At 61.5% G+C, this 57561-nt stretch overlaps 5 protein-coding genes and 1 long non-coding RNA gene across 41 annotated transcripts; 4 read left to right on the top strand and 2 right to left on the bottom strand.

Annotated features, from left to right (window-relative positions):
- Window positions 1-2660: 2660 nt before the first annotated feature.
- Window positions 2661-17943, top strand: ZBTB7B (zinc finger and BTB domain containing 7B). 4 transcript variants are annotated; one of them, XM_025431026.3, is made up of 4 exons: window positions 2661-2743; window positions 2900-2999; window positions 14209-15377; window positions 15784-17943. In XM_025431026.3, the coding sequence occupies exons 1-4, from the start codon at window positions 2700-2702 to the stop codon at window positions 16247-16249; spliced, it is 1779 nt and encodes a 592-aa protein (XP_025286811.1). In that variant the 5' UTR covers window positions 2661-2699; the 3' UTR covers window positions 16250-17943. The 4 variants fall into 4 exon arrangements, with proteins under 4 accessions (XP_025286811.1, XP_025286813.1, XP_048968550.1 ...); XM_025431028.3 differs by having other exon boundaries at window positions 2674-2726; XM_049112593.1 differs by lacking the exons at window positions 2661-2743; window positions 2900-2999 and adding an exon at window positions 3883-4009.
- Window positions 17944-17954: 11 nt separating this feature from the next.
- On the bottom strand, window positions 17955-27052 carry DCST2 (DC-STAMP domain containing 2). Of its 8 annotated transcripts, XM_025431019.3 has the most exons (17): window positions 26842-27051; window positions 26712-26754; window positions 26187-26357; window positions 25800-25901; window positions 25394-25591; window positions 25113-25178; window positions 24522-24735; window positions 24209-24366; window positions 23853-24041; window positions 23581-23745; window positions 22637-22804; window positions 22441-22541; window positions 21635-21765; window positions 21270-21397; window positions 20875-20968; window positions 20634-20774; window positions 17955-18155 (listed from the first exon to the last, which is right to left on the bottom strand). In XM_025431019.3, the coding sequence occupies exons 1-17, from the start codon at window positions 26977-26979 to the stop codon at window positions 17966-17968; spliced, it is 2397 nt and encodes a 798-aa protein (XP_025286804.1). In that variant the 5' UTR covers window positions 26980-27051; the 3' UTR covers window positions 17955-17965. The 8 variants fall into 8 exon arrangements, 7 of the variants coding, with proteins under 7 accessions (XP_025286804.1, XP_025286802.1, XP_025286803.1 ...); XM_025431017.3 differs by having other exon boundaries at window positions 26712-27051; XM_025431023.3 differs by having other exon boundaries at window positions 17973-18155; window positions 20639-20774; window positions 26712-27050.
- Window positions 27053-27075: 23 nt separating this feature from the next.
- On the top strand, window positions 27076-40535 carry DCST1 (DC-STAMP domain containing 1). Of its 3 annotated transcripts, XM_049112592.1 has the most exons (16): window positions 27078-27343; window positions 27694-27819; window positions 27891-27965; window positions 31404-31532; window positions 31864-32003; window positions 32646-32862; window positions 32946-33089; window positions 33614-33735; window positions 34107-34264; window positions 36041-36140; window positions 36267-36362; window positions 36496-36622; window positions 36925-37041; window positions 37470-37612; window positions 37691-37804; window positions 40150-40531. In XM_049112592.1, the coding sequence occupies exons 1-16, from the start codon at window positions 27283-27285 to the stop codon at window positions 40399-40401; spliced, it is 2121 nt and encodes a 706-aa protein (XP_048968549.1). In that variant the 5' UTR covers window positions 27078-27282; the 3' UTR covers window positions 40402-40531. The 3 variants fall into 3 exon arrangements, with proteins under 3 accessions (XP_035575009.1, XP_025286810.1, XP_048968549.1); XM_035719116.2 differs by having other exon boundaries at window positions 27076-27343; window positions 36041-36362; window positions 40150-40535; XM_025431025.3 differs by lacking the exon at window positions 36267-36362 and having other exon boundaries at window positions 27077-27343; window positions 40150-40533.
- Window positions 35455-40394, bottom strand: LOC112648952 (uncharacterized). The gene is made up of 2 exons (XR_003129401.3): window positions 40255-40394; window positions 35455-38612 (listed from the first exon to the last, which is right to left on the bottom strand). It is a non-coding gene; the product is annotated as an uncharacterized LOC112648952 (long non-coding RNA).
- A 237-nt stretch (window positions 40536-40772) lies between the features above and the next one.
- Window positions 40773-51366, top strand: ADAM15 (ADAM metallopeptidase domain 15). 23 transcript variants are annotated; one of them, XM_025431004.3, is made up of 23 exons: window positions 40773-40930; window positions 42014-42120; window positions 42757-42833; window positions 43258-43336; window positions 43507-43583; window positions 43678-43873; window positions 45098-45163; window positions 45246-45314; window positions 45395-45564; window positions 45655-45739; window positions 46135-46283; window positions 46367-46541; window positions 47032-47124; window positions 47253-47557; window positions 47634-47835; window positions 48093-48170; window positions 48608-48680; window positions 48864-49002; window positions 49330-49399; window positions 50037-50108; window positions 50522-50593; window positions 50734-50975; window positions 51061-51366. In XM_025431004.3, the coding sequence occupies exons 1-23, from the start codon at window positions 40852-40854 to the stop codon at window positions 51104-51106; spliced, it is 2721 nt and encodes a 906-aa protein (XP_025286789.1). In that variant the 5' UTR covers window positions 40773-40851; the 3' UTR covers window positions 51107-51366. The 23 variants fall into 23 exon arrangements, 18 of the variants coding, with proteins under 18 accessions (XP_025286789.1, XP_025286788.1, XP_025286794.1 ...); XM_025431003.3 differs by having other exon boundaries at window positions 50034-50108; XR_004817351.2 differs by having other exon boundaries at window positions 40775-40930; window positions 41888-42120; window positions 50059-50108; window positions 50857-50975; window positions 51061-51081.
- Window positions 51367-52415: 1049 nt separating this feature from the next.
- On the top strand, window positions 52416-56681 carry EFNA4 (ephrin A4). 2 transcript variants are annotated; one of them, XM_025431029.3, is made up of 4 exons: window positions 52416-52627; window positions 54704-54999; window positions 55565-55633; window positions 55973-56681. In XM_025431029.3, the coding sequence occupies exons 1-4, from the start codon at window positions 52515-52517 to the stop codon at window positions 56107-56109; spliced, it is 615 nt and encodes a 204-aa protein (XP_025286814.1). In that variant the 5' UTR covers window positions 52416-52514; the 3' UTR covers window positions 56110-56681. The 2 variants fall into 2 exon arrangements, with proteins under 2 accessions (XP_025286814.1, XP_025286815.1); XM_025431030.3 differs by lacking the exon at window positions 52416-52627 and adding an exon at window positions 52783-54421.
- The last annotated feature ends 880 nt before the right edge of the window (window positions 56682-57561 follow it).

Below are 57561 nucleotides of genomic sequence, written 5' to 3'. Positions count from 1 at the left end.
GGCCCCCAGGTACACAGCCCTCGCGAGGAGGGATGAACTCCCAGCCCGGGCTGGCATCCTTCGCACCGTCAAGCACGTCTCACTTTCCGGGATTTACCCATCTCCTGTGACGTTCCCCTCAAAATTAAGGGCTGGCTGGTCGCCTGAGATTTAGGTCTGCATGTGCGAATCTGGGATGCCCGCCCCCTCCCCGGGAGGCCCCTGTAGGCCCCACACCTGCCCTGCAGACCTCGGTGCCAGTCCCGGCCTGGTGGCAGGGCGGGCGTGGCAACAGGCCCCCTGGGGCCCCGCTGGGGGCGGGGTGAGGGGGTGGGGAGTGCTCCTGGAAGGGGGCGCAGCCCCCAGTCGGGCTTTCTGGGCTGCTGCAGTCTCAGTGGCTCTAACCAGGAGCCAGGAGCTAGAGGGAAGGCGGGAATTTCGAGTCGGGGATCCCCCCTCCGACTTCTGCGCCTGCAAGGAAGCTGTATGGACGAGAAGAGAAACGTGGGTGCTGGCGGGAGCGGGGGCAGGCTGTCGCGGAGGAACAGACAGGAGGTTCTAGGTCCCACCGCTGGCAGGTCCAGCCCGGGTCCAGCAAGACTCCGGAGACGACCCTAGGCGAGGGTGGACGGGGCGGCCAGAGGCCCGGGGCGCCCCTCGTTTCTCCGTACCTAGGGTCTGGTGCCAAGGCGTCCGCCCTTGGGCTGCCTCTGGACACCCAGGCTCTGCCCTGCCAGAGCCACCTTCCCGCCCTCCTTTGCCTGGGCCTTGCCCCCTTCTCCGAGCAGCAGCCCCCTCTCCGTGGCACTGCCGTCTATCCCCCAGCACGACTCTTCCCTAGGCCAGCGCGATCCCGACGGCAGGAGAGGGAGGGAGAAACCCTGGCCTGGACCCCGCCGCTCCCGGCGCTCAGCGACTAGACAGTCCGGCGGGGCCGAGAAGAAAACCCGGAGCAGTGACCGGCCGCAGGGCCCAAGGGGAGCAGGGACGATAGAAAAACCTGGAGCGGACTTTGCGAGCGGGAGCGCCCCAGGCCTGCTGCTACCCCCTCCTTCCTACAGCCCCCCTAATTCTCCAGTGAGATAATGTCTGAGGTGGGGGGCTGTTTGGCTTGGCCCGGGCCCTCAGGAGCGCCTCACACTTTCCGCCCCTGGCTGGGGCGCAGGGTAGCGGCCCCGAGGCTGAGTCACGGCGGGAGAGGGAGGGAGGACCCGGGACTCCGCCCCTCCCCCTGCGCGGGGATCCCGGGTCAGCCCGGGTGAGGGCCAGGGCCCCCTGGCGCCGCCCATTGTGGTCCAACAGGTTGAGCTGGTGTCGCGCGGAGCCACCTGCTGGAAAGGGAGGGAGGCCCCCCGCGGAGGGGGCTGGGGAAGCGGGAGCCAGTCGGCCCCGGTTCGGCCCCGGTTCGGCCCGGCCGGCTGCGGGGAACGGAACCTGGCTCGCGGTAGCAGGATTTGACTCCGTTTTACACCAGTGGGAGGGGCCGTCCGGGTACAGAGCGCGGCGGGCGCCGCTGGACGAGTCCACTGCTGGACGCGTTCCCCCAGGCTGCCTTCTTCACCGGCGGGGGCGTCGAGGACGTACCCCGCCCCCCACACACATCTGGAAACGCCCAGGCTCCCCTGGCCACCGGGGTCTCCGAATGAATCCCGGTCCAGAGGTCCCTTCTTCGCGGAGACTCAGTTTCTCCACTTAGGGAGCAGGCGGAATGGAGGCGGGGAGCAACCGCGCGAGCGCGCCTCCCCCTCCCCCTTTGCGGGCCCAGCCCCTCCCCTCCGACAATGCCAAGGCCGCAGCGGGCACCGGCTGGGGCGCAGAGGCTGCTGGCCCAGGGCGCCACTCCCTCCCCGCGGGGCGCCGTCACGCGTGGGGAGGGATGCACAGTGCCCGCAGCCCCCACTCCCCCGCGCCCTCGGAGTCGGGGAGGGGCGTAGGAGCCGGAGCCAAGGCCTGGCGGCTCCCCTCCCCCTACCTCCCGGGGCACTGACCTGATTATAGCCCCTCCCGGGACCCCCCCTTCCTCAATCCCTTAAGTCCCGCCTCACCCCCACCCGGCCTATCTTTAACCTCTCAGACCCTTCCCTCCCGACTGGGTGACTGCACAAAAGCCCCTCGTGGAGACCGAGAGCCCACGATGGGGGCGCTGGGTTCCCGGGCCACTGCGGACACTGCCCCTCCCCCTTTCCCTCCTCCAGGTTTCAGGCCAGCCCCTCGGCTCCGCCCCCTCCCTGGCGGAACGCAGGGCGGGACCCACTTGAGACGGGCGGGTGCGCAGCCCAATGGGCGGGCAGGGCGGCGGAGCGCAGGGGGCGGGGCGGGGCCGCCGCGGAGGGCTGGATGGGGGTCGGGGGTGGAGCCCGAGTTAAGGTGGACTGCTAGAGATAGGGGCTAGAGGAGAAAGAGGGAGAGGGAGGGGGAGAGGGACCGCGGCAGGTGGAGGGAGAAAGAGAGCGCAGGAGAGAAGGAGGGAAAACGAGGAGGGTGGCCAAGGCTGGGAGAGCAGAGTAGAAGCTCAGTGGAAGGGAGCGCCAGGGGAGGGAGGGACCCATCTGCGCCCCGCAGGGACTGGCTGGACCGAGGGGTTGAAGTTTATATCCTTATTGGGCGGAGGGAGGGGGACCTGGGGGGCGGGTGAAAAACCAGGAAGTGACAGAGGGTGTTGCTAAGGGTTGGGGGGGGAGTTTGGGGGGTGGCAGGGGGCGGGGGGAGGGAGGGGAGGGATGGGGGGAAAGCCAGCGGGAGGACAGGTGAGACAGCAGGACAGGTGAGGCGGGCCCTAAGGGGGGGGCGGTGGGAGCCAGGTGAATGTACGGCTCTCGGCGGCCGAGGGGGGGGCGGGCGGCAGGAGGAGGCCGAGGGCTGCGGAGGAGGAGCCCCCCAGCAGAGAGCGGCGAGCGACTGACCGCGGCCTTCTGACTAGGACCGGAGCAGGGCCCCAAGCCCCCGGGCCGGCGGGGGACGCGCTTCTCTCCACACCCCGTGCTTCAGCGGCTCCGGCCAGCGGACCCGAAGGCGGAGAGGTGAGTGGACCCTACTTTTGTCCCCGGCTCGGGGTCCCCCGGACGCGAGACTACTGCAGTGTCCTTCGTCTGTCCTGTGAGTGGGACCCCCCCACGCGCGCACACACGCATGCAGACCCGACTCCCACCCCTCCTCTTCCCGGCGCCTTCCCCGCACCCCGCGTCTTTGGAGTCGATTTTAAGTGCGAGGAAAGGTGGGCGGAGGGGCCCCCAGAAACTTTCTCTGCACTTTTGGGACCAGACCGACCGGCGGCTCCGGGATGGAGAGAGGGTGAGGCGGCGCCGAGCGCTCCCCCGTCTCCTTTAGGACTTGCGGGGAGACCCCCGATCCGCCCGGGCTGAGGGAATGGAAACGCTGACGGACTCTAACTGGGACAAGGCGCCCTCCCCCGCGCCCCCTGGCGCGGTGGGCTGGACCTGGGCCAGGGGCGCGGGGGGCGGGGGGAGCGCAGGAGGCGCCGCGGCCCGGGGTGGGGGGGGAAGTTACCGGCTGGACTATTCGGTTTCCTGCGCCTCCGGAGCCGCGCTCCGTGTCCAGTAGTGGGGCTCGCCCTCGGTCCCGGTCCCTTCTCGCGGGCGCGGGTTCCGCCGCCACCCTCCCGGGGCCGGAGCAAGGGCGAGGGGCCGGGAGGACCTCTACACCACCACCCCCGCCCCCCCGCCGGCGCCCGCGCACCTGCCCCTCCAGAGTAGGGGTCGCTACTGTTTAGTCGTGGAAGCTACTGGGAGCGCCGCTGGCACAGGGCTGCCATTCAAAGGGGTGGGGGGGCTGCTTTCCATTCCCAGCCTTCGCTCTCTCCTCCCACCCCACCCCAAGTAAGAGAGCGACGTGTCCCGGCCAGAGCGGGGCGGGGGGGGGGGGCAGGAGTGGGGGGGCGGCGTGGGCAGCGGGTTGTGCCCGGACACGTGCCTGCCCAGGCGCCCCGGCCCTGCTGCTGTTTGGAGAGAGGGCGGGTCCCCTGCCCCCCGCCCCGCACAACCCCCACGTATCAAAGGGCGGCTGAGACGTGGTGAGACCTCGGGGCGCCCTGGGGGGGGCGGGGAGCCTGGGTCCGGAGCAGGGGAGGGGCAGAGGCGCGGGTGCTAGCTGACCCACAGGAAACGAGCGCTGCTGACCTAGTTTGGGACACCGGAAGTGGGTGCCGAGGAGAGGGGGAGACCAGCAGGCTGTCCTGGCTTCCGGGCCAGGTGGAGGGCGTTCTTGAACTGACCCCCGCCCCAACGCCTTGCAGACCCCTAGTTGCAGCTGAGAATGGGAGTGAGTCAGCGTAGCGACTCCCCCTTCCCCCAACTTATCCCTGGAGGAGGGAGGTAGCTCCTGGGTGGGGGGGGGGGGAGCCAGACCCAGCAGTGAGGGGTTAAACCAGGATGGGGACTCACTGTTCCCTGAGGGTGTCTGTGCTGTGGAGGGTGAGGCCTGGAGGATTATGGGGTTGCCTCCTGCTCCCCCGCCACACACCAACTGGTTTGGTCACCCCTGTACCTGCCTGGCACTGCTAGCAGAGCTGGCATGGGGTGGCCATTGGGTTGTGGGGGAGAGTGGGCGCCTGGAGGGCCATGCAAGGCCCAGGAGGGCCAAATTTGTGACTGCGCCTGGGCAGCACTCATTGCGCCTTGCCTGTGGTGACTGGGGAGAAGGGCAGGGGGCTCCCCCCGGAGTAGCTGATGAAACAAGAAGAAATCTCTGTCACTGCGTCCTGGCCCCGGCCCCCGGGACCCCAGCTCCCCCAGCGTGCTTCTGTTTAATGGTTGCTGCAGGCACGATGCAGCCTGCTGGCACCCCCAGGCACTATCCCCTCCCTTGGGTACCACACCCCCTAGCCTTAGCACAGGGGTCAGAAAGGGGTCACTGTCCTCCAGAGGGGCTCTGGGGAGGGAGGAAGGCAGTGCCCACCAGGCTCAGGTGTCAGGCCAGAGGTCTGCTCTCCCAGGGCACTCTCATCACCACACAGCTCTGGCTGATATGGACCCTAGTGCTGGGAGACAGGTGTTGACCTCTTCCCCCTTCCCCGTGGTGCCCCCTGGCACCCAGGGCCCCCAGCTCCTCCTTGGCCTCATGCCCGACCCCGGGAGGGCGCGGCGGGCAGCGGGGGCTGGGCTAACAATGCACCATCGGGCCCTTTGTGTGCTTGCACTTGGCACCCTGGGGGAGGGTGGGGGAGGGGGCCAGCGGGCATGGGGGGTGGAGCGCCTCTGGGGTGGGGACAGTGAAGGCTGGCTGGGGGAGAGCAGCAGAGAATGAAAGCAGGTGGGGAGGAAAGGGAAGTAGGTCAGATAGGGTGCTGGCCCCCCATTCCCAGCCAAGGCTGAGAGAACGAGCCCCTGATCCTATGGCCTCCCAGATGGCACTGTGCTGCCTGGGGCACTGCCTATGACTGGTCATCTGGGGTCAGAAGTCACTGCCCAGGGGACCACTCAAATGCAGTAAGTCTGGCTTGGTACTGCCCCCTTCTTGGTGGCCGAGAGACCCAGTTCTAGTCCAAGGCCAAGGCCCTAAGATGGGCAGTCAATGGGCTCCGGACAGAGCACTGCCCTCTGACAGGAGCCTCTGATTCTGCTTCGGGGCTTCCTGCCTCTGGCCTACTTGGTTCCGTGACCTTCTGAGAGTTGAGACTCTCCTGCCACCAAGCCTTGGGGCCTATGGCTGTTTTGGCCCAGGGCTGAAGAGGAGAATGGGGGTAGGAAGGTGGGGACAGGAGACGGATAGGACCCTGGCATGGGGTGTGCCCTCTCGAGCCTCTTCCCCCCTCCTTCTGCTGAGTAAACTCGTGAGTAAACTTGACGTTTTGCCCGGACAGTTTGAAGTTGCCTTGCTGCCCCCCCACCCCCAGTCCTGCCAACGCACAGGCGGCCAAGCGCCAAGGCGGGCCTGGGGGGCTGGGGGGAAGGGGTTAGAGCGACTGTCGTCCACTATCAAGGGCTTTGGAGGGGCGAGGAAGACCCCCACCCCCTCCAAGCACACCCAGTCATACTCAGGTCTTGGCAGGAGTCTCAGTTGGGGCCTGTAAGCATCTGTCTCAGAGCCTTGGGAAGCCTAGGGAAAGTTGCCTCAAAACACAGCCTCTGCCCACTTCTGACCTCCACACACCCCACCCCACCCCCCTCCAAGGAAAGGCACTCAGTGCTGTCTGGGCTGCCGAGTTGCCGCCTCTAATGTTCACAGGCTGCCTGGCCAAGGGAGAGCTACCTTTAACACATTCCACAAGGAGACCAAAGAGGGCTGCCCTCTTCACTGCACCCCTGCCCCTCTGTAGGGCTGGGCGGGAGGCTGGTGGCTGTGGCAATGTCACCCTGTCTTCGCTGAGGCCTCCAGATGCCATGGCCTTGGCCCTGAAGGTAGCACCCTCCTCTGTGGGCATAATTCCTTGACCTCACACCTGGGCCTAACCCCTGCCTACCTCCCTCCAGCACGTGGCCCACTAGGCCTGGCCTGACCTCTCCCTACCACCTCTTCCTCTGCCTGCTAGCGTCCCAGAACCAAGCCAGCAAGTACCTGTGCCAGATCCAGGGGCCGAAGGGGCCCCGGGACCCCAACAAACGCACTGATCTGCCACCAGTTGGCATCCCTAATTCCTCTTATGCCTTCCCAGTCCCTGCCAGGCTTCAGAGTACGGCTCTACCAGGCCTTTGCTTTCGACCTCATGTCTCTGGCTTCAGTTTCCTTCCTGTTTCCACCCCCCTACACCCCTCCCCACCCATATGCCCCTTTCAACAGACATCCTCTCCTCCTTCCTTCCTCCTTTCCTCCCCTTTGCCTGGGAGAAGGGGTCCTCTCCCCTTCCACCGCGGACCTCTTAGCTTTTTACCTCTTCTAAACGCAGTCGCCTTGGAGATTTCTGAACAAACTACTGCTCTGCCCTCCCCACCCCATCAGCAGGGCTCTAGGGAGAACACAGGACTTCTCTTGGGAACTACAACTCCCAGGGTACATGCAGAACAATTGTGGTGCATACTGGGAGTTGTAGTCCTCCTTGCTCTCTCAATAGGGTTAAGTCTGGAAACATTGCTGGATGGGATTGGATGAATTGGGACATGGGTACCTTCTGCATCTCACCCCAGCCCCCACCTTGTTCTCACCATCCTATGTCCACACGACACCAGGTACTCATGCCCACCCGCCTCCTTCTCCTCTGCTAGGACATGCTACCATTCTTACCTTAGAGCCCCACCCAAGAGATGCCCCCACCCTACCCTGCTGCCCCTGGCAGGAGTAAAATGGAGGGGCCCCATGAACCCCTTCCCTGCCCTCTAGGCTGGTTCCCTGCCTTTATGGCGATCAAAGGGCAGAGAGCAGCCCCACCCCAGGCCCTCACAGGCTGCAGGCACCAGGGCTTTCAGGAATCATGGGGACTTTGGTGCCCAAGCAAATGCTGAGGCAGAGGGAATGCTAGGAGGCTGGCACCCACCTTGGGGAATGGAGCTTTCAGTAAGTGATTGCTGGGCTGGCCATCGTCTTCTGGGCTCTCTGTATAGGCCCTGACTTGTGTGCAGCCTCCTGAGGAGATGGCTCAGAACAGTGTCTTGGGCCTTCTCTGTAGGACCTGGGGGACTGGACCCGCCTGACTGGCACCATGACACAGGGGTAACCCTCCCCCACCCCAGGCCGACAGTTGGCATGGGGCGCTGGGAGCAGGAGGGTAGGAGGGAGAGGAGGGCAGGACTGCCAGCATCCTGGTGGGTAGGTGCCAACCGGGCCGGGAGCTGGTGAGGGGCAGCAGGCCAGCGGCGTAGAGCCAGCAGCTGTTGGGGGGAAAGGGGAGGAGATGTTTTAGGGGGCATTTCAGTGGTCCTCCTCAACCCAGGAGGACTTGGACTGGCCTCGTGTCTAGGGCACATTGGGCACCTCTCATTCCAGGAATAAGAGACCCTAGGAGGTGTTTCAGTGGAACTTCATGGCCCACCCATCTCTGGGCTCAGAGCCCTCCTGAGTTGCCCCTCAGGCCCAGGCGGGTCCCACCCAACCGGCCAGGGTGGCAGCAGCTTGCGCAAGGGGTGGGGCCAGGCTTCCCAGCAAATGCCCCCTCCTGGCTCCTTCCTCTTTCCGTGCCCACAGCTCCCCCCCATCTGTCCACCCCCCTCGGGCCAGCTCCATCCCCTTGATCCCCCTGGCCATTGGGGGCTGGCACAAGGGCTGCCCCCTGGCCTGGTTGGCAGGGGCTGGCGCCCGGGCAAGGAACTGTGGTATGTGAGTGGGTTTGGGGTGAGGCATGGGGAGGGCGGGGTGCTGCCTTGCCCAGCCCCTGAGGGCCCCAGCCCAGTACAGGGTGGGGAGGATTTGGTCAGCTCCCAGGGGTCTCGGGGGCCCACAGGAGCCTGAAGGGCCTCCCTGTGGCCCCCTGTAGTGCCGTGTGCTCCTGGGGGCCGGGGCCTGGGCACCTGTCACCCCTGGCACTGACTGTCCAAGGGCTCCCCTCCTCCCTCTTCTGGCCATGGCCACCTCCTGTCCCCTCCCCTCCCTTCTTCCTTCTCCTGGTCCCACCTCCAGCAGCCTCTCCCGTAGCTCCTCCTCACCTCTGTCCTCCTGGACTGTCCCAGCTCCTACCTTGCCTACGCTCACCTTTTTCCCCTTTCAGGACTGAGTGAGGACGAGCGGGGGTGGGTACAGCTAGGGCTTCGGGCACCACAGGCAAAACTTTAGGCCTTCTCCCACGCTGCCAGCCCTCTGGTAACCCCTCCCTCCCAGCTTGGGGGAGGGGGACAGCACCCAGAGGGTTAAGGCTGAAGGGGGGAGGGGCTGGGCCAGGTCGTGGGCGGCCCCTTTGAAGGAGGGAGCTGGAGCGGGGAACAGCCACCCCACCTCCCCCCCCCCAGCCCGCCCTCCCCCACCCTCCCAACCTGCTCCCCCCAGGGGCCAAGAGGAGTTGCCGGCAAGGCCCCTCCGCGTTCAGGTGAGTAGGCCCTGCTCTGCCTTGGGAGAACAGGCCTCAGGGGAGGCTTGGAGGCCTAGCATTGGCCAAGGGTCAGAGAGGGACTGCAAAACAAGCCGGGAAGAGGGTGTCCAAGCTTCCCCCCGGGGAAGGTTTAGGGAGCTGAGGGTCCGGAGAGCTGGAGTGTGTGGAAGCTTCAGGACTCAGGGGACCCAGAGGGCAGGGGAGCAGAAGGAGCTGACAGGAGCTGAGGGATTGCTGGGCCAGGACAGGAGGCTGGACAGGCTGGCAGGGAGCCGGGCTCTGGGGATCGGGCTGGGGTGTCCTCTGGGGCTGGGGGGCTCAGGTTTCTGTCCGCGGCTTGGCGGGTGTGGGGTTACCAGCCAGCTCGGTTACCCAGCCTGAGACGCTAGGCTGGGGGGAGGGGGTGGGCACCGGGCAGACCCTGGCACCTTGTGCCGGCTCTTCTGGCCTACGGGAAGCCGGCACTGCCCAGGCAGATCCCGCTGGGAGCCCTAATGTCCAGGGTCTGTCCAGGTGCGTTGTCGCCTGGCCCAGGGTGGGTGCCCTCTGGGGAAAGCCCAGCAGCTCCAGGGCTGGAAATTCTGACAGGCAGAGAGGCCTGGGTTGTCCCCCCACCCCACCCCACATCCGCTCTCTCCGCACTGCCCCCACCCCCGCCACCCATCCTCCCCAGCTGGCCCCCAAATTTTGATCCTGTGCTTCTTCCAGAAGGGTGGCCTGGGTGTGCTGAATGTGGCCATCCCATGGCAAGACCAGGGCTTGAAAGGCAGGCCTGGCTCCTTGATCTGATTCCTTGGGCCTCTCTGCCTGCCTGCCTGCCCACCCGCCTGGGGAGAAGGGAAGGGATGCTCGGAGCAGGGTGGAATGGAGAAAGCGGGAGAGGCTGGAGTCTAGACCTGAAGAAAAAGAAAGGAGAGGGCGAGGTGGCTCCTGGGGGCCATGAGCCACAGACTCCTAGAGCGGAGGCCAGAGGCTGGAGGCTGGCCGAGGCTGAAGGAAGGGAAGCATATGATGTCTGGCGGAGAGGGGACAGGGATAGGAGGTCAAGGAATGGGGGGACTGTGGGCAAGAGTCCCCAAGGGGTAAGGCTGGGGAAGGAAAGTGGCCCATGCCCTCCTCTACTACCTCCCCCCACCCCAGTGTGGCCCACTGGCCACTTGAGGGCGGGTGTCAGGGAGAGGAAACATGCAGGGGCACTGAGATCTCCTTCATCTTGGGGAGCACTGGAGAGCACTGAGGAGCACCAGGAATTGGGGATTTTCAGGGAGGAGAGGCTTAACCCCCACAGCACCGGGAAGCAGCCAACTCCCCTGGCCTCCTTCCCCCTTCGTGGCTTGCGGTCTCCCTTCCCCGCCTGGCCCCCAGGAAGTGTGAGTGCTGGGGGTGGTGAGGTTAGGAGGGGGAAGCGGTGTGTGGGGGATGGGTAGGCCACGCACTGGCCCAGAGGGGCTGGGGTGCCGGGAGGGGCTGGGGTGCAGATAGAGGGTGTGTCCAGGCCCTACATCTTTGGCCAGGGGGCTTCGCCTTCCATGCCCGCCTTCCATGCCCACCCATGTAGTCCTCCAGGGGACTCCGTCAGCCCCTCGTCCGGCCTTCCCAACTGGGTAGTCCAGATGGCCCCAGCCCCTGGGCTCCAGGGGCCCTGGGAAGGGTAGGAGAAGCTGAGGAGCTAGGATTCCTGGGTCCCTGAGGACTTTGGACCGGCTGCCCTACTTCCCCACCCCCTGGTCCAGCCACAGGCCAAAACCCTGGCTGCGTGCAAACTTAGCTCCAAAAAAACAGGAAGAGAACCTGAGGCTGGAGTTGGGGTGGGGGTGGGGGGCAGAAAGGAGAAAGAAGTAAGAGGGAGGGGTAGCTAGCCAAGGTGGGGGGTGGGCACCAGGCCATGCCCCGGGCCTCCATCACCCTGGAGGAGGATGTCACAGCCAGACCTCACCCTCCCTCCAGAGAGCTGCTGCACCTGGAGAAGGAGAAGCCCTTGGTGGATTGGGGGGGGGTCTGTGTGCCTGCATCTCAGCCCCATATCTATTTTCTCTGCCGCTAATCCTGGTTCCGCCCGCTGCCCCCCACACTAAGCCTCACTCCCCTAATCCCCAGGGTGTGGGGAAGGGGGGCCAGCCTCACTCATCTGCCCCTTGGGGGCTGTGTCCCTGCTCTCCAGCTGCTTGAAGCCTCTGCACCTGGGGTGCTGGTGCCCCCAGCCCTCACTGGACACTGCCTGAGGTCAGCCCCTGGAAAGAGCTCCAGACCCTTCCTTTCCAAGTCAGGCCCAGTGCGCTTCACAGTGCTGGACACACCCTGGCAGGTGCCCTAGGGCACTGAGGTACACCATAGGAGTTCCCACCTTGGCCCCCCTCCTACCTTTCTCACCCCTAAGTCTTCCCCCCACCAAAGATGGGGCAGGCTTGACTCAGGGCCCAGTTTCAAGAGAGCTGCCCACCTGCTTGGCCGGTCTAGCAGGCCTGACAGTGAGGGGAGCCTGGGGGGGTGGCAGGAAAGGGGGAGCGATGGGGCGGGGCCCCCAGTTCTTCCCCCTACCAGGCAAACAGACCAAACAGACCTTGCCTGGTTCCCTGGCACAAGCTGCCCCCCCAACCACCACACACACCCATGCCCACAAGGCCTTAGCAAGAGGGGGCATGCCAGGCTGGGTGGGGATGGGCCGCCCTCATGGGGCGTCAGGGAGCTGGGCACTCTGGGATGCAGATGTGGGAAGGGTGCCCAAAGTGGGGTGGGCATCCTGGCACTGGTGCCCCACCCCACCCCCAGATGATGGGACCAGGAGGAGTGCCCCCTTGGCCTGGTTGGCACCAGCATCATTTCCAGACAGCACCTAAGTTGGCATGGGCGCCGGAGCCCTGGGTAAGAGTTGGGGGAGTTTCCCAGAAGCTAGAGAACCTCACAAACACCTCTCCTTCCTACGTGTGTCCTGTGCTTCTCCCCTCCTTCCTTGCTACCTCGTGGCCATGGGCACTGGAGTTGGGCCTAAGGGGTTAAACACCCACCCTTGCCCAAGCCCTGTGTGAGTTGCGTGGTGAACCAGCCTGAGCCTGTGACCTGACAGCCAGGTCAGCCAATCAGCACCCTGCCACACCAAGTTGCCGCGGAGACCAGCCCTGGGGTGGGAGAAAGGAGGCGGGCTTAGCAGCAGGAATGGGTGGGGAGGGAAGGAGGGAGAGGGATGGGGCAAGCCACGTGCCTGTGGGTGCCCAGCTCCAGGCCAATGGACAGTGAGGACGGCCCCACCCATCCCCTTAGGGAGGGCCAGGACCTGCCTTGGCCCAGGAGGGTGCCCACTGCTGCTGCCCACCCGGTTTTTGTTTGCTCCCAAGACCTGGGCCTTTGGCCACTTGTTCTGTTTGTAAAGTGCGGGCAGGAGAGCCAAAGGGAACTGGGATCATTCCTGGGAGAGAAGCGATATGGGGACTGCAGGTGGGAGCAAGCGGTGGTGCTGGGAGCACCTGGGGGCACCTGTCAGGAAAAGGGAGACATGTGGGTGCTGCTCCCTAGTCCCCTCCCCCCACACACCCAGCAGGAGCCCCCATGTCCCACTGAAGGTGACTGGCTTGGAGGCAGGCAGAGACAATGCCATTCTTGTACTTCAAAGACGAAAGCTGTGGCCCTTGACTCCTCCAGCTCCCTGAAAAAAACCTTTTCCCCTCAGGGCTGAGCAGTTTTGGGGAGTGTCAAAGACACTGACCAGGGTCAGTGGGACTCTCCCTAAGGACCCATGTAGATCAGCCTTTAATATTACAGAGGAGGAAGGTGGCCTCCTGGGGTAAGGAAGTGACTTATCCAAGGTCGCTTAGCCAGTAGTAAGCTGACTCTGGGGTGATTTGAGGGAGGGAGACCCAGCTGTCCCAAAGCAGGTTCCCAGTAGAGGCCATCTGCGCTGCTGTGGAATCTGCCCCTGGGCGAGGCCTTGTCTCTCCCTCCCAAGGCCAGAATGTTTATTGGGCCCCTACTGCATGTCAGCCCTTGTGCCCCACATGCTCTCATTCACCGTCACCACAGCCGTGGGATTATCCCGTGCTGTAGACCAGGTGCTGTAGACCGGGAACGAGGCTCAGAGATGAGATGGTATGTTTGAAGTCACAGGGAGTGCGGGCTCAAAGTTGAGCCTGGCTGGCTCCAGAGCCCAGCTCTTGCCCACCCTGCTCTGTCTCCACTGGCTCCAGACCCACCCACACAATGTTAGGGCTGAGGGGCTAAGCTCTTGGGACTTCCACTTCCATCCAACGCCTTGTACAGCTGAGGAGACCCTTGCACAGACAGAAGGGACTGGCTCAAGGTCATTCAGCAAGATAGCAGCAGACCTGGGACTCAAGCAGACCTCCTCACTCTACCAGCCTAGGGGGTGCTGTTTGGAGGGGCCAGTGAGTGCAAGGGGGGGTGCTCTCCCCACTAGCCAAGAATGGGGAGGGAGAGCTGGTGGTGGTAACTGTAGTGGGGAGGGCTGGAACTGGAGCTGGGCCTATTGGCAGTGGGGGATGGGGCGGGGATGATGCTTATCTGTGCGGGGCAGGAAGCACCCGAGCCAGCCAGCGACACCCCAGCAAAGGGTGGCTGCTCCTTGGCCCCCTGGGGGAGGGGAGGATGTGGGGGGGAGAGATGCTGGGAGCTGTGTTTCCCTTTTGGCCTGGGGGGGGGGTGGAATCTAAAAGGGGAGATGAACTTTTAGTAGGTGGGGGAGGGGAGAAGGAGGAGGGTGAAGGTGAAGCGCTGGGAAGCTGCCTGGTGAGTCTGCATAGCCTCTTACAGAGCACCAGACCCTACAGTGAAAGTACCTGGCCCATGCCTGGAGCAGACCTAGGTCCAGTGTGAATCCCAGCTCGTCCTTGGCCTCTCTGGCTGTGGGGAGGCTCCAGCATGGACTGTCACCCTACTCACAGACAATTGAGCCCCGAGGCCTTCAGCCACCTCAGGAAGCCTGGGTCAGGACCCTGGTACCCACCTCCCTGCCCAATGCTCCCTCCAAAGGCATGGGGAGTGGGTCTCTAGCAAAGGCTCAGCTCCCTGGGGGCCTTCCCAGCGCAGAGGCAGGCAGGACCACAGTGGGAAACAGCCTCTGGGCCCGGGACCCAGAGACCAGGGTCTGGGGTCTAGGTTTGAGCACTGTTCAGCACTTAACTTTCCTCTGTCTGCACCTCTGTCTGTGGAATGGATGTTAACCAGTCTCTCGGAGGGTTGTGGAAGGTAACCTGGCTGCAAAGCACGTAGAAGACTGTCAGTAAGCGTAGAAGACTGTCAGTAAGCGTTGGCCAACACCAGGGCTCCTTCCTGGGAGCTCTTAATCTCTTCCCCCCTCCACCCTGCAGGAAAAGATGGGGAGCCCCGAGGACGACCTAATCGGGATCCCGTTCCCAGACCACAGCAGTGAGCTCCTGAGCTGCCTCAATGAACAGCGCCAGCTGGGCCACCTCTGCGACCTCACCATCCGGACGCAGGGCCTTGAATACCGCACCCACCGTGCTGTGCTGGCCGCCTGCAGCCACTACTTCAAGAAGCTCTTCACTGAGGGCGGTGGCGGAGCCCTCATGGGGGCTGGGGGCGGCGGTACAGCCGCTGGGGGAGCAGGCACTGGCGTGTGCGAGCTGGACTTTGTGGGGCCGGAGGCGCTGGGTGCCCTGCTCGAGTTTGCCTACACGGCCACGCTGACCACCAGCAGCGCCAACATGCCCGCGGTGCTGCAGGCCGCACGGCTGCTGGAGATCCCGTGTGTGATCGCAGCCTGCATGGAGATCCTGCAGGGCAGTGGGCTAGAAGCTCCCAGCCCTGATGAGGACGACTGCGAGCGAGCCCGCCAGTACCTGGAGGCCTTCGCCACGGCCACAGCCTCAGCCTCTGGGGTGCCCAACGGTGAAGACAGCCCACCGCAGGTCCCCCTCCCGCCCCCGCCCCCGCCCCTGCCCCGGCCAGTGGCCCGCCGCAGCCGCAAGCCCCGGAAAGCTTTCCTGCAGACCAAGGGGGCCCGGGCAAACCACTTAGTGCCCGAAGCCCCCACCGTGCCCGCCCCCCACCCCCTGACCTACGAGGAGGACGAGGTGGCCGGCAGAGTGGGCAGCAACACGGGCAGCGGGCTGGGGGAGAGCTACAGCCCCCCAGCAGGGACTGCTTCCCCCCCGGAGGGGCCCCTGACTTACGAGGCCTATGAGGGTGAGGAAGAAGAAGAGGAGCTGGTGTACCCTTCTGCCTATGGGATGGCACAGGGAGGTGGGCCCCCGCTGTCCCCCGAGGAGCTGGGCTCAGATGAGGATGCCATCGATCCTGACCTAATGGCCTACCTAAGCTCACTGCACCAGGACGCCCTGGCACCGGGCCTAGACGGCCAGGACAAGCTGGTGCGCAAACGCCGCTCCCAGATGCCCCAGGAGTGTCCAGTCTGCCACAAGATCATCCATGGGGCAGGGAAGCTGCCACGCCACATGAGGACCCACACGGGGGAGAAGCCCTTCGCCTGTGAAGTGTGCGGTGTCCGCTTCACCCGGTGAGCACCAGGGGAGAAGGGGCCAAGAGGGGACCAGGTTGGTCGGGAGGGAGAGAGGACTTATGAGACCCGAGCTGGGGAAGCAGGTGGTCTTGGAAGGCCTGGGGTGCCCAGGGGTCACCAGAGTGACCAGAGACACCAAAATTGGGAGTCTGGGAGAAAGAGGCAAGGGAGGTGGGTTTGGCGCACGAAAACTTCAGTATTGGAGGCAGAGGAGAGGGTGGCCCTGCCAACGGAGGCTGGGGAAGTCAACCAGGGCATCCTGCAGTAAGAGGTGAACAAATGGGCAGGGGTGGGGGAGCAGCAGGAGTGGGACAAGACCTGGGAACCTGGCCAGTAAAGTGAGTGGGGTGGTCCCATCCTGACTTGCTCCCTTGCCCTTCCCCCTACCCCGGCCACCGGCCAGGAATGACAAGCTGAAGATCCACATGCGGAAGCACACGGGAGAGCGCCCCTACTCGTGCCCGCACTGCCCAGCCCGCTTCCTGCACAGCTATGACCTCAAGAACCACATGCACCTGCACACGGGGGACCGGCCCTATGAGTGCCACCTGTGCCACAAGGCTTTCGCCAAGGAGGACCACCTGCAGCGCCACCTCAAGGGCCAGAACTGCCTGGAGGTGCGCACCCGGAGGCGCCGCAAGGACGATGCGCCACCCCACTACCCGCCGCCCTCTGCCACCGCCCCCTCCCCTGCTGGCCTCGACCTCTCCAATGGCCACTTGGACACCTTCCGCCTCTCTCTGGCTCGATTCTGGGAGCAGTCAGCTCCGACTGGGCCCCCTGTCTCCACCCTGGGGCACCCTGATGAGGAGGAAGAGGAGGGGGCACCCAGTACGCCTCAGGCTGAAGGGGCCATGGAGTCCTCTTAAAGAGGGCAGAGCGGCCCGGCTGGAGCAGTGAGGCGCCCATGCCAAGCAGTGGGAGCATGCGGGACACACAGAGCTGTGGTCAGGGCGCTGGGCCTCCCTGGCCTCAGAAATCCACCCCTTCCCCCCAGAGCCCTCATTCCAGTTCCAAGCTGCGAAGGTTGTGGGGTCAGGCCCCCCAGATTGGGGTGATCTCCCGAGGAGTGATACGGGATAGTACCTATTTACAGCTCTATCGTCAAGGTGGGGTCCCTGTACCCGACTGCTCCTGGGGAGTAGAAGCAATAATGTATTTCTGACTTGTGGTGTCCCTCTTCGGCTATGCGGGTTTCTAGGGGTTGGGGGGTTCGGGACCAAAGCCTCACCCCGCCCCCACGCCCCCAGGGGTTTTGGCTGTGTCGGGGGTGAAGGGCCGCCCCTCCCTTCCCTTCCGAGACCCCTCCTTCCTGGTTTCTGTTCTCTTTTCCTGGCAGTGAATTATGCAAAGGGGACCGGTGAAGGAAGGGTAGGTGGGGGAAGGCGAGGGAGAAGCTGGAAAGCCTGGGGGACTGGGCCCGCAGGAAGGAGCCCTCCTCGCCCCCCCCACCTCACCCCTCCCCACCCCCCGCCGGGCTCCGAGCGCTGAGTCACGGGGTCCTGACGGAGAGGGGGCGGGGTGGCCTGAGCGGCTCGCCCGCCCCTGGGGGCAGCGGGAGGGGCCCGCTCCGCTCGGCTCCCCGCCCTGTCCCTGCCCTCCCCTCCCGCGTCCCCGGGCAGGGAATGTCTTGTTCCCGCCGCTCCCTCCCCGGGGCCAGAGGGCAGGGCGGGCCGGGTGGCTCCTGCCCTGCTCTCCTCCCGCCCAGGTGCGAGCCGCAGCCGCCGCCGGGCCGCCCCTGACTCACGCCGCCCCCGGGCTGGCGCGGCGCGGGCTGGGGGACGGGGTGAGGGGCGGAGGGGGCGGAGGGCGGGCGGACGGGCGCCCCCTGGCGGCCACTCGGGCGAGCGGCGGGCGCCCCTCTGGGAAGCGCGGCCCAGGCCCGGCCCCCCGCCGCCCCTTGGGTCCCGGAGAGGAATCCGCCCCCCTCCCTTAGGACTGAGTACACCCCGGTTCTGTACATAGCCTCTTCTGTCGGTCTTGTTGAAATCTAGTTTCAGATTTTTAACTACCCAATTCTGCTGGGGGTGGGGGTATCTGCCCCCCTCCCTCGCTGGGTGCTGCCGCCCCCCCCTCCCCCCCGCGTGGTGGCCTGGGCTCTGCCTTGCACTATCCCCCTCCCCGGCCTGGCGGCCCCTCCCCCTCCTTAGCAGGGGCAGGCTAAGGGGCCCGGTGCTCTCCCTTCCTCCCATGCACCCTCATGCCCATTTGCACAGCTGCCCAGGTGCCCCCAATAGTGAGGGGGGCGTCACAGGGAGGGGGTAGCGGGACCAGTCCCTGTATCTATTTAAAAAGTGATGATGTAATATATTGGGGTTGGGGGAGGTCCAGAGCCCTGGGCCTCATCTTAGCATTTCAGGGGCTGGGGGAGCCTGGGGCTGGGGAGACCAGGGGCCTAGCCCCACAGAGTGAGGACAATGTGACCTCCCCCTCTCCCCTTGCGGCTTCTCCACTCAGTGCCTTAGGGGGAGAGGCGATTCCCCCCTCTCCTCTTCCCTCCTCTCCTCTGCCCCCACCTTGGGTGTAAGCGACAGGAAGAAATAATAATAATTTAAGATTCACAGTCGTGTCTGCCTTCGGTTCCTTTATTTTGGGGGTGGGTGGGAGGGATCAGGAGCAGGGAGATTAGAAGCTGAGAGGCTGGGCTCCTGAACTGGGAGCAGAGGATTTCTGAGGTCATCTGTGGGGCCAGGGGGCATGGGAATCCTGAGAGACTGGACCCCAGGTGGGCGCCACCTGTGTGTCCTCTGCCAACAGCCCTTCTCATCCAGGTCACTAGTAAGGACAGTGAGGGAGTGCTCTGTCAGCGAGGCTGTTTCCACAGGCACATCCCTGCCCTGCCCAGATCTGCCAGCCTCTGCGGCTCTCACAGACCCCCGCGGGGTACCGGCCCATGGCTGGAGATCCCGCAGTTTTAGGCTGATGCCAAGGGACCTGTGGGCAGTCACTTGCTCAAGGTCACATGGCTAGTAAGGGCAGAACCGACAGTGACCTGGGTGGTGCATCTACCTGCTCAGGGCTCAAGTTTCCCCACCACCCCACTTTTAACTTCAGTGAGCCCTTAGGAAGTTCTGAAAATAAAGCTTCACATCCCCTCCAACCTCTCAGCCCATCGATACCCCTTGCGGCATTCACACCACATATGCCCACTGCAGTTGGTATGCAGGCTGCCCAAGTACCTGGCTGGTACATGGCATACAGCAAAGGCCCCAGCTGCTGCACCCCCAGGCCCTGGAGGCAGCTGCCCCCCGGCCCCTGAAGCCGCAGCTATCTCCCCAGACACCTGCCACACCACCCAGGGTGCCAGTACCAGACTAACTCATCATCACCCACCTCTCCAGGCTTTCCATCCTTGACCACTGTGGCTGTCAGGCTGTCTGCCTCTGTTCCTATTGGGACACCCCTTCAACCTTGGTTGCCCTCTGCATCTATCCCAGAATCTTCCCTAACCACAACCCGTTCTCTGTGTCCCTCTTGGCCACGAACTCTGCTCTAATGCTTCATCAAAACAGAGACCATGGACTCCCCAGGGACTCCCCACTGGTGTCAGTCCCTCTCCTGCTCCCAGGCCAGTCCTATCATTCTTACTGAAGATACCTCAATTCTTTCCCCATCACATCCCTCCCCCGACCCACCCAGAAAAGCCTTCAGCCCTCGAGTCCTGTTCAAAAGATCACTTTTCCGGAAGAAAGCTGCATCTCGAGCATATAGGAGTCAGTCGTTACAGGTTGTGGTTCGCACATCATCTGAGGCTTGAGAGCCACCTGCCAATCCCTTCACCTCCAGACAGCTTCTTCTCACAGGACCAAGGACGAGTGCTGTCCACCCCCTCCCTCTGACCTTCCACTCCCAGCCCCTTCTCTGCTCTCTCAGCGGGGTTCCCCCCATCTCTCAGAGTTGAGGAAGGCTGCCAGACCAGAGCAGGCTCAGCTCTGCTCAGAGGAACACCGCTCCCCCCTGCGCAGAGGTGCCCTGGCCGCCTGGCCCTGGACCCCACCTCTGGGGCCCCTCTTTCACCTCTAAAGCCCAGCCCTCCCTCACTTCGGTAACCCTAAGCCCTTTTGCGCGCCTAGGGCAAGCTCTGCCTCTGCTATGCTGCACTAACTCCCTCCTCTCCATCAGCAAAGCTTCCTTTTTTAACACCAACAGTTCTATTTGCAAAGAGAGTGATCAAGCTTCTCGTGGCTGTGATACAGAGCCCCATACTATTTCTTTCTGCATCTTCTCTACCTGTCAGCCTTCAACCCATTACAGTCTGGTCTGGGCTTTCCTGGGACCACAAGAAATGTTCCCACAGCCACTCCAGTGATGTCTCAGCCGCCAAATTCACTGACCAGGCTTCCGCCCCCTCCTTGCCCCCTCTCACAGCATTACTGTGCTTGGCTCCCACCTGCTGCCTGCTGGAGCCTCTTCCTTGTTTGGTTTTGCCTGAGCCCCCCCAGGGTCCTGCCCCTCCCCCTTGCCTTCTGCTTCCCTGCCTCTCCCCTAGAGCCTGTAATAATAAGTCAACCACAGCGTCAGAGGCCCTGGGCATCGCCAGCAGGCTTTCCTACAGATACCCCAAAGCTCTCCAACTGAGCAATTGCTCTCGCCCTGGCACCCGTTCTTCCTCTCCACCAGCACCACCTCATCCAATGACCACCCCCCCCATCCTCAGGGCCTCCGTCCTGAGGCCACATCAGCTTCCCCCTGCCTTCTTAGCTCATTGTCTTAGAAGACAACTATAAATGTGTCCCTTTCCTGGATATCTTCAGGTGGCAAGTGGGGCACTCAGCCAGCTCTCTGCCCCTTGACTGCCAAGCTCCTCTCAGTGCCCTCCGACTTCAGCAGACAGACACTCATGGCCTCCCTTAGGCTCCCCCTGCCCCCCCCCCAAACATTGCCCATTCTCCAAGCTCACACCGGCTTCCCCAGGAAGGCTCTCCACTGCCCGTCAGCCCAATGGACACCCAGGTAGCCCCCAAACCCACCTCTCTTTTCACCTGTTCACTGAAGCCTTCATTAACACAGCCCCGTCCCAAACCTGTCGTTCTGCCTGCTGCCTGCCCTGCCGGCTGCCCTCCTGGAACCCCTGTGCACTGCTATCACCCTTGCCTTTTGTTGCGCCAAGGGCAGGTGCTAGACAGATCTCCTTCCGCCCCTGCCTTTCACCTCTGTGCCCAGCTCTGGTAGAGGCCCAGGCACCCAAGAAACCCGTGGCACATGTGACAACAGGCTCAGGCCTCCCTGGCTCCATGTCCTGCTTCTGCTCACCTTACCTTGGGGATAGGTTCAGAAGAGAGGGTCTTGCCCAGGGCCTCCTGCAGCTGCCTGCGCAGTAACTGCTCCTGCTCCCGGTCCTTTCTTCGGGCGGCTGCCAGCCATAGGCGGGGGCCTTCCTCGTCACTGGAGTCCCTGGGAAACCTCCCATCAGGTGGCCCACAGAGATCCTGGGGGAGGGTGGCCACCCCCCGCCCCCACACACCGCAGCCAGCCCATCTCACTGGACACTCACAGCTCCAGATCCAGGTCTCCCTGGTGGGAGAGGGGAGCTGCACACACCGAGCAGGTGTTGTGCAGGAGACGGAAGCAGGTGGGGCAGAAGAGACCTGCAAAATGCCAGGAGGGAAGGAGGGGAATCTGAGCTAGCCCACCCACCCGCCAAGCTCCCCCGCCCCCAGCCCTGGGGAGAAACTGTCCTTGTCTAGGGGCACGCAGGGGCGGCCGCAATGAATGGCTATTCATGAATGAATTCTGTTACCACCTGGGGGAATTATGGCAAACTGGGTGAAGGTGAGCCCAAGAGAACATGCACAGTGATGAAGGGACGGGCCCGGAAGTCCACAGAGGAAGGACCCTGGGTGACTGTCACATCCCATCAGGGAGAGGCCTGAGGCCCGGGAGTCTCACCTTGGCAGCCTGGAGTACTGCAGGACACAAAGTTCTCTGTGTCCTCCTGGGCGTGGGGCTGCCCGCAGCCCAGGCAGTAGTCCTGGTGCTGCCAAAAGTGGCTGACAACCGGATTCAGGCAGGAGAACCTGAAGAGGGACCCTGACACTGAGCTGGCCAGCCCCACCAGCTGACCCCACACCCCATGCCCCCTCCATTCCTCTGAGTGGGGCAGCAGCAGCCTCTGCTTCCAGCCCTCATCCCCCCTTCACTCCCCAACCCCTGGAATTCTCATCTGAGACTCTCCCTCTCAGGACATGGATCTCATGCAATGGGCACCCTCATCAACCAAACCTCTGGACACTTAGGGAGGACAGTGGGCTCACCGTGTGGCCAGCTCCTGGAGGACACTTGTGTGGCCCTGGTCAGCTGCCCGCCGCCTCACGGTTCGGTGCAGAGCAGCCAGCGGACTGCTCCGGCGGCTCAGAAGTAAATCGTAGAGGTAGGAGATCCTCTCCTGGTGGAGGGGAGATCAGGGCTGGGATCCCCCTTGATCCCATTTTATCTGCCTGGAATGCTCTCTGCCTGCATCGCCACTCCCTACCTTTGCCTTCTGTCGAACTCCTATGGAACCCTCTAGGCTTGGCTCAAATGCCCCTTCCTTTGGGAAGCCTCTGGGCTCCCCTAGGCGGGGTTACCTATTTTCTCCTCCAGGTGTTCATAGCACTTCATTCATTCCTTAACAAAAACACTTTTTAATTGTAATATCTTGTCAAAAGCCTATCTGGCCTGGCTTGAGGCTGTGAGCCCCAGCCTGTCTGGTTCACCCTGGCACCCTGGGGGCCAGTGCCGCTACAGGCCTATGCCAAGTGCTCAGTGAATGAGTCCACAAGTGCTGAGTTTCCATTCACACCTGCACATGCGGACACTGCCCCCACCCCACAAGCTTTCAACAAAACATTGGGGGCCAGATCCTCTCAGCAAACCCTGCGCCAAGGGGTGCCATTTCCCCTGGCCCCATCAGGCACAAGACCAGCAGACTGGGTGGTTTGCTTAGAGTTCAGCCAGAGAGAGGACTGGTGCTGCTGAGACCCTCAGCTCCCCAAACCAAGACAGAGACAGACAGCCTCCAGCTTCACGGGTGGGCATGGGGGGCGCCGAGGTCAGCAGGGACACCAGCTGTGACTGTCACCTGTTCCTGGGATGGGTAGTAGGAGGCACAGATGACCCGCCGCAGCCTACTGACATAGCTGCCGAAGAGCGTGACGAAGAAGCAGAGGCCGTACATGATGCCTGCGGGGACAGCAGGGGCAGGGAGTCCCTCTTTGGTCTGCATCCCTCACGCCCCTCACACTGTCTATCCACCCTCCCGGGGGCGTGGTTCCTACCAATGACGATATAACCGGTGCTATTGGGCTCAGAGGGGCGCAGGAGGCAGCGCTGGGACAAGATACTGATATTGCTCTGCTGCAGGACGTCGAACGCTGACACCAGATCACGGTAAACATTCCCAGTATAGCCGGTGCCTTCCACAGTTATGGATACTAACACGGGGCCTGGTGTAAAGGCACGCGGTGAGGGACTATGACAGCAGCAGGAGAGCCATGTGGGCCAGACGGCACCGGTGGGCAGTGTGCCTCTTGTGGACAGCCCTGTACCTCCAGCCAGGGGGACCTGCAGTGCCCCAGGATCTAACCTCAGCCCTTGGCCCCCAGGACTGGCTCCAGGGGTCAGAATTGCCCTGGCTACCACACTACAGACAGCCTTGGTGGTCAGTGAGTCCATCGCTGCTTCCACAATGGCCCAGAAGCGTTGGTTTTAAAGCATTTGCTAAATACCAACTGTGTAGCAGGCACTAGACTCAGTGCTTTATTGATTGTTTGGGGCCTTTTCAAACCTTTTATATTGGACCTCTGGCACACGGACAGATGAGATTACTTATACCCTGTGGTTTACGGCATGCTCCCACCCACTGGACTCCCAGCACTCACCCACACGGCCTCACGTGCCCCTTGGAGCAACCCAAGGGGCTTGAGGCTAGTACTCCAACTCTGAAGGATTAAGGAACAGGCCCGAAGTTACCACCTCCAGAGGGCATGACAGGGATGGAGCCTCAGCCAGTCCGACTCCTGATTCTGTGTTTTTAACTTCTCTGTATGGTATGACTGTGAACCGGACACTGGGGTACCCTGGCACAGCCCAGAGTTCAAGGGGAAAAGTCAAGGACCAATGAGTGACAGTGACTTGGGACATCAGGCACTCTCCCAGGACCAGGCAGGACGCCAACCAAGGGGCTGCAAGGGGGAGGGCCAAGGAAGGTTTAGGCACTCACTGCGGGCCACAATCTCCCCCTGCAGCTGGTGCCGTGCCAAGTCCAGCACCCAGAAGACGGCATAATCCAGGAAGACCAGGAGCAGCACGAGGAGGAGGTGTCGGACAAGGTTGAAGATTGCCAAGACATAAAATATCTGTTCCCACCGGGACAGGAAGATGGAACCTGGAGGGGACGGGGGTCAGGAGGACGCTACTCCACCCCCCACCCACCAGACTCTAGGTCCTGGAGGGGTCTCCCTCCCCCCACTGAGCTGGGGCCTACTTATCCACCTGCTGTGGAAGCTGTCATGACTTCTGGGCAAGGGTGGGCAGGAGCTCTGAGGCTGGAGGGACCATCCCTCCTGGGGCATCCTGACCCCCTGCCCCCCAGGCTGCTTCTCCATGTGAACATGTCCACACATCCCTTGGTTGGCATCCACTCCCCATCTATGCTTCCCTCTCTCTGGACGTCCGGGGCTCCTGGAAGCATCATGTGCCCTTAGTCATGTATGTGTGCATGCCATGTGGGGCTCTCCTTTCCCCTTGTGGAAAGAGGACCCCTCAAAGACAGCGCCCCCTGAGCTTGGGACCTCAGGTCAGGCCTGTGAGGTATCGGGGCCTCTGTCCTCAGGCCTCAGGGTGCTCACCCGGCTGGATGTAGTGCCTGGCCTCGTGGGCACTGAGTGGCAGCACCGTGGGCAGTCCTGCCCTGGAGCGGACAGCCTCCATGTGCAGGAATCGGCTGGTGATGTAGACGTTGTCGTAACTGATCCAGTTCAGGTAACAGTACCGGTAGAGCAGAGCTCTGAAGGAGGACACGTGTGGCCCCTCAGCACCCAGACCAGACCAACCCACAGGGTACCCCCCTCCCCACCCTCCAGGCACATCCCCAAACTCCAGCCCTTCAAGAGGCCCGGGGAGGGGCTGGCCCCCCGCAGCCCGAGTCCCCCAGTCCCACACTGAAGGTAGAGAATCGTGAGCAGCAGAGGTGTGGTGTAGCCCATCAGAGCCAGGGCCTCTCGGACGTGGTACAGCTTCAGGGTGACAGCTTCCTTGAGGTCCAGAGCCACCTGGGACAAGCTCCGGGAGGCGTTGAGATCCACAGAGAAGTGGTGGGCAACTGTCACGTTGAACTCAAACTCCTGTCGTACTCGGTTAATTAACTTCATCACGGCTGGGGCCAGCAGGTGCAGGGGGGCCGAGAACCAGGATACTTAGGGGAGGGGGCCCTGGCACAGTTCGCCCACCAGCCAAGACCCCATGCCAGGACCTGCTGTGGACTGAGGAGGGGACGAGGTCCACACCGCCCAGTCTATAGTGCCGCAGGCCTGACCCCAAGGCGCCTCACACTGTGGAGCTGGGAGTGGGGGTCACAGGAGCCCCCCCCACCCTCTCCTCTGTCCTCTAAAGTCCAACTTTTGCTGAGACACTGCCCCCTGGCTGAGCCTCACTTTCCTGGGCACCTTCCCTGCCCCCACCCCATCTTCTCCCTGGGTCCCAGGAGCACTTGGGGAGATTGCCTGGAGCAGAGGAGCTTGGGGGGCCACTCACGGGTGCCCAGGGTCTTGCGTAAGAAGGGTTGGATGTACTTGGGGATGACACAGAACACCTGAACCACTGACACCCAGAGACTGAGTGTCAGGAGGGCCAAGAGACACAGCCCCTCCTGCCTCTGGAGACTGAGCGCTCAGAGGCTTCTCAATTTTCTCGCTCACCTCTGCACTGGCTTTGAACTCCCCCCCCACCCCCCCACCCCCGCCACCACCCCCAGGCCCCGCCCTCTGAACTCCCCCCTTGTCTTCCCAGTACTGCCCAAGCCCTGGCTGTCTCACCACTGGCGAGTCCACAGAGCACTAGCTTGAAGGGCATGAACACATAGCACAGGTGGTGGGCACGTGGTATAAGCATCATGCAGTTGTCCTTGGCATTTTCGAAGACATGTGCACACTTCACGTACGGGTTGCCTAGCTCTGAGTTGCACACATCGCCGATATGCAGGAGCCAATACCACACGTTCCTCAGGGCCCTGGCTGGGGACAGTGGCGGGGCTGGTACCCAGGCCTGCAGTCCTGCAGTGTCCTCTTGGGCACTCGGGGACAGCAGGACAGCACCCTGAGCCAGAGAGGCCTATGGGCAGAGGCCTGGCTGTGCTGTATCCAGTGGGGACTAGTCAGCACCCGGGTCAGGGACAAGGTGAAGAGACACCACACCCCCAACAGACATGCTAACTGTGCTGACCTATATGCTTCACACCATCCATGATTGACCGAAAGAACTTGCGTATCCGGTCAGCCACCGCTTTGGTCTTCTGGGCAATGGCTTTAATCTTGCTCAGAGCACCTGAGAGGCAAAGGGTAGGACTCATATGGGGCTGGTTCTCACCACTGCTCCTGGGGTAGGAGGTGGAGAGGAGGCTGACACTTAGAAGCTGGGACACCTGGACGCCTGTGTCTGGGAAGTGGACAAGCTGGCAGCAGAGCAGACCAGTGAGCAAGGATCAGGGTATCTAACTGGACTCTTTGAGGTTAGGGCCCAGCACCAAGAGCAGAGAGGAATGGAGCCAGAGAGCTGCAGGATGCAAAAGCCAGGGGCACGTGGGGGCTGGCTGGGGCTGGGAGGCCTTACTGACAAGAGGCTGCTTGGCCCGCTCCAGCACTTCCGCAGTCTGGTTCAAGGCCAGTTCGGCCCCACAGGCCACAGCCTCGCTGGCCTGTGTGAAGTTGCGCAGCATGTTGGCACAAGGTCCTTGAAGCACCAACCCAAAGGCAGCCACCAACAGCAGTGTCCGGCCGTGCTCTGGGGTGGACAGCTTATCAGAACCAGGACCCCAGCCCCGCACACACAGTAACATCTGCAAGTCTCTCACAGAAGCTTCCAGAATATTTCCCTCAAATCTGTCCCCCAAGATCCCTCCTGCCCCAGGCCCTGCTCCTGCCCTAGACCCTGCCCCAGACCTTGTCCCTGCCCCAGACCGTGTCCCTGCCCTAGACCCTGCCCTGCCTTATACCCTGCCCCTGCCCCAGACCCTGCCCCTGCCCCAGACCCTGCCCCTGCCTTAGACCCTGCCCCTGCTCCTGCCCCTGCCCTAGACCCTGCCCCTGCCCCTGCTCCCGCCCCTGCCCCAGACCCCGCCCCTGGCACCAGGCTCACTGGAGAATGCCTGAGGCAGCAGCAGGAAGACAGTGACCCGGACCTGGCGGGAGAATCCCATGCCCAGGCTGAGGAAGGTGGCCAGAGTGAGGGTGCCCACCAGGCAGCCCCAGGGGCTATGTCCTTCTACCAGCAGCTCCAGGAGACCGTAGGCTGTGGCCAAGGACAAGCCCAGGCTAAATGCCCCCATGCTGCGGACTGCAGCCCGCGTCATGCTGGACTCCTCTGCCCCCAGGGGGTACACCACGTCCTTTGAGACTTTGGGCATGGCTACTGAGACCAAACGTCGGCATGTCTCCAGGAGATGTCCACCAGGTTCCAGGGTCCTGGAATTCCTCACCACATTCTAAAGTTCCGGAGGCTCAGACTGTTTCTGTCTTGGAGTGCCTGAGCCAGCTTCAGGACTGGGGAGGGGGCAGGAGACTCTAATCTCCTTCCCCAAGACTCAGGGCAGAAGACACAGACCTCACTCAGGCTGTGGGGGTGGCTGAGAGGACAGAAGCAGACCTCTGTGCCCAAGGACATCCTTGAGGACACTTGTGGGACAGCAGAGGGTCCCCAGAGCAGACTTATGGACATCAGACTTCTTCAGGACGGAGCAACCGGGCAAAAAGGGAAGGTCCCCCACACCAGTGAGTGGGTCACAGAGATCCCGCCCTGTCCCAGGGCCCCAGCCCCTCTGGGCCTCTTACCCTGTCTCTCCTCTCGCACCTGCACGCCCCCCCTGCATCATGGGTCCCCAGCATCCAGCCCTCTGACCCAGTGCCCCCCTCCAGCCAAGCCCTTTCCTCTTATCTCCATCCCACCTTCCTTGAGTCCTCAGGGTCCCCCATGCTCCTTCAGGATGCCCCCCATCCAGTTCCTCCCCCACCCTGTTCCTGCCATTCCCCCCCTCCCTGCAGGCCCCTGATCCTAACGAAGCACATCCCCACCAGAGGGATGGGCTGTTGGCCCTGCAGGGCTAACCTGTCTGATCCCTCAGCACTGCAGAAGCTCCTGAGCTGGGGGCTGCCTGTCATGGGCAACCGATTCCTGCAGCGCCAGCCGGGCGAGTTCCCTGTGTCTGCTTTTCTGCTGGGGGCAAGCACTGGAGGGCTCCTGGCTGTGGGTGAGTGGGGGGCAGAGGTTGGTGGGTTGGAGACCTGTCCTTCGACCTCTGGCTTGACCCTGCACTCTCAGGTCTCTTCCAGCTCCTGGTGAACCCTATGAACATCTATGAGGATCAGAAGATGGTGACATTGTACAGCTTGGTGGGTGAGTGCTGGCAACGGACAGGGACTCTCCAGAGGTCTGTGGGGCCACAAGAGTCTAGGTGCCCAGGAAGGAATCTGGCCTTGTCTCTTCTGTCCCAAGTGGCCCTCATGGCCCAAGTCTCCTCTTGGGCTCTGAGGGAAGATCCAGGGAGAAGAGGCCCTGGTCTACAGAAGGAAACCCAGTCTTTGTCCTCCAGGAGCCTCCCCAGAGAAGGACTCTGAGTTAGCCACGTGATGCCCTCAAACCCCAGGTCCCGAGTCTGCTGACCTCTCTGACCTTGTGTCCTGCTCCTCCCAGTTCCATCCATTCATTCATTCTCTCATTTGCTCATTCATTCAGTGTGCACCAAGCTAAGGCTTCACCAGCCGATAGGGTCACAGGGGGAGGAGGCAGTGGAGAGACTTGGGCAGGAAAGGAACAAGAAAGGAACGAGAGTACTTCTGCTGCTGTGAAAAGAGGTACAAAGAGAGCAAGCTGAGGGTGTAGGGGAAAGGGGCTGAGGAGGCAGGGGCTGAGTAGTCAGGAAAGGATTCTTGGAGGTGACACTGGGCCAAGGGCCTGGTGTCAGCAGTTGTCAGGCTATGAGAACAGAAAACCCACCTGAAAGTGGTTTAACCACAGAGAAAGTTGATTATCTCATGTAACAACAAGTTTCAAGGTTGAGCAGTCTTTGGAATTTGGATAATTCAGCAATTCAGTTCACCCCCCAAGGACCCAGGGGCCAGCCTCTTTTCCCTGCCATCTTTGACCTGGTGACCATTTGTCTTCAGGTCATGCAGTGGCTGCAGCAAGTCCAGGCATCTCATCTTCATACCCAATGTTGGAAGACTGGAACATTCCTTCCTTAGGTCTCTTTTAAGAAGGAGGAAAACTTTCCCAGACCCCCAGCTAGCTTCCCCATCCTGTCCATCCCGCGCCTGCCTATCCTGTCCATCCCGCGCCTGCCTATTCTGTCCATCCCGCACCTGCCTAGTAGGGCCCTTGCTAGCTCACTCAATGAACCGACCTGTGTGGACACCCAACCACCCACAGCCTACCCCCACGGGCAGCCTTTCCCATGCACCCTTTGCTTACTGCTTGTTTTCATTGACAAGACCCATTCCTGCTTCTATAATTATGACTATTTCTAGGGTTGGAAAGGTCCGATGCCGTGTGTATGCAAATCCCACCTCATGGCACTCTCTAGCATCTTCCCTCCTGGCACCACGATCCCCAGGCCCCTGGCAGCTGGCAGGAGGGTGGGGGGTCTCCACATGGCCCACCCTCCTTTCTCCACTTCCTTATCTTTCTGGTTCTTCTGATGTCAGAAGGGATTAGAAGGACAGAAAGCCAAAGTCCTCAATCCTGGGAGAGCCCCACTGCCTCTGGGCAGCAGAGCTGTCCTGCCTCGGGGTCTCTTGTGGTCTCTCTCTAGAGGCTCTGTGTGGACCTTGAGGTCCAGTTTCCTGTGGAGAGTAGTTCTATTTGTTCACGTCTTGTAGCTACTGCCACCCACAGACCTTATGTTTAGGTCGCTGTCTGCAAACGGGCTGCCCTCTTGGACGGAGAACCTCACAGGAGGCTTAAGGCCTGCTGACCTCCAAAATGTCCACTTGTCCCAGGGAAGATGTGCACGTCCTTGCCCTGCCAAAGTGGGAAAGCAGGCATGTGCAGCTGCCCACCCCCCTACCCCCATGGAGAGCAAGCAGGCTCTAGATCACGTCCCCCCCACCATCCCCAGAGGCCTGGCCAGCACTGCTGTGACCTCTCCTCCCACTGTGGGCTCTAGGTGTGCAGCTCAGAGAAGCCACCTCCCCCTCTGCTCTAGTCTCGGCCGGGTGCCCATGAGGTCTCCCCCTGGGCCTGAAACTGGACACCCGTCCTCTCTTTAGACTCTCCTGCCATGTCTGCTTATTCCAACTGCTCGTCTCCTCTTCCAGAAAATCCCAGAGACTAGTTATGTCCTTCGGGTGAGCTCAGAGAGGGTACCTAGCCCCACGGGGCTCTCTGTAGAGTATAGGGCAACTACTGCCAATTCCATCCTTAGCCTGAGTCTTTGGCCAGAAGATGAGACAGCAGAACAAACCCCCTCTGATGTCTGGTTATACCATGATTGGGTTCGACAGATCCAGATTCACTCCTAGGTGTGGGGCAGGGACAGGATGTTGCCCTTGAACTAAACTCAAGTTGTATTAGCAAGGAAGGAGGCAGACAAGCTGTCGGGTGGTACCAGACAGGGATCATAGCAAACCTGTATGACGAGGTACAGCTGGCCAGGTGAAGAGCCACGCTCCTGGCAGAGGGAGCTGCCGGAGAAGCACAATGAGCTTGGCACACTCCAGGCCCAGCAACAGGCCTGTGTGGGAGGACAGGGTAGGCAAAGGGCTGAGCAGCCTGGCAGCTGCTAGGCAGGCGCCCCAGCACAGGGGTCTGCATACCATGTTGAAGGAGCCTGTACTGGTCCCCAAGTGTGGTCCAACATCAGTGATAGTTTGGAGCAGAGAAGGGACAGGGTCAGATTTCTGTGTCTACAAGGTCACTCTGGCTGCAAGTTAGTGAGAGAACAGAAGCAGAGGGCCAGGTAGCCCCCCTGAAAGGCAACGGGGACCCTGCGAGGGCCAGGGGCATGGACAGACCTTGCTTAGGCGATGGGGGTGCTGGCAAGCACTCCATCCCAGAGTGGGCAAGCCCAACTCTGCTGTCTCTTTGGCTTGGAATGCTGTCCTGCCTCCTCACTACTTTACTCATCTTCCAGACCTAGCTGACACGTCAGCTGCTTTGTCCAGCCTTCCTGGCCCCACCCTCCCCACAGAACCGCCTGCGTCCTCCGCTCCCACAGCCCCGGAGAAGGAGAAACACTCGGAGTTGTAGTCATTTGTTTATTCGCCGTCTCTCTCCCTGCATTATGAGCTCCAAGGAGCTCTCTGTGTCTCCTTGCAGAGACCACAGGGAGACACACATGAAACTGCTAACACAGAGTGTTACAGAGAGGGACGTGATTAAGGGCTGACATTAGGGACGGGGATTGCCAGAGGGGCAGGGGTCAGAGCACGGGAAACTGGGAACCACAAGGTGGCTCCGAGTACCAGTGACTGTCTGCAGAACTCTCTCGCTCTCCCTGCTCCCTCAGCACCTTGGCTGGCACAGAGGACGGCTTCCCCTTCCTGCATGTACACACACACACACACACACACACACACACACACACACACACCCTCAGTCACTGACCAGGGCTCTTGGACCTCTGGTGTCTCTCTGAGCCCCTCCAGAGCCACCACACAGCTCAGCTCTGTAAACGGCTGTTCACTCAGTACACAGATGAGTGGAGCTGGGGTAAATGGGGTAAAGGCAGTGTGGTGATGCTGCTAGAAAGAAGTTGGGGTGTGGGTGCTCTGCTAAGCCTTGTGAGTCAGGCAGCATCCTCCCTTGGCCTCAGCACCCGCTGGTTTCTCCCAACAGGCTTGGGGGTCGTGGGCTGGGGGACCTCCCCGCACATCCGCTGTGCCAGCCTCCTGCTTGTCCCTAAGATGCTGGGCAAAGAGGGCAGGCTCTTCGTGCTGGGATACGCCCTGGCTGCTATCTATGAGGGTGAGTCTGTGTCCCTGGGTAGCAGTCTGTGACCTGAGCAAGGATCCCAGGGGGCCATCCGGTAAGACCCAGGGAAGGAGGAAGAGTGGGAGTCTGATCCCAGCTGCTCCAATTCGCTGTGTGCCCCCAGACAGTGCCTCTGCATCTCTGGGTCCCCATGCCTCACCCAGGTAAACACAAACAGCAGGTGAGGGCATGACCGCTCCCAGGCTCTGGGGTCCTACCACAGTACAATTCTAGAAGGCAGTCCATGTATGCAGAGCAGGCACAAAGGGGGTCTTCAGGAAGTGGCTGGCTCCAGAGGGAGACCCACCAGGACATCTTCCTGCAGGACCGGCGGCCAACCTGCGGAACAACCTCAACGAGGTGATCTCGTCGCTGGGCTGCACTGTACAGCTGCAGATCAACAACACGCGCAAGGCCTGGCGCGTCTCCGTGGGCCCGCTGCGGGCAGTGCTCAAGGACCTGCTGGTCAGGACCTTGCACGGGCAAGGCCTGGGCCCCACTCCCCAGGGGCCCGGAATGATTTGTGATCCTGGACTCAGTTTCCTAATGGGGCACCACTGGCATTTTTTGCAGGACAGTCCTTAAACATTGCAGGATGTACCCTGGGCACTAACTGCCGGGGAAGCCCCCACCCCCAGTCATGGGACACACAAGCCCCCACCCTTCGTTTCCAAACACCTGGGTAGGCAGTACTCTGGGCAGCTGGAAACCGGGGGCCTTGGCCTGAGGAGTCAGGAAGCTCTGAGGCCCCAGGGATCACAGAATTGAGCTGGGAGGACTGGAGGCTGGGGTGTGGGAGAATTGGAGAGTTGGGGAGTTGGGGGGACGGGCTGGTGTTGGGGAGACTGGGGACATGGAGATGGCATAGGGTCTGGGTGGTTAGTGTGAAGTCCAAGGGTCTGGGAATCCTCTGTCACTAGCAGGGATCTGAGACGGGGGCCTGCAAGAAGCTGGGAGCTGCGCAGGGGCAGACCCGGGGCCACTGGTGACAGGAAGCGGGGGTCCCTGAGGACTGAAGAGTGGAGCACAGAGTGAGAGGCCTCTCAGGGGCCTGGGCTCCTCGGCTGCCCCGCTGACCACAGCTCCTTCCTTGCCCTCCAACCCCAGGCCAGCAAAGACTCACTGAAAGCCGAGACTCAGAACATCACCAAGTCCTTTGAGGACCTGGATGACCAGGTGAACAGCGAGACTGGCTACACACTGGAGAACTCCATGGGCTTGGAGGGTACAGCCCGAGGTGGAGAGATGTACCGAGCTGTGCCATCCAGGTACCACCTCTCCACACAGAAGATGTATGAGCTGAAGACCAAGCTGCGCTGCTCCTGTGAGGGTCGTGCTGGACGCAGGCTGGGGCCGGGGCTCCAGGTTGGGGCTGGGGCCTCACCTGTTCCTTGCCCCTTCCTGCAGATGTGGTGGACCAGGCCATCCTCAGCTGCCAGCGCTGGTTTGACCAGAAACACAAACAGTGCATGCAGCGCATCTGGGTTCCGCTGCTCAACCACCTGCTCTGCCTGCCCATGACGTTCAAATTTTTCTGCAGCATTGCCAGGGGTCGGTGGGGTGAGGGGAGGGTGGGGACACCAGGCCGGGGACTGCTGGGTGGGCATATGGGTAGGAAAGCCCGAAATGGGCAGGGCACAGATGCTGAGGGCACCAGCACCCCCAACCCTTCTGCTGGCTGGCTCTGCCCCCCAGCTTGTGCTCAGGCAGGCTCTGAGATCTGTCTGTTCATCTGAAGGATGGGCATAATAATAGTCCTCATCCCCTTAGGGGGTTCTGAGGATTTAAGGGAGCAATACATGTGAAGCAAGTAACATACAAAGGAATTCTCTTATAAATGTTGCCATCACTATTCATAGTTGGCATGGTTACAAATAGGTGAGAAAAGTGAGGGAAAATTGGGCTTTGTTCCCGGGACCCAAGATCCAAGCAGGGCAGAAAGGGGAAAGCCTCAGTGAGGAAGGAGGTCATGGGCAGACCGGCACATAGTTGGACAGAGGAACCGCAGGTGGAGACGTGGGCGGTGGGAAGCGGGCACAGGCCCCCAGACTCTGACCTGTACCCCCGCCCCACAGCGATGGAGGTGTGGTGCCGCAGTCGCATCCCTGTGGAAGGCAACTTCGGGCAGACCTATGACTCTGTCAACCAGTCTATCCATGACCTGGGTGGGGAGTTTTCAGCCACTATTGACCTCAAGGTAGGAGGCAGGGGCTGGGATGAGCGAGGGAGTGGGTGGAGGACACAGGGCATGGCCAAAGCAGATGAGGAGATGAAGGGGTAGGGGAGAGAACGAGGCCGGAACGGGGCTGGTGCTGGGTGACAGGGAGGGGGCAGTGCCAGCCTGCGGTCTGCCCAGGCCTGACTCTGGGTTCCAGAGGTCAGCCAGGTGTGAGAGGGCGTCAGCCTGGGAGTGGGGCCGGGCGGAGGAGGGTGCCGCGCCCCAGGGCGTTAGGTCTCTGCACACGGGGGTCCTGCAGGTCCTGGGGAGAGCTGGGGGGACATGGGGTGGGGCAGCGGCTGGCCGCAGATGGCAAGGAGGGTCGTGCCTGCACCTGTGCCCTCCACCAGGAAGAAAAGCAGGCGTGGATGCTGGGCCTCAACACGAGCTGGGAACACGTGAGCGCGGAGCTGCAGGACTATGTCCTCCAGCAGGAGGCCCAGCTGGAGTGGACGCTGGGGCTGCTGCGAGTACTGTTGTCCTGCACTTTCCTGCTGGTTTTCCGCGCGTGAGCCCTCCATCCCTGATGCCCCAGGGTCCCTGACAGAAGACCCCGCCCCCACGGAGGGGGCTTAGCAGCACAGAGACATGCTGCCCACTGCCGGTGCTCCCACCACCTTGAAAGGGAGACGGCCTCCCTTTATCTGCCTCTTTTGGCCTTCATCCCAGCACTGACTTCTTTTACTCTCAGCTCTGACTTTTGATTTTTCTCTTGCCCTTCATATTCCCCTTGGCTCTGACTTTGCCCATTTTTATCGTCCAACCCTGCTTTCATTTTCTGCCGCCTGCTGTGTTGGCAGCCACTTTCCCTCCATTTGGACCAAAGTCCTCAACCCCACCCAGCCGGGTGTCCAGCTGGGCTGCCCTGGGCCTCACTGGGTCTCCCTGCTGACCTCTGGACCCTGTTTCCTGTCTCCGCCCCCAGAGTCCTGAGATGCCGGGCAAGGGGAGTGCGGGGAGGGTGGGGCTCCTGCTCAGAGCCCCGTCTGTGGGGCAGGTGTGTGCCGAGGGCGAGGGCCCAGTGCGAAGACAGAGATGAGGGCACTGTCTTCCTGCTCTCAAGACGCTGGTGGTCTAGGGGAGGCCAGAGAGGCACCCAGGAAACACAGATGGTTGGAGGGCTTGGCTACCACCTGGCTCTGGGGACAGGGGTGGGAGCTGAGGACATGCCCCTGCAACGGCCATCATTGGGGTTCAAAAGGCTGCAGGTGGGGAGACACGGTCAAGGAGAGGAAGGAGTTCTTTTGGGGCAGAGATCACTGCTTCTGTGGGGTGTAGATGGCAGAGGCTGGGCTAAAGGACGGGACTGAAGCAGTTGTGGCCAGAAGAGTCTGGAAAGCCCTGCAGGCTGCAGGCTGGGAGGCCAAGGTGGGTCAGGGGTTAGAGAGCCTGAGGGGGAGCAGGGCGTGGCAGGAAGCTGGCCCGAGATGGCGGCAGGAAGAGGAAAGGTGCTGCAGGTCTCAAAGCCAGTTTAGGGAGGGAGGGAGAGAGGGAGGAGGCAGAGTCGGCTTCCAGGCTCTGAGCCTGGGCGAGGGCCCTGGCCACGGCGGCGGCGAGGCCCGAGCTGGCCAGAGGGCGGGGCGGGCGAGCGGACGGCTGCCACACGGGGGCGCTCACGGGCTGCCTCGGCATTTACTGCGCTTTCGGCCTTTGAAGAGGATTTTTACAGGGTTTAGTACCACGGCGCTGGAACTCATGTTTCACAGTTTACAGAGAGTATTTGAAGTAACTTTCACTTTGAAACACATCCCCAGTAATTAACATCTTTTCCTTAGGAAACCGAAGCATCATGTGGGACTTTGGGACGTGCACCCGGAAGAGCCCCTTACCAGCACACAACAGAAAACACTGCTTTCTCAAGGGTTTACGGGAAAGGAGGGAAATGTAGGTGGGGGATGAGTTTTGTTTGAAGTGACCTCCAGATGTACTGCCGGTGGGTCCAGAGGTGGATGTGGGAGTCCAGCGTAATGGCTGGTGGTTCTGTAGCCTTGAGGGGCTCCCCGCCTCTCTCTGCCTTTGCTCCTGCTGCTTCCTCTGCTTGAGATCTGGCCAGCTGGATCCACACCTGGGAAAGCTCCCCTCTCGCCCGGGCACACGATCCTCCCTGCCTTTTCACCTGTGTCTCCTCGCTTGTATGGGTACCCACCTTGCACCGGACTGCAGGCTGCTGACAGAGTGTCTCTGCCATGCTGGGTGGTCTGGGGAATGACCGAGCATCCAGGAAGCCCGTGGTTGGGGGTGGGTGAAGAGAGCTTGGAGGACATGGAGATGTCTTCATGCACAGGTCCTTCTCCTATGTGGACAGCTACAATGGCGACATCCGCTTTGACAACATCTATATCAGCACCTACTTCTGTCAGATTGATGAACGCAGGAAGAAGTTGGTGAGTGGGAACAGCCCTGACCACAGGCACCTTGCTGTGTGCCCTCTGTGGCTTCAGGCTCCAGAAGGGCAGAGGGCCAAGGGGAGAGGGCCCTGGTGTCCCTCACAGGGTGGACATTTTATCCAGGGCAAACGGACTTTGCTGCCACTCCGCAAAGCCGAGGAGAAGACCATCATCTTCCCCTATAATCCCACCATGCAGGCCTCGGAAACAAAAAATGTGGTGAGGATAGAGTGGGGGGAGGCCCCTGGAGCCAACTGTAGGCTGGGCATGCAGGGTGAAGGCAGAGGCATCAGGAGGCCTCCGTGCAGGGCGGGTGGTGCTGCCCAGCTCAGGGCCTGCTCTCCTCTGACAGGTGAGAGAGCTCGTGGAGACAGTGCCTGTTCTGCTCCTGCTGCTGCTCCTCTGCGGCCTGGACTGGGCTCTCTACTCAATCTTTGACACCATCCGCCACCACTCCTTCCTACAGTACTCCTTCCGCAGTGAGTGATGCCCATCCACATGTGGCCACTTCTTTTAGTTCTGGCACCTCCTTCTGGGGCCCAGCCCCTCACTGACCTGCTCAGGGTCGGGTCTCAACCCTGCAATCTGACAGCTGTCACTGGAGGGCTCTGTCTCCAGGTCTCCTTTATTTCTGCCACAGGGAGGGCTTAGCACTCAGTGGAGGGATGGGAGGGCCTGGGTAGCAGAGGATATCTATGTCTTGACCCCCCCCACACACATCCAGTCCCCATCCTGCCTCATCCCCTAAACTGCAACCCTTTCCTGACCTCCCACACCTCAGGCAGCCATAAATTGGAAGTGAAAGTCGGGGGGGACTCCATGCTTGCCCGGCTTCTTCGGAAAACCATTGGAGCCCTGAACAGCTCCTCGGAGACAGTGGTGGAATCAAACAACATGCGTGAGTGATGCTGAAAGTCTGGGTCAGAGGAATTGAGGGCGGGGGCCAGGGTCTTTCCAAGGTGTGGCAAGGGGGGGCAGTCAGCATGCTGGGGTTAGAGGCATCAGAGCAGGAAACGTCCGGTCAGACTTGAATTGCTGGAAGATGGCAGCCTTGAGTCAGAGCAGTGTAGGGGCGGAGGCCTTGGGGACAAAGGATCCCAGCCTTAGAGCAACACTGCCAAACAGAACTTTCTGCCATGATGGAAACCTCTCACATCTGTGCCATGTTGAGCAGAGCCTCAACAGCCGGGTAGCTATGGTGTGGAAGGTGCAGCCTGGCAGGGGGAGGGCTAGGCAAGGTCATTGGAAGTCTAAACTGCACCCCATCCCAGCGGGGTACCCTGCCCTCAGCCTTGGCCGACCCCTGATGGGCCCACCTCTGCCCAGCCTGCCTGCCCCAGCCCATGGCTCTGGATGCCAGGGCTTATCTGAGGGCCGCACTCCCCACGGGCCTGCTGCTGTGCCTTTGCCTGCTCCAGGCCTTCGCCTACCGACTTCGGAGGGTCATCGCAGCCTTCTACTTCCCCAAGGTACACCCTCCCACAAACTCCCCAGCAACCCCGCCCTGAGGGGCAGCACTGTCACTGACCCCTTGTCCCCGGCCGCAGCGAGAGAAGAAGAGGATCCTGTTCCTCTACAATGACCTGCTGAGGAAAAGGGCGGCCTTTACGAAGTTAAGGAGGGCTGCCATCGTGAGGCGGGCACAACAGCAGAAGCCTCCAGTAAGTCCAGGCCTTCCTCCCGTGGCTCCTGTGGTTGTGAGGACCGTGGAAGAGGAGCCTCCCAGCAGGCTGGCCAACCCCAGGGGCCCAGCCCACGGAGCTCAGCAAGTTCTGAAGTGATGCATGCCAAGGGCCCTGGTCATCCAGCTCCTGGGGTCAGGGCTGCATCCACCTCCGGTCCCCCAGGGTTCAGCCCAGCCTGAGACACTCAGTGGGCCCTCAGGAGGCAGTCAGGAAGGGGGAATCAGATTTGGTACAGTCTGGCTAAAAGTAAGCAAGGGTCTCCCCCAGAAACAAGTGACCCAACACAAGCCACAGGTTCTACTGAGAGGCTCAGTGTCTTTGGGGGAGGCAGGGAGGCATCGGGAAGGGCCAAGTGGAGTAAGGAACAAGCACAGAGCAGAAGAACCAGCTCCCAGTCCACACTTCCTCATTAAGCTGCATGACCTTGGTGGTCCTCCCCCGACCTCAGTTTTTCCCTCTGAAGCACTGATGTGTAAGGCCTGTGCAGAGATGAGTAATAGCATGGCAGTGGGGTGCCAGTGAGGTGCCAGTGCCAGAGGGCCTGGGTTTGAATCCTGGCTCCTTTCTTTATTGCCATGACAACTGTGATCTGGAGTACTTACTTAAATGCTGGCCGTCAGTTTTTCCCTTCTGGAACACAGAGTGAACTACTGTTCCATCTGGTTGTTGGAAAAACGAAGGGAGTCTCACTCTCATGGAGCAGGCACCTAGCAAGCTCCATGCACACACTAGCTGTCACCATGTAACTCAGGGCAAGTGACTGCCTTTCCACACGTTTTCTCATCTGAAAAAGAAATAATAAGGAGCCTGTTTTACAGGGCTATTGGGCTTTTTTAAAAAATATATTTTTTACTTAAATTCAATTTGCCAATATATAGTATTACACCCAGTGCTCATCCCATCAAGTGTCCTTAGTGCCCGTCACCCAGTTACCCCATCCCCCCACCCTCCTCCCTTTCTGCAACCCTTTGTTTCTCAGGGCTTTTTTTTTTTTTAATGGGCTCCATGTATTTAAAGATTTTATTTATTTATTCAAGAGAAACACAGAGAGAGAGAGAGAGAGAGAAAGAGGCAGAGACACAGGCAGAGGGAGAAGCAGGCTCCATGCAGGGAGCCTGACGTGGGAGTAGATCCCGGGTCTCCAGGAACAGGCCCTGGGCTAAAAGGCAGCGCTAAACTGCTGAGCCATCAGGGCTGCTCATGGCAGCCATTCTTAATCAGCCCCAACAGAGCTGTAAAAGTGAGAGACCATCTTTGCTTGACTCCCTCCCCCACCCCCACCCCACCCGGAGCCTAGATCTCCCATGACACACAGAAGCTAAACGAATATCTGATGAAAAAGTGAACGTACTGTGATTCCATGACCTAGTCATGAAGTAAACTGGATTTTGGTGGGAAGGTAGAAATGTGAAGGGCATTCCTCTGGAGCTAAGGGAACAGAACGTGCAAATACTCAGAGCCCAAAGGGACTCTCTTTTTTTTTTTTTTTTTTAAAGACTTTATTTATTTATTCATAGAGACAGAGAGAGAGAGAGAGAGAGAGAGAGAGAGGGGCAGAGACACAGGCAGAGGGAGAAGCAGGCTCCATGCAGGGAACCCGATGTGGGACTCGATCCCGGGTCTCCAGGATCACACCCCAGGCTGCAGGCGGCGCTAAACCGCTGCGCCACCAGGGCTGCCCCCCAAAGGGACTCTCAAGGGCCAGGGTGAGTCTGAGAGGCTGATACAGGAGACACAAAGTTCAAGGTGGGCTGAGTTAGAGCAGAAGCTGGAGAGGGACCAGAGTGTGGAAAACTCTGAAGGCCAAGGCCAGGGATTCTGCCTTTGACATGCAGTGGGGCCTCCGGTTTCTTGAGCAAAAACTGCCCTGATAAAGTGGCCTGCAGAGAATTCCTGGCAATTGGCTGGCAAGAGGGTGGAAGCATTCTGAATCAGACTGGGATCTGCAATCAGGGGACCTGGGGCCAGTCGGGTTTGCTTGCTTACTGTCTGTGCACTTTGGGAACTCTAATAACCCTTGTGAGATTCTGCTTCTCACCTGTCAAATGAACCTAGCAGCGATAATCGATAATCGGAGCCCACCATGAGAACCAGATAAGGTGGACTATGGGAAAGTCCAGGTGGTGGTGGCTGCTGCTCCGGGCTGGGGGGTAGTGGGAGCTGCATTCCCTCCCTCTCCATGGCCGAGCGGGGGGAGGGAGGCTCTCTAGACCCACTTCCCCAGCACCCCTGCAGTCCAGGGCGCTCAGCACGTGGGCCCTGGCAGGCACCGCGCGCGCTCCAGCGCCCCTCGCACCCCTTCTTTCGCCCTCGCTCCGCAGCACCGCGGCCTGGCGGCCGTCCTGGACCGCCGCTGCCCGCTCCTGCGCCGCTGGCTGCGCCAGCGCTGCGTGGTGTGCCAGGCGCCGCAAACGCCTGAGGCCTACCTGTGCCCGACGCCGGACTGCGGGGCCGTGTACTGCCAGTCGTGCTGGGACGACATGCGTCGGCGGTGCCCGGCCTGCACCCCGCGCGAGGAGCTCTCGTCCTCCGCCTACAGCGACAGCAACGACGACGCCACCTACGCGGAGTGAAGGGGCGTCCAGTCCACCCGCTCCCCGCGCTGAGTAAAGGCCCGTCTGCTCCAGACGCCCGCGCGTCCCAGGGGTCTGACTGGCAGTCCGCAGCCTCGGGCCGCCGACGTGACGCGGGAGGGCAGCCACGCTGCGGGGATGGGGTCCGGGCCCGGGCCCGGCCGGGTGGAGGCGCGCCGCCCAAGAGGGTAGGACCGGCCTCGGCTCCCAACGCGCGCAGCGGCCGGAACGCCGCGGGGGCGGGGCGCGGGTCTCCGGGGGGCGGGGCCTGGCCCCTCCGGGGGCGGGGCTGGTCCGGAGCCCCCGGGGCGGGGGCGGGACGGGGCGGGACGGGGCGGGGCCTGGTGGCGTCTCCGCACCACGGGGTGAGCCTGGCAGACCCCGCGGCCGCCGCTACTCGGCGCGCGGCCCAGCACCTGCTGCCCTCGCCCCGCCCGGGGCGCCGCGGCCATGCGGCTGGCGCTGCTCTGGGCCCTGGGGCTCCTGGGCGCGGGCAGCCCTCTGACCTCACGGCCCCTCGCAGATATCGGTGAGTACCCGGCCCGCCGTGGGCGGCGGAGCGGGGAGGACGCACCGGGAGGAGGCGCGGGCTGGAGACCCGCGGAGACCCCCTACCAGAGCGCGGCCCGCCCCGGCTCGCTGTCCTGGCCTGAGGGCCCGGCGATGGAGTGGCGAAAGAAGGAGGGGGATGCCGCTCCCCCCTCCACCGCGGTCATCCTCTGCTCGGTCCCCCCGTGCATTTCCAGGCTCCGGGGCCGGGCACCGAAGGGCCTGGCCCAGCAGCCCCTCGGGATGGTGGGACAGGGTCGCTGCGCCCCGGGACCGACGTCTTCGCTCCTCTGGGGCCTAGCTGACCATTCCACCCAGTGCCAGGGCGCTGAGTGGGGACGGCCCGTAGGGTTTGGCGGAGAGGCTTCCCGGGCTCCCATCCTGGGCCTGAACGGCCAAGGCACACGCACCCTGGTGCTGATGCCACCAGGAACCAGGCGCAGCGAGCGGGAGGGAGTGCGGGAGGAGCTGGGGGAGGGAGAATTAGCCAGGAAAGAGGCTGACACCAACTCCTCCTTGGAAGTTTCACTTCCAGCTGCTGTCTCGGCCTGGGGGCTGGGGGGGCGGGCAGGCGGGGTGGGCTGGGCGGAGGAGAGAGGGCCATTGTGGGACCGGGGTGCCCAGGGAGGAAGCTGGGCTGCGGCGAGCGGCGAGCGGGTGTGCCCGACAGGGTAGGGGGTTGTTTAGGGAGGGGTGTTTGCACTGCACACCCAGAAATGGGCGTTCCCGGCAGCTCCGCTGTGAGTGGGCACCGGGCCACCAGGCTTCGCCCAGGCTTGAGAGGCAGCGTTCCTAGGGGGTGACCGCGGGGGAGAAGGAAGGGGGCTCTCCCGGAGGACCTGGGATGGGCACCCCGGGTGGGGAGGTGCAGGTGGGGCACTGGGGTGAAAGCTGGAAGCCCCACAGAAGCCCCTTCTCTTCGGGATTCTCCTCTAAGTCCCAGCATGCAATGCAGGAGTCCTTCAAGCAGAGAAGGGGGGGCCTGTGGCCACCAGCTGTGCCCAATGCTGCTTCGGCTGCCACCTCTCTCAGCACCCTCTCGGGGGTCCTGGGGGCCCTGCAGGTGGCACTGAGGACGAGCATGCAAGGCCAGAGAGGGCCCTGGGTGGACCCTCGGAGCCCCAGATCCTTCGGGACCACCCCATGCTCAGCCTAGCAGAGATGCTTCAGGTGAGCCTCTCCCTCCCCTCAAGGGAAGAAATACAGCCCTGCCACCCCACAGAGCCTGGTTTTCAGGCAGTGTGGCTGAGGAGCAGGTGGGGGATCTCAGGGTAGCATGGCCAACCCTGGTCTGGCTGCCCCTCCTGCTACAGGCCAGCACCTGGCTTCCCTTATGCCCTCCCTCTCTCTCCACATCTGCTCCCACATCTGTCACCACCCCAGCCGTCCATCTCCACCGGGGAACTCCCGAGGCCAGACCTGCTGCCTGGGTCTCCTTCTGTCCATTTTCTCAGGGTTTGGGGGTGGGGGGCTTGAAGAAGGTCAGGGCCACAGCAAACACCCCCCTCCCCAATTCTAAAGCTGAGTCAGAGGAAGGGCTGGGGCCTGCACTGGGTCTTCCATGATGCTTCCTCTCTGGGCAGGAAGCCGAGAAGGGGCGGCTCAGATACCTTCCTTGACCTCCCCACACAACCCCCCAGAACAATGCCCCAGGCCGGGCAGGGCTTCCTGGCCCCTCCCTCGGGACCCCCCCTCCCCCCAGTGATCTAATCGTTGGTGCTCTCCTAAGGGCCTGGGGTTTTCTGGTTAGAGAAGATAGGCATTTTGGTCAGGGCCAGGGAGGTGACATGCCCTCTGCTGCCACAGACCAATCTTCCTGAGGCCTTTCGGATCAAATTAGAATTGGATGGTGACAGTCATATTCTGGAGCTGCTACAGAACAGGTAACAATGCTAGTGATGACGTTAATAATATTGATAACATGGCTAACCCCCATTCAGCATTTACTACATGCTGGGTACTAGCACCTGAACTTATTCAATCCTTATAACCACCTAACCACCTGTAAGGTAGATGCTGTTGTGTCTTACCGTCCTCATTTTCTATATGAAGCAGTCAAGGCACAAAGAGGCTAAATAATTTGCCCAAGGTCACACAGCTAGTAAGTATGTGGTAAAAACCAGATTAGAACCCAGGTAGCCTGACAGAGTTTGTGACCAAACCACTATACTCTGCTGCCTTTGGGGGAAGGCTGGCCCCCAGCCACCCCTCTACCCCTGCCAGGCCTCAGTCTATCACCCCACCAACCCCCACCCCCACCCCACCCCCAGGGAGGCAACTGTCGCTGCCTGCCTTTTTTTGTCACAGGGACCAAGTCCCAGGCCGCCCATGGCTGATGCGGTACCAGCCTGATGGCATCCGTGTGGTCAGTGAGGGACACACTCTGGTGAGTCTTGTGCCCTGTTTCTGGCCTGAGGGGAAGAAGAGGGTGTGCCCCTCGAGGGCGCCCTCCCTATAGGACTCAGGAGGACACAGCATATCTTCACCAACAGGCTAGCCTCTTGGTCTCCAGCCTGGCCTGGCCTTCAAGGTTGCACTGCTATTTCTCTGCTGTAGGAGAACTGCTGCTACCAGGGAAGGGTGCAGGGCCACGCGAGCTCCTGGGTCTCTGTCTGCACCTGCTCGGGGCTCAGGTACCAAGGCCACCTCCCCTGCGGAGGGGCGGGGGGCAGTGAGGGGCATGAGGCACGGAGCTGAGAGGCTCTCTGACTTCCTGGGTCTTCCCAGGGGTTTGGTGATCCTGTCCCCAGAGAGAAGTTATATGTTAGACCTTGGGCCTGGGGACCTGCAGGCCCCCCCAAACATCTCCCGGATCCAGGACCTCTTCCTGCCAGGCCACACCTGTGCCCTGAGCCGGCATGCATCTGGGCCCACTCAGGCTCCCCTGGAGCAGCCCCCGGGACAGCACCACAGCTGCACTCGGGTGAGGACAAACAGCAAGAGGCTGGGCTTCTGTTGTCCCTGAGGGCCAGGCCCCAGACCCTCAGAGCCCTTTATCCCCAGAACCTTCTAAGGAGCAATTATCCACACCACTGTGTGAACACCATCTCCTTTCCTCTTCCCAGCAACCCTGGGAGGGATGTGCCATCAGTAGCTCATATGGGTGAGAAAACCAGCTCAGGGAGGTTAGTGACTTGCCCAAAGTCATTCAACTAATAAATGATATGTCCAGGATATACATGCAGGTACTTGGCCTAAAATCCACATCATATGATTCTGAATGCGGAGAGGCCTCCCTTGGCCATGGATGATACAGAATTACCAGTCATGAAACACTATGAATCCAATCTCCTAATTTATAAAACGGGGAAAATAGGGTCTCCTGGGTGGTTCGGTCTGTTGGGTGTCTGCCTTCGGCTCAGGTCCTGATCTCAGAGTCCTGAGATCCAGCCACGTGGGGCTCCCTGCTCAGTGAGGAGTCTGCTTCTCCCTCTGCCCCTCCCTCCTGCTTGTGAGCGCACAGCGCACTCTTTCTCACTTTCTCTCTCTCAAATAAATTTAAATATTTTAATTAATTAATTTATTTATTTAAAAGGCAGGGATAATAAAACTACCTTTCAGGGTTATTGTGAAGATTAATTGAATCTATATGCACAGTGCTTAGAACTATGCCTGAGGTATGAATATATTATGGTGTTAGCTATTTATTTTTTTAAGTTTATTTTTTATTTATTATTTTGAAAGATTTTATTTGTTCACGAGAGACACAGAGAGAGAGGCAGAGAGAGAAACCAACTCCTCGTAGGGAGCCCCATACGGGACTCAATCCCAGGACCACGGGATCACACCCTGAGCCAAAGGCAGATGCTCAACCACTCAGCCATCTAGGCATCCCAAAGTTTATTTTTTAGTAATCTCTACACCCATCATGGGGCTTGAACTCACAACCCCAAGACCAAGAGTCATGCATTCTATCAACTGAGGCAAACACCCCTATTATTATTATTTTAATTTGGAAAAAGCACTGAATTTGGAGCCGAAAAAGCAGGGCTCTACTCCCAGCTGCATGGCCTACATCTGGGTCCACCTTGGGCAAGTCCCTGGCCTCGAATCTCAGTGGTTCATCTGTAAAATGAGCCACACAGGGTGGGAGTGGACACAGCTCAGGCAGCCCTGTGGTGCACCTGATGCTCCTTCTTGCCTACAGCGGCGGCGGGACGTGGTGGCAGAGACCAAGATTATTGAGCTGGTGATAGTGGCCGATCACTCTGAGGTAAGCTTGCTGGCCCCTGTATGTCCTCCCCTGACCCCTGCCCACCCCGCTGTTTCACATGCCCATTTCTCTTGACCCACAGACGCAGAGGTACCCGGACTCCCAGCAGCTGCTGAACCGCATGCTGAAAGTGACCTTCCTCTTGGACACAGTGAGTGCCGGGCTGGGCAGCACCCCATTAGCCCTCCCCTCTGGCTGTGGGGGCCTCTCTCCTGAACCCAGTTCTTTCAGTTCTTCCGGCCCCTGAATGTCCGGGTGGTGTTAGTGGGCCTGGAGGCCTGGACCCAGCACGACCTGGTGGAGATAAGCCAGGACCCAGGCCTCACACTGGACAATTTCCTCCACTGGCGCCGGGTGGACTTGCTGCCTCGACTGCCCCATGACAGTGCCCAGCTGGTGACGTAAGATCCCCAAGCTCTGCCCCTGTCTGAGGCCTTGAGGCTCTGGCTGCCATGGCTTTGGGCCTGACCTTCGACCTCACAATCCCACAGTGCTACTTCATTCTCTGGGCCCACAGTGGGCATGGCCGTTCAGAACTCCATCTGTTCTCCTGACTTCTCAGGAGGGGTGAATATGGTGAGCCAGTTCAGGTCTCCTCTCTGTTCCCCTTCGTGGACTCCTCATTGGGGGTCCACTTATTCCCCAAAACCCCTACCAACTACCAACCCCCAAGCTCTGGGCCTAGGGGCAGGGCTGTGGGATGTGGCCCCTGCTGTTAGCTCACCAGTCTTTACCTGGGAGGGCTTCCCATTCCCTGGTGGGGAAGGGTAGAGGGGGCCCAGGGTCACAGAGCAAGGGAAGGGAACAGAGCTGAGCCAGATCCCCAGGCTCTTGCCACCCATGCCTGGGCTCTCCTCTTATTTAGAAGCAATTAAGGAGAGAGGCAGTGCTGAGTGCCCATGAGGTGAGATGGGGAGAACAGGAGCAGTTAGGCTGATGCTGGACCTGGGGTGTCCCCTCCCCAATGCCAGGACCACTCCACCAGTGTCCTGGGAGTTGCATCCTCAATAGCTCACGAGTTGGGCCACAGCCTGGGCCTGGACCACGACTTGCCCGGGAACAGCTGCCCTTGCCCCGGGCCGGCCCCTGCCAAGAGCTGCATCATGGAAGCTTCCACAGAGTGAGTAGCAGTTGGAGGAAGAGGGGTGTGGGGCAGGGGCAGGAGGCCACCACAGCCCCAATCTTTCTTGCCACCATCCCCAGCTTCCTGCCGGGCCTGAACTTCAGCAACTGCAGCCGGCAGGCCCTGGAGAAAGCCCTCCTGGATGGGATGGGCAGCTGCCTCTTTGAACGGCTTCCCAGCCTGCCCTCTATGGCCACTGTGTGCGGGAATATGTTTGTGGAGCCTGGAGAACAGTGTGATTGTGGCTTCCCGGACGTGAGCCCCTCCCCCAGAACCTCACCCCACTGGCTTCTATGACCCCCTCCCTGGGCTCATTACCCCTCCTACCCCTCTGGAAAGCCAGAGCCTCGCGTGGCTCTAAAGGGACCAGCCAGGGATCCCTGGGTGGCGCAGCGGTTTGGCGCCTGCCTTTGGCCCAGGGCGCGATCCTGGAGACCCGGGATCGAATCCCACATCGGGCTCCCAGTGCATGGAGCCTGCTTCTCCCTCTGCCTGAGTCTCTGCCTCTCTCTCTCTCTCTCTCTCTCTGTGACTATCATAAATAAATAAAAATTAAAAAAAAAAAAAAAAAAAAAAATAAAGGGACCAGCCACCCCTCTGCACACCTCCCTGTCTGTGGGGACGGCACATGGAGTGTGGGGCTCTGGCTTTCCCTCGCCATGTGTACCCTTCCGGGTCGGGCTCCCAGAGGATGGGCAGGGATGGCTCCCAAGCCTGCTCTGATACGAGATCGCTCTGCCCTCAGGACTGCACTGACCCCTGCTGTGACTACTTCACCTGCCAGCTGAGGCCAGGGGCACAGTGTGCATCTAATGGGCTCTGCTGTCAAAACTGCCAGGTGGGCACAGACCAGACTGGCCGGCCACCCGAAGCTCATCTGCTGAGCGTCAGGATGGAAAGGGTGACCCCCAGGGCCCTGGTTGGACCCGCCCAGCACTCACACACTGCTACACCCTCACCCCACAGCTGCGCCCGGCTGGCTGGCAGTGCCGTCCTGCCCGAGGGGACTGCGACTTACCCGAGTTCTGTCCAGGAGACAGCTCCCATTGCCCTCCTGATGTCAGCCTGGGTGACGGCGAGCCATGTGCAGGGGGACAGGCTGTGTGTGTACAAGGGCGCTGTGCTTCCTACGCCCAGCAGTGCCAGGCTCTCTGGGGACCAGGAGCCCAGCCCACTGCACCACTTTGCCTCATTGCTGCCAATACTCGAGGGGATGCATTTGGGAGCTGTGGGCGCAGCCCTAACGGCAGCTACATGTCCTGTGCCCCTAAGTAAGTGTGGAGCTTGGGTTCCCCTCTGGGTGTGTGGGAGCCTTGACCTGACCCTGTCCCTCATCCCTTCCTTCAGAGATGCCATGTGTGGACAGCTCCAGTGCCAGGGGGGTCAGGCCCAGCCTCTGCTGGGCTCAGCCCGGGATCTGCACTGGGAGGTGCTAGAAGCCAACGGGACCCAGCCAAGGCTGAACTGCAGCTGGGTCCACCTGGACCTGGGTGACGATGTGGCCCAGCCCCTCCTGGCGCTGCCCGGCACAGCCTGTGGTCCTGACCTGGTAAGCAATCTGAGTGGGCAGAGCCAAGAGGGGAGGGCCCTCTGGGGCACAGAAAGCAGTGCCGTGGCCTCACTGGCCACCAGTGTAAAAGGCTCAGACTCTGGGGAGCAAGGGGGGCGGGTTCAGACTCATACTTCAGATAGCAAGTTCTGTCATCCTGTGAGCCTCGGCTTCTCCAGCTTGTGGCTTCAGCCGTCCTGGCCTCATGGTGCTAGGAAAGCTTTGTGAAAATGTGATCTTTCTTCTCCCTGGGGCAGGTATGCATTGACCATCAGTGCCAGCCTGTGGACGTCCTGCGTGCCCAGGAATGTCGAAGCAAATGTCACGGGCACGGGGTGAGCTGGCATGGGGGAGACAGGAGGGGAGCAGGGAGCCCCCAACGAGGCCAGTGATGGTGGACTTTGGACACACACATACCTATGTTCCAATCCTCGTTCTACTCCTTCCTGGCTGTGTAACCTGGGCCAGATAATTAACCTCAGGTCCCCTCTGAGCTTTTCTTAGCCATCCAATGGGCGGATAACAGTACCCACTTCCCAGGATCCCTGAGATGAGCATGAGAGCGCCTGGCATAGGACCTGGCTTGGAGAAGGCGCTAACCCAGTTAGGTGGATTTTATTTCCTCTGGCATGGACACAGGCTCCCTCTGCCCACCCCATCATCCCCAGCACACCTTCTAATTGTAGACATAGGAGATCCTGAAAAGCTGGGGACAGGGAAATGCGACCCCAGAGTGCAGAGCCCCTCATCGCTCAACCTGTCACCCCCCTAGGTCTGTGACAGCAAAGGACATTGCCACTGTGAGGAGGGCTGGGCGCCCCCTGACTGCACCAGCCATGTCAGAGGTAGCTGGGGGACAGGGGCAGCCGGGAGGGCAACACGGCTTAGCCTTTACCGTCCCCCCTTCCTGACCTCTTCCTCACCCCCTCCCATCCTCTGACCACTTCACCTCCATGTCCACCCTCTCCCCCTTCCCTGGTGTAGGATTCCTAGCCCTGCCCACCTTCAAACCTGCCCTCACCCCACAGCAACCAGCTCCCTGACCACAGGGCTGCCCCTCAGCCTCCTGTTGGTGGTAGTCCTGGTACTGCTTGGTGCCAGCTACTGGCACCGTGCTCGCCTGCGTCAACGACTCTGTCAACTCAAAGGGCCCAGCTGCCAGTACAGGTACCTGCTCCCTCAATAGCTCTGGGGTCCTGGCCCCACCCCCGCCAAAGTCCCTCAGACCACCCCATGCACCCTCCGTCCCCTCCGTGTGCTGCATAACTCCTTACGCACAGATCCATGGAGGGTAGCTGGAAGCCAGGGCCACTTCTGCCCCTGAGCCCCTGGGCTAAGTAGGTGGAGCCCTCCCCACATCTGATCAGCCCTAAACTGCACATGAGCTGCTCTCCCAGGAGCTGCAAAGGGACCACCCCACCCAAGGGTCGCATGTGGGTGGAGAGCACAGTCTGAGCCTGGACCCTCTCCCTCCTTGCTTTTCTCCATGGTCAGAGCGGCCCAGTCCGGTCCCTCAGAATGCCCAGGACCCCCACAGAGGGTCCTGCTGATGCCAGGGGCCAAGGTAAGTCATGGATAGCAGAGGAGAGAGGCCCCCCTTGTCCAGGCATCTAACGTGGGCCCTGGGGTGGGGGTACTAAAGGCCCTAGATGCAGAGAAAGACCCCCAGGGCCCAGGAGTCAGCCAGAGGAGCCAGGGCCAGCCCTTCCTACACCCCCTACGTTCACCCCTCCCCTGCCCCAGCTGCAGGCCCAGAATCAGAATCCAGCCTGGAGTGGGGAGGGGCAGTCACCTAGGAGGGTCTGCTGAGTCCTTTGAGCTGGCCAAGCTGGTGGCTTTGAGAGGTGGGTCTGTGGGTGCTCCCAGCAGGGGCCCCTGGAGGATGCGGGGCTCAAAAATGGCCTTCAGTATGCCACTACCTGCTGAGGCCCAGGTCACCATGTGTAGAAGGGCTGCTGCACGCCCCGCAAGCCCTCTGGAGCTGATGACGGGGTATGTGTGTGGAGGTGGTCTGCATGCTCACCCCACCACTGGTCACCCCCCTCTGCATGCAACTGAATAACCGCATGCACAGTTTCCACCTCCCCTGGGGCCCTGGCTGCCCCTCCCCAGGCACTAACCCCTCTCTGCTCACATCTCTCTGATCCCTCTCCCCTTCCCCACCCCACCCTGCCTGCCTGCTCCTCCTGCTCTCTCAGCAGGCTGGTATTCTTGGCTTCCCAGCACCCCCCTCCAGACCGCTGCCTCCTGACCCTGTGCCCAAGAGACTCCAGGTAAATCCAGGCCAGGCCCCGCCCTGACCCAGGGCAGGTGGGAGGCTTGGTGCCCAGCTGCAGTTCCCACCCCTGTCCCCTGCCAGTAGCGCTCTCTGTGAGGGGACCAGGGTGCCCCTTGGCCTGCAGACACTCTGAGCCCCAGCAGCAGCAAAGGGTGAGCCTCCTGCCTTGTTTTCTACCACCACCTGGTGGTCAGTGGCAGGACTGCAGCCGGCCCGGGACACCGCTGTGACCCATCCCTTCCTCCCCTGAGGCTTCTGCTGGCAGAACCCCAAGCCCTGTGCTCATGTCCCCATTCTCTCCTGCCCCCTGGCTGACTTTGCATGTTGAACTGAACCCCTCAAGAAAACCACTGCATGCTCACTTGCCCCTGGCCATGCTCTCACAGCACTGCCCATCTCTCTGTCCAGGCTGAGCTGGCTGACCGGCCCAATCCCCCCACCCGCCCTCTGCCCGCTGACCCGATGGTGAGGCACCCGAAGGTAACAGTGTGGGGAGAGAAGGGTGCAGCCTCTCCCCCACCCAGGGCTGTGGTGCTTATTGTCCTGGCAGTGGTGGCCATGGCGAGATGCCCCCTCTGTGTGTGAGGACACACACCCCCGGTGTCCTTTAACGGTGACAGGTTTGTGTGGAAACAAAGGTGACCTCTGGAGCCGACCCCACAAGCTGGGGTCCCCCAGCAACAGGAGTGGGCAATATGACATCTCCTCCCAAGCCAGCCTCCTGCTTTCTCTCTCACCCTCAGGGGCCTGCCAAGCCCCCTCCCCCGAGGAAGCCACTGCCTGCCAACCCCCAGGGCCGGGGCCCTTCGGGTGACCTGCCTGGCCCAGGAGCTGGAATCCCGCCTCTAGTGGTACCGTCCAGGTAGGCTCGGAGGGGCGCGGAGGGGCGCTAATGGTCTGCGGAAAGGGGGACTTCTGACCTTTTTTCTGGGCTTCCCGCACCCCAGGCCTGCGCCGCCGCCCCCAGCAGCGTCCTCCTCGCTCTACCTCTGACCTCTGCTGAGGTTCCGCTGCCTTCAGCCCCGACGTAGGACTTCCAGGGGCGGACCGGCCCTGGGAGTGCCCCGCGATGACCGAAGGAGCCGGAGCCTGGTCGCTGCGGAGTAGGCACCTTCAGACCCCCAGCACTCCTGCGCGCCGACCCGCCCACGAAGCCTGTGGCGGGAGGTGGGGAGGGGCTGGGTGCCAGACTGGGCCGAGGGGGTGCCCACAGCCGGTACCTGCTCTGGTGCAATAAACGTGAGGTCTGGGGAGCGTGCCTGGGACTTTTCTCCGCTCCGGGAAGGCCGCGCGCCCTGCTGCGGTTCCAGGGCTGGCCGCCAGGAGGCGCTGCCGCCTCGAACGAGGGCGAGCGTCCGGGGCTGGGTCCGCGTGTATTCCCCGGACGCTCGCGGTAGCTTTCTGCCTGGTCTGCGACGACTCTGCGCAGCCAGGACTGCAGAGAGCTTGTAAGACCCGTGCCGCTCCCTGCCGCCGAGTCCTCGCCCTCAAGGCTGCACGACCCCACGGACGGCTGTCCACAAAGCGGCCCAGCTGTTGGACCCGCCGTCCCCACCCTCCGACCAGTGGCTGGGAAAAGTGGATCTGGCTGGTGTTCTCAGCGCCCCGGAGCCGGGGCGGAGCGGGGCGGCGGCTCCCACGATCCCAAGGCCGTGCACCTGCCGCCTCCCCCTCGCCTGCCCCACCTGAGGGCTTGGGAACAAAGGTGCTTTGTACAGGCCGCCACCGCACCGCCTCATTATTTCAGCTTCGGGAATGGGGCCGCGCGAGACCCCAGCCCAGAACGAAGGTGTGGGGCGGGAAGAGATAGGCGCCAACCCTCAGGTGGGCACGAGCTCCCCGCGAAGGCTCTGGAAGGGGGGCGGGTGGGGGAGTCCCAGGAGGCGATGTGTCCCTTCCCCTCGCGCTACCCCTGGATGGTCAAGGAAAGATGGGCAGTACCCCCTAAGGTGGCCCCGGACGGGCTTCGTGGATCCTCGCGCGTGCCCCACTTTTCCTCTTTCTGGCCAAAGGCGGCGTGCCCCTATTAAATCTTCCAAATGTGTGATGAGGCTCCCTACCCGGTACGAACGCAGACACGAAAGACGCGACCTCCCTAAAACGAACTCGCAGACGGTGCACGCGTGGCCCTGCCCGCCCCTCGCGACGCGGGGCAGCCGGGGTGGGAGCGTGGAGAGCCCGGCGTGCGCCTCGGCGCACGGAGGGTTAACAGGAGTTGGCTCGGAGTCGGGAGGCGGGGGCGCGCCCCCATTGGTGGAAAGTTACCCGGAGGCGTGGCCCGCGAGTCTCCGCACCCCACCCCCCGTTCCGCACCCCCCCACCTCCACTTTGTACCTTTCTCGCCGCGGCGGCGGAGCGGGCCGGTACCGGCCGGACCAGACCAGAGCGGACCCCAGGGGCGATGCGGCTGCTGCCCCTGCTGCGGACTGTCCTCTGGGCCGCGCTCCTCAGCTCCCCGCTGCGCGGGGGCTCCGGCCTCCGCCACGCTGTCTACTGGAACTCCAGTAACCCCAGGTAGCCGGGCCGAACCCGGCCGACCGCGGCCCGGGCCTGCGCGCTCCCGGCCCCTGCGCGCGCCCCACTCTGGTTCTGTGCGCGGCGCCGCCTGGGCCCGGCCGCGCGCCGGGGCTCCTTTGTTTGAGCCGGCGGGGGGAGGGGAGGGAGGGGCGAGGCGCGCCCGAGGCTCCCCCCGCCCGCGCGTGTTGGGGGGCGGGCGGAGGACCCCCGCTCCGAAAGCGGAAAGTGGGATCTAGGAGCCGGGAGCTGGGGGGCCCCTGGCCTGCGCTCCGGGCCCCGCCCCCTCGCTTCTCCCTGCTCTCCCGCTGTTCCACCCGCCTCCGGCCGGAGCTGGGGCGGGCGGTCTGGAGAGGAAGGGAGGGGGCTTCACTCTCGGGAAAGAACGTGCTGTACCCTCCTGCTCGCTCGGCCTCCTGATCCCATTCGCTTCTGCGTTCATCTCCATCATCCTCCGTCCTTCTATTTCTGTCCTGTCTCGGCCCTGCTCCTCCAGCTGAATCACCTTCGGGCAAGTCGTTTGACTCCGTAACCTCACTTACCTCATCTGTAGAATGGGCTAATACCACCTGGTATTCTGGGAAATCAGGCGGGCGGGCTGAGGTCGCGTGTGGGAGAGAGGTGTCGGCTGTTCAGATACAAACTATTATTTCTTTCTCCCGAGCCTTTGAACCTCGGTATTTTGGACTGTTTTCATTTCTCTGCGCAGTTCTCCCTGTCTCTCTCTGCTTTTCCATCTGCTTGCCTTTCTGATTTTCTCCTCGAAGCCAATCTGTGACTCTGTTCATTTGTTCACTCACCAGCGTTTGGACGCAGTGTGCCGCGTGCCAGGACATGTGCTAGGATGCTAGCTATAGCAGATGGGACCCCAGCTCTAGCCTCTGAGAGCCCAAGAGACCCCCAGGGCCGGCAGGCATGAAGAGGGTCATTACAATACCCGCAGCACGTGATCACAGCCATTGTGCTCCCAGGGCCACATCCCCCTTGGTTCCAGACCAGTGCCTCCGAATCCCTTGGAAAACTTGTTAGAAATTCAGGTTCCTAGCCCCCAACCCTGAGGTTTCTGGCTCATTCATGCAATCTGCAAATATTTATTGAGCGTTGGGGCAGGACCCATTTCCCGGTGCTCGGGATGCTGTGGAACCATCAGACCAAGGCTCAGCTTTGGTCCTATCCCACTGAGCTGAACCCAGGAATCTGCATTTCTGATCAGAACTTCAGATACAGGTGGTCCTTAGACCACCCATTGTGGCATGGCTAGAGGGGGCGCTCATAAGTCAGGCTGGACTGTGTGTGGTAGTGAAGGCGGAAGGAGGCTCATAATGTGTAATGCTGTGGGGGGCAACCTATCCCAGCTCTTCCATCCTGGCTCCCACAGGCCATTCCCAAGAGGTTGGGAAGGGAGTCCTGAGTAGGCCAAAGATGAGTGGATATCTGGAGGTGCCTCCCTTCCATGTCTGACATTTCCTTGTCCTGAAAAGGAAAAAGAAAAAACAAGCCCCCCCCCCCTCAATCCTCTCTCTCTCTCTCTCTTTTTTTTTTTTTTGATGTCAGTCTTCTTGTCAGTATTGGATTGAGAGCTATCAAGTAGGCTTCCTCCCCCTGCTTCTGTCGAAGAGACCTCAGTCCCTGCAGCCGGTGACTGCACTGCGGGCCCAGATCACACCGCCGCCCCTATGCCCCAGTGTCTTTGCAGCAGATGCCCAGCAAACATCTAGCAAGTGCACAAGGCTATGTCAGGCCCTCTGCTGGGCACTGGAGCCAGAGAGCTGGTGGCAGCGCCAACCTGAAGATGTAGGGTGTGCTGAGTGGCCCTGTTACCCTTGAGCCCCACAGTCCTGGGCACTGAGTCCCTACACCCCCCAATGCCTGCGAATTGGTTACTTCCCTCATTTCTTGGCTCTGTCTCAAGAATTGTCAGGCTGGGAAACTGAGGCCTTCCTGAGCTGCTCCCTCCCTCGTGGGTGGGGGAGAGGCTGGCAGGTATCTCGGGGAGGTCTTTCTGACCCTAGTGCCCCAGGCGAGCTGCACCTGCCCCTTCAGCCCACACCTGCTTTACCTGCCTTATGCCTGCAGGCTACTGGGAGGAGACGCCGTGGTCGAGCTGGACCTCAACGATTACCTAGATATCTTCTGTCCACACTACGAGGGCCCAGGGCCCCCTGGCGGCCCTGAGACATTCGCTTTATATATGGTGGACCGGCCAGGCTATGAGGCCTGCCAGGCCCAGGGCCCAGGTGCCTTCAAACGCTGGGAGTGTGCCCTCCCCTTTGCTCCCTTTGGACCTGTCCGGTTCTCCGAAAAAATTCAACGCTTCACACCCTTCTCCCTTGGCTTTGAGTTCTTGCCTGGAGAAACCTACTACTACATCTGTGAGTAACCAGGGCACAATGCGGGGGATGGGGCACCCTGCCACTGCCTGGTCAAGGCAGAGAACCCCAGCTGGGGAGAAAGGAGGGGTCTGGGAATGAAGGGGGAACCTGAGTCCACAGCAGGGGGGTCTCAACAGCCCGGGGGGGGGCGGTCTACAGGGGACCTGAGTTGACAAGGGAGGGGGGAATTCTACAGTGGGGGACCTGAGTGTACAGCAGGAGAGGTCTACAGTGGGAGGGACCTGACTTTACAATGGGGGGAGAGTCTACAGTGGGAAGGGTCTACAGTAGGGGAACCTGAGTCTACAGCAGGTAGGGGGTCTACAGTGGGGGGAAGTTTTCCAGTGGGGGAGGAGTCTACAGCAAGGAGGAGAAAGCAAGAGGAGCCAGGAAAGGGGACACGATGGGGGGAACGGGTGGGGCCTGGCACCAGGGTGTGGAGCAGAAGTCAGGGAAGGCTTTCCAGGGAGCCCGAGAGAAGATACAGATCAGAAGGGTCTGAAGGAGCTCAAGGGGGGCAGACTCGCCTGTACTAATGTCTTCCTCCCAATTCCCCACCATCCAGCGGTACCACCTCCAGAGAGTTCTGGCACGTGTTTGAGGCTCCAGGTGTCTGTCTGCTGCAAGGAGAGCAGTAAGTGGGCTGGAGTATGGGGAGCAACCCTTCTGGTGAGGATGGGGCCCTCGGAGGGAAGGAGGCACGGGAGAATCTGGGAGCACCAGACCCTGTGGGGTCCAAGTGGGGCTTTTTGCTGTGGCCTCTTCTCCCCCCCTTTATCTTTGTGGGAGCTTCCACTGTACCCTTTCATGCGGGGCCAAGGACATGCTATCTCCAGGGCCACAGCTTTCAGGCCTCAGCTGAACTGGGACCCTGGGACAGGAGTGAAGAGCCCAGGGCCAGGGCAGGAAGGAGGCCGCTGAAGGGGAGGGTCCCTGAAGGGGAGGGTCCCTCAGCACTGCCCCTCCCTCACAGGGTCAGAATCAGCCCATCCTGTTGGAAGCCCTGGAGAGAGCGGCAGGTCAGGGTGGCAAGGGGGGGGTGCTCTCAGCCCCCTCTGTCTCTTGCTGCTCTTGCTGCTCCCAATTCTGCGTCTCCTGCGAGTTCTCTGAGCCAAGTGGACCCCTCTGCCACCCCCAGGAGCGAGAGCCCTCCCAAGACTCCCCGCAGGAGCTGCCCTCCACCCCCCCACTGCCACTTGAGCTGGTATGTCAACCAGCCAGAACAATGGAAGAGTGGGGGGGTGGGTCAGAGGGTCTGAGGTGAGCCTTCCAGGGGCTGGCCCTTTATTACAGGCTGAAGAGGAGCTGCAGGGCAACTGCACACAGCCCTGGGCATGCTGGAGCCCAGGGTCAGAACATAGGGTCTCTGTCAGCTGCTTTGATGTTCTCATTCTGCCCCCTAGAATTGCTGGGGTTTAGTGGGATTTAGCCCTTGAGTCTGTGGGGCCAAGATGGAAGACCTGGGCACAGGTGGATCACCAGACCAGGGCAAAGAAGCAGCCCAGGCCTGCTCTCTGTGTCCGGTACCCTGTGGGCAGCATTTCCCCTCCCCAAGGGGTCACTCACTTGTCTTCTATGAAGACGGACTTGCCATGAGATTGAATATCATGCCAGTTTGTATTTTTATAAGTGTCTGGACCAAACACTCAATAAACCACCCAACTTTTTGTTGCTGTCCCCCATCTACTACCCTCTGGCTCCTTCCTTGGCACCAGGACTCCCTGTGGCCTTTGCTCTCACTTGGCCTGACCTCCATGCCAGCTGTGCCCAGGCCATCCATTCCAGGCCTTGGTGGGTACCCCTCTGGGCAGTATGTGGGTACCCCTCTGGGCAGTATGCGGTGGGTGCCAGCAGCAGCTGTAGACCTTGGCACCCTCTCCCCACTCCCTAGCCGGCTTCCTGTGCCAAGGAGGGGGCAGATGCTCCTGACAGCCCACCCACTTGGGGCACTGGCCAAACTCTGGTAGCTCAAGCAGGGCGCTTGGGCAAAATCCAGCGCTGCTGGAGGGACAGCACCTGAGTTTCAGAATGCCTGGGTCCCTGAGCACTGGGCATCCTTCCTCCTCCCCAAGAGCGGGCTGGGAGGCGCCTGGCCTAGAACTGGGAAGGTGGGGTCAGATCAAAGCCTCCTTCCCCAGCGGTTTCTTTGTTCTTTGCTTTTATAAGGAGGAGGGGGTGGGGCCGAAGAGGGAGGGCCCCTCGCTCTCAGCCCCACACTGTCTCTCCCATCTTTGGCAGGCGAGGCTGTGGTCCCCCCAAGCCCAGCCGCATCTCTCCTTATGAACGGTGTCCTGGGTGGGGCCCGGGGAAGGGGTGCCGCTGCCCTCTCAGCTGTGCCCCAACCGCCCCCAGGGCCCCGCAGCCTCGGCTGGCATCGTGCCTGCCCGCCTGGCACCGAGCCAGCGATCGATAGGTGGATGTTGTGCTGATTAGCTCGGCCGGGCTGCGGCAGCGAGAGGCGGCGTGTGAACAAGCGGGGGGCGGGCGCGGGGCAGCCGGGGGGGGGGGGAGGGGGGGTGCGGGAGGTCGACAGACGCGGGAGCTCTGCAAATCGAGGCCCCT

This window comes from Canis lupus, chromosome 7 (assembly GCF_003254725.2).
Source record: "Canis lupus dingo isolate Sandy chromosome 7, ASM325472v2, whole genome shotgun sequence".
In the NCBI taxonomy this organism is placed as follows: domain Eukaryota; kingdom Metazoa; phylum Chordata; class Mammalia; order Carnivora; family Canidae; genus Canis; species Canis lupus.
The sequence above is the reverse complement of the archived record's forward strand: the minus strand, read 5'-3'. Positions and strand labels throughout refer to the sequence as shown.

What these genes read in the sequence shown, in the direction of transcription:
- ADAM15 (XM_025430998.3), top strand. Translation starts at nt 40,852, where the DNA reads ATGCGGCTGGCGCTGCTCTGGGCCCTGGGGCTCCTGGGCGCGGGCAGC. An exon ending in AGCACCACAGCTGCACTCGG is followed by an intron (nt 43,874 to 45,097) that starts GTGAGGACAAAC and finishes TCTTGCCTACAG; the next exon opens with CGGCGGCGGGACGTGGTGGC. An exon ending in GGGCCCAGCTGCCAGTACAG is followed by an intron (nt 49,003 to 49,329) that starts GTACCTGCTCCC and finishes CTCCATGGTCAG; the next exon opens with AGCGGCCCAGTCCGGTCCCT.
- ZBTB7B (XM_025431026.3), top strand. Translation starts at nt 2,700, where the DNA reads ATGGGGGGAAAGCCAGCGGGAGGACAGGTGAGACAGCAGGACAG. An exon ending in CAGGTGAGACAGCAGGACAG is followed by an intron (nt 2,744 to 2,899) that starts GTGAGGCGGGCC and finishes CCTTCTGACTAG; the next exon opens with GACCGGAGCAGGGCCCCAAG. An exon ending in GCGGACCCGAAGGCGGAGAG is followed by an intron (nt 3,000 to 14,208) that starts GTGAGTGGACCC and finishes TCCACCCTGCAG; the next exon opens with GAAAAGATGGGGAGCCCCGA.
- DCST2 (XM_025431017.3), bottom strand. Translation starts at nt 26,979, where the DNA reads ATGCCCAAAGTCTCAAAGGACGTGGTGTACCCCCTGGGGGCAGAGGAG. An exon ending in GCTGCCTCAGGCATTCTCCA is followed by an intron (nt 26,358 to 26,711) that starts GTGAGCCTGGTG and finishes TGTCCACCCCAG; the next exon opens with AGCACGGCCGGACACTGCTG. An exon ending in CTCACGATTCTCTACCTTCA is followed by an intron (nt 24,367 to 24,521) that starts GTGTGGGACTGG and finishes GTCCTCCTTCAG; the next exon opens with AGCTCTGCTCTACCGGTACT.
- EFNA4 (XM_025431029.3), top strand. Translation starts at nt 52,515, where the DNA reads ATGCGGCTGCTGCCCCTGCTGCGGACTGTCCTCTGGGCCGCGCTCCTC. An exon ending in AGAAACCTACTACTACATCT is followed by an intron (nt 55,000 to 55,564) that starts GTGAGTAACCAG and finishes CCCACCATCCAG; the next exon opens with CGGTACCACCTCCAGAGAGT. An exon ending in TGTCTGCTGCAAGGAGAGCA is followed by an intron (nt 55,634 to 55,972) that starts GTAAGTGGGCTG and finishes CCTCCCTCACAG; the next exon opens with GGTCAGAATCAGCCCATCCT.
- DCST1 (XM_035719116.2), top strand. Translation starts at nt 27,283, where the DNA reads ATGGACATCAGACTTCTTCAGGACGGAGCAACCGGGCAAAAAGGGAAG. An exon ending in CAGTGCTCAAGGACCTGCTG is followed by an intron (nt 32,004 to 32,645) that starts GTCAGGACCTTG and finishes CTCCAACCCCAG; the next exon opens with GCCAGCAAAGACTCACTGAA. An exon ending in TTTCTGCAGCATTGCCAGGG is followed by an intron (nt 33,090 to 33,613) that starts GTCGGTGGGGTG and finishes CCCGCCCCACAG; the next exon opens with CGATGGAGGTGTGGTGCCGC.